At 39.1% G+C, this 65,606-nt stretch overlaps 1 long non-coding RNA gene and 12 gene segments (V, D, J or C); 6 read left to right on the top strand and 7 right to left on the bottom strand.

Annotated features, from left to right (window-relative positions):
- Positions 1 to 14,021: 14,021 nt before the first annotated feature.
- Positions 14,022 to 16,946, bottom strand: LOC111948222. The segment is given in 3 exon segments: positions 14,022 to 14,357; positions 15,299 to 15,350; positions 16,938 to 16,946. Coding segments are annotated over 3 exon segments (378 nt in total).
- A 1,403-nt stretch (positions 16,947 to 18,349) lies between these two features.
- On the top strand, positions 18,350 to 18,988 carry LOC101161029. The segment is given in 2 exon segments: positions 18,350 to 18,551; positions 18,666 to 18,988. Coding segments are annotated over 2 exon segments (360 nt in total).
- A 1,308-nt stretch (positions 18,989 to 20,296) lies between these two features.
- LOC101161531 lies at positions 20,297 to 21,878 on the bottom strand. The segment is given in 3 exon segments: positions 20,297 to 20,770; positions 21,713 to 21,764; positions 21,819 to 21,878. Coding segments are annotated over 3 exon segments (429 nt in total).
- Positions 21,879 to 22,162: 284 nt separating this feature from the next.
- LOC110013975 lies at positions 22,163 to 22,579 on the bottom strand. Its single transcript, XR_002289141.1, has 2 exons — positions 22,425 to 22,579; positions 22,163 to 22,342 (listed from the first exon to the last, which is right to left on the bottom strand). It is a non-coding gene; the product is annotated as an uncharacterized LOC110013975 (long non-coding RNA).
- A 1,105-nt stretch (positions 22,580 to 23,684) lies between these two features.
- On the top strand, positions 23,685 to 24,457 carry LOC101160783. The segment is given in 2 exon segments: positions 23,685 to 23,903; positions 24,018 to 24,457. Coding segments are annotated over 2 exon segments (360 nt in total).
- Positions 24,458 to 25,182: 725 nt separating this feature from the next.
- LOC105358055 lies at positions 25,183 to 25,644 on the bottom strand. The segment is given in 2 exon segments: positions 25,183 to 25,499; positions 25,620 to 25,644. Coding segments are annotated over 2 exon segments (342 nt in total).
- Positions 25,645 to 26,703: 1,059 nt separating this feature from the next.
- LOC111948160 lies at positions 26,704 to 27,598 on the top strand. The segment is given in 2 exon segments: positions 26,704 to 27,022; positions 27,122 to 27,598. Coding segments are annotated over 2 exon segments (390 nt in total).
- Positions 27,599 to 34,203: 6,605 nt separating this feature from the next.
- LOC101157914 lies at positions 34,204 to 34,862 on the top strand. The segment is given in 2 exon segments: positions 34,204 to 34,402; positions 34,517 to 34,862. Coding segments are annotated over 2 exon segments (354 nt in total).
- Positions 34,863 to 42,221: 7,359 nt separating this feature from the next.
- LOC101169580 lies at positions 42,222 to 43,032 on the top strand. The segment is given in 2 exon segments: positions 42,222 to 42,459; positions 42,574 to 43,032. Coding segments are annotated over 2 exon segments (360 nt in total).
- A 1,449-nt stretch (positions 43,033 to 44,481) lies between these two features.
- Positions 44,482 to 49,706, bottom strand: LOC101158367. The segment is given in 3 exon segments: positions 44,482 to 44,956; positions 45,742 to 45,793; positions 49,668 to 49,706. Coding segments are annotated over 3 exon segments (405 nt in total).
- Positions 49,707 to 50,903: 1,197 nt separating this feature from the next.
- On the bottom strand, positions 50,904 to 54,027 carry LOC101174637. The segment is given in 3 exon segments: positions 50,904 to 51,239; positions 52,157 to 52,208; positions 53,983 to 54,027. Coding segments are annotated over 3 exon segments (414 nt in total).
- Positions 54,028 to 60,445: 6,418 nt separating this feature from the next.
- On the top strand, positions 60,446 to 61,156 carry LOC111948240. The segment is given in 2 exon segments: positions 60,446 to 60,696; positions 60,811 to 61,156. Coding segments are annotated over 2 exon segments (357 nt in total).
- A 2,950-nt stretch (positions 61,157 to 64,106) lies between these two features.
- The window catches only part of LOC101157140, a 2,703-nt gene continuing 1,203 nt past the window's right edge, over positions 64,107 to 65,606 (bottom strand). The window contains 2 exon segments of the C gene segment in view: positions 64,107 to 64,588; positions 65,238 to 65,289. Coding sequence covers positions 64,272 to 64,588; positions 65,238 to 65,289 — 369 coding nt within the window.

Genomic DNA, 65,606 nt, shown 5'->3' with positions numbered 1-65,606 from the left:
AGGCTAGTCAAAACTGCATATGCTAATTATGCTAACTATGCTAGCTATGCTAGCTATGCTAATGTGGCTAAAAGTGCTAGCATAGCGATCAGCATCATCAACTGACTCAGAAAAACACTTTACCTAAAATGCTAATTATGCTAACTATGCTAGCTATGCTAATGTGGCTAAAAGTGCTAGCATTGCGATCAGCATCTTTAACTGACTCATAAAAACACATTATCTAAAATGCTAATAATGCTAACTATGCTAGCTATGCTAATGTGGCGTAAAGTGCTAGCATAGCGATCAGCATCATCAACTGACTCAGAAAAACACATTACCTAAAATGCTAATTATGCTAACTATGCTAGCTATGCTAATGTAGCTAAAAGTTCTAGCATAGCAATCAGCATCATCAACTGACTCAGAAAAACATATTACCTAAAATGCTAATTATGCTAACTATGCTAGCTATGCTAATGTGGCTAAAAGTGCTAGCATAGCGATCAGCATCATCAACTGACTCAGAAAAACACATTACCTAAAATGCTAATTATGCTAACTATGCTAAATATGCTAACATAGCTAAAAGTGCTAGCATAGCGATCAGCATCATCAACTGACTCAGAAAAACACATTCCTCCATTGGTGAGAGCTATATGCCATAAGTTGATAAAAAAAAACACTTTTTCCAAAATGGCGGCTTTTTTGTTTATTTTTTCTCCATAGCAACCATTTTATGTTTTGGTCCCCTTGAGAAGACGAACAGATTGACGTCAGTTTCGGACAAATCGGTAAAAGTAAAGTTTTTGTCGTCCTTAGCAACAGTGGTTTTATGCTAACCACGCCCACTTTCCTTATATGTCCATATCCAGTGTTTTTCAATGTATTCAGTTTCAGGCATGAATGCATGCATTCAATTTTCACTGTATTGTATTGAAATGCATGGGAGTTATAACAGTGCGCCACTTTGCTAGCTTGCCACACGCACGCCGTTCAAAATCTACAACTTCTAATTCCAACATTCTTTCCACAGTAGCTTGCCATTGATGCCCAAAAAGTTTCGAGACGATCGATAAAAATTCCAACGACAAGTTTACGTTTGAATCTGGTGGTAAAGGTGTTTTTTATAGAAAATTCAAGATGGCCGCCTTTTCCCGAGGTCAAAGGTCGACGAAACTCCAGAGGTGATTGTAGACTTACGCTAAGGACATGTGCGTCAAATTTCATGAAAATCGCTCGAAAAAAAGTTCATTTTTCCATATCGTGTAAAAACGCGAAAAATGCAAAATGGCATATTTTGGCACAAAATGGCCGCCAAACCGTAGGTCGTGTCGCCATCACGTAATGATTCCAAAACTTTCTTTGGATATACCCGACAAAGTTATCTGGGTTTCGTTAGCCGATTCTTAAAAATAAAATCCGAAAAAAAATTTTTTTGCCGAGTCAGCTTTTTTTTTTGCGACGGTTTTTTGTTTACCACGGCCACATTCCTTTATCGATTTTGTCGTATGTGACATCGTTTTGTTCAGTGTGGGCCAGGGTATCGCATATTTCAGTTTCAGGCTATTCCGATAAAATATGTGCGAGCTAGCTAAAATGGCGACGGTTGCGAATTCGCCACGCGCACGCGTTTCAAATTCTACAACTTCTAATTCCAACATTTTGTCCACAGTAGCTTGCCATTGATGCCCGAGAAGTTTCAAAAAGATCGATAAAAATCCCTAGGACGAGTTTTCGTTTGTATACGTTACTAAAGGTGCTTTTTTAAGAAACTTCAACATGGCCGCCCCTTCCCAAGGTCAAAGGTCAACGAAACTTCTTTGGTTATTGTAGAATCAGGGTCTTGGCATGTGTGTGCAATTTCGTGACAATCGCTTAAACAAAAGTGTCATTTTCCCATATTGCCAAAAAACACGAAAATCGCCATTTCTCTGAGTTCGCCACAAAATGGCCGCCAAGCCGCAGGTCGTGTGGCCATCCCATAATAATTTCATAACTTCTTTGGGATATCTCCAACACGCCTGTTTTGGTTTCGTAACTGTATTTTGAAATATTTTTTTTTGGCCCCATAAGCGATTTTCGGCCCATTCATTTTTTTGACGGGATTGCTCGCCGTGATGTCATCATCGTGGGGGGGGTGACGTTTTCTTTGCCGAAAATTCATTTTCAATTTATCCTAGGTGTGTGCCAATTTTGGTGAGTTTTCGGGTATGTGGCGGGGGTCAAATTTTGGCTCAAAGTGGAAGAAAGAAAGAAGAAGAATAATTAAAGCCGCAAGCGGCGTTGTATGGCCCGCAGACGCATCCCGCCTTCCACGCCCAATTCTACGCAACACCGCGGCCCTCACCGCCCTCACCGCCCACAAATTAAAAGCTAGTCAAGGCTGGATTTGCTAATAATGCTAACTATGCTAACTATGCTAATGTGACTAAAAGTCCTAGCATAGCGATTAGCATAATCAACTCTCTCAGAAAAACACATTACCTAAAATGCTAATTTATGCTAACTATGCTAGCTATCCTAACATTGCTAAAATTACTAACATTGCGATCAGCATCATCAACTGACTCAGAAAAACACATTTCCTAAAATGCTAGTTATGCTAACTATGCTAGCTATGCTAATGTGGCTAAAAGTGCTAGCATTACAATCAGCATCATCAACTGACTCAGAAAAACACATTACCTAAAATGCTAATTATGCTAACTATGCTAGTTATGCTAACATAGCTAAAAGTGCTAGCATAGCGATCAGCATCATCAACTGACTCAGAAAAACACATTACCTAAAATGCTAATTTATGCTAACTATGCTAGCTATCCTAACATTGCTAAAATTACTAACATTGCGATCAGCATCATCAACTGACTCAGAAAAACACATTTCCTAAAATGCTAGTTATGCTAACTATGCTATCTATGCTAATGTGGCTAAAAGTGCTAGCATAGCGATCAGCATCATCAACTGACTCAGAAAAACATTACCTAAAATGCTAATTATGCTAACTATGCTAGTTATGCTAACATAGCTAAAAGTGCTAGCATAGCGATCAGCATCATCAACTGACTCAGAAAAACACATTCCTCCATTGGTGAGAGTTATATGTCATAAGTTGCTAAAAAACCCACTTTTTCCAAAATGGCGGCTTTTCTGTTGATTTTATCTCCATAGCAACCATTTTATGTTTTGGTCCCCTCGGGAGGACGAACAGATTGACGTCAGTTTCGGACAAATCGGTAAAAGTAAACTTTTTGTCGTCCTTAGCAACAGTGGTTTTATGCTAACCACGCCCACATTCCTTATATGTCCATATCCAGTGTTTTTCAATGTAATCTGTTTCAGGTATGAATGCATGCATTCAATTTTCACTCTATTGTATTGAAATGCATGGGAGTTATAACACTGCGCCACTTTGCTGGCTTGCCACACGCATGCCGTTCAAAATCTACAACTTCTAATTGCAACATTTTTTCCACAGTAGCTTGCCATTGATGCCCAAAAGGTTTCGAGACAATCGATGAAAATTCCAACGACAAGTTTACGTTTGAATCCAGTGGTAAAGGTGTTTTTTATAGAAAATTCAAGATGGCCGCCTTTTCCCGAGGTCAAAGGTCGACGAAACTCCAGAGGTGATTGTAGACTAACGCTAGGGACATGCGCGTCAAATTTCGTGAAAATGGCTCGAAAAAAAGTTCATTTTTCCATATTGTGTAAAAACGCGAAAAACTCAAAATGGCAGATTTTGGCACAAAATGGCCGCCAAACCGTAGGTCGTGTCGCCATCACGTAATGATTTCAAAACTTTCTTTGGATATACCCGACAAAGTTATCTGGGTTTCGTTAGCCGATTCTTAAAAATAAAATCCGAAAAAAGTTTTTTTTGCCGAGTCAGCACTTTTTTTTGCGATCGTTTTTTGTTTACCACGGCCACATTCCTTTCTCGATTTTGTTGTATGTGACATCGTTTTGTTCAGTGTGGGCCAGGGTATCGCATATTTCAGTTTCAGGCTATTCCGATAAAATATGTGCGAGCTAGCTAAAATGGCGACGGTTGCGAATTCGCCACGCGCACGCCTTTCAAATTCTACAACTTCTAATTCCAACATTTTGTCCACAGTAGCTTGCCATTGATGCCCGAGAAGTTTCAAAAAGATCGCTAAAAATCCCTAGGACGAGTTTTCGTTTATATACGTTACTAAAGGTGCTTTTTTAAGAAAATTCAAGATGGCCGCCCCTTCCCAAGGTCAAAGGTCAACGAAACTTCTTTGGTTATAGTAGAATCAGGGTCTTGGAATATGTGTGCAATTTCGTGAAAATCGCTTAAATAAAAGTGTCGTTTTCCCATATTGTCAAAAAACACGAAAATCGCCATTTCTCTGAGTTCGCCACAAAATGGCCGCCAAGCCGTAGGTCGTGTGGCCATCCCATAATGATTTAAAAACTTCTTTGGGATATTTCCAACACGCGTGTTTTGGTTTCATAGCTCTATTTCGAAATATTTTTTTTTGGCCCCATAAAGAGATTTCGGCCCATTCATTTTTTTTACGGGAACGCTCGCTGTGATGTCATCGATTTCGGGGGGGTGACGTTCTCTTTGCCGAAAATTCATTTTCAATTTATCCCAGGTGTGTGCCAATTTTGGTGAGTTTTCGGGTATGTGGCGGGGGTCAAATTTGAGCTCAACGGATCCGTTAGAAACGGGAATAATAATAATAATAATAAACATTCGAAAAACAATATAGAAGTTTTTGCGGTTAGGATTTCCTATGTATTTCAATGCGGCCTGTCTTTTACTATAGGCTGGGCATGTCTTTTTGGCTTTAAACCTGTCTTTTGAGGGCTTTTTGGGGCTTTTTCGTGTTTTTGTCGTCATTTTTGCGACTACAATTTTGTCGTTTTTGCGTTGGCGTTGTGCGTGTGTGTGTGTATTTTTGTTGCGTTACACAATTGTCGTGTCGTTTTGTGCTTTGGGCGACTTTTGACCCCATTTTTTGGCGTTTTGACGCGTTTTTTTGACGTTTTGGACCTTTTTGAGTGTTCGACCCTCGTACCAGTTACAATATGGTCCTTGCACTCTGTGAGTGCTGCGGGCCATAATAATGAAACGAAGCAGAAACAATATAGAAGTTTTTGCAGTCAGGTGGCCTATGTATTTCAATGCGGCCTGTCTTTTACTATAGGCTGGGCATGTCTTTTTGGCTTTAAACCCGTCTTTTGAGGGCTTTTGGGGGCTTTTTTGTGTTTTTGTCGTCATTTTTGCGACTACAATTTTGTCGTTTGTGCGGGGGTGTTGTGCGTGTGTGTGTTTATTTTTGTTCCGTTACACAATTGTCGTGTCGTTGTGTGCTTTGGGCGACTTTTGACTCCATTTTTTGGCGTTTTGACGCGTTTTTTCGACGTTTTGGACTTTTTGAGTGTTCGACCCTCGTACCAGTTACAATATGGTCCTTGCAGTCTATGACTGCTGCGGGCCATAATAATAATAATAATAATAATAATAATAATAATAATGAAATAAACCCACCCAAGTGAACCCCTTAACCCCTGCTGTGACTGCGGCATCGACCCCCGGGGGGCCAGGCCACACGCCAACTACCGGCCACGGGCGAAACACCGGCCATGGGCAGACGACCCCAGTCCCCAGAGCCCCACCCCCAGCCCCCGCCACGTCGACCAGCCACTCAGCACGGCACCCGGCCGCCGTTCCCGGTCAGCGGCACTGCCTATCCCGCGCCCATAAGGCACCCGCCCAGGAACCCCTGCCAAGTTGCTGGCAGAGTGTGCGCCCCCACCACCACCCCACCCAGGCAACCAGAGCCCCGAGCCGGGAGAACGGCAGGCCCGGCAGAGCCCACCCCGAAACCCACCCCGGCCCACCCAACCAGCCAGGACCCGGCTCAACCTATCACCATCCCACCCCTACTAGGTGATGTGACTAACCAGCTGGAGCCAGGGAGAGTCTGAAGCCGACAGGTTTTTTGTGGAGGACATTATCTCTAAACTAATATGCTCTGACATGAGGTTTCTGTAGTGGTTGATGCTAAGATTATTTTTAGATTTCCAGTTTAGGAGGATAGTTTTCTTTGCAATACATACAGCGGTGAGAACCATATAGGCCTTGTTAGATTCCATGTTGATGTTATTCAGGTCACCTAATAAGCAGAATTTGGGGCAAGCAGGAATCTTATGATTAAACCAGATTGATAAATCCTCACAAACCTTACGCCAGAATGATTGGACAGGTGGACAGAACCAAAGGGCATGCAAATAGTCGTCTATGTTGTTACCTATGCACTGTGTGCATAAAGCAGACTGATTGAGACCCATTTTAAATAACCTCTGTCCGGTGTAGTGAGTTCTGTGGAGAACCTTGTATTGAATAAGTTGCAGATTAGGGCTTTTGGTCATATTAAAGGCATTCAAACAGATCTGTAGCCAAAATTGATCACTAGAATTCAATGATAGCTCAGACTCCCATTTTGTCAAGGGTAAGTAAATTGTTTCATCTATGTCTGATAGCATCTTATAAATTTTGGAGGTGAGTTTGGGATTTTTAAGGTCCATGAAACGTGTTACTGTAAGGGGGAGGTCTAGGTCTATTTGGGTCAGGCAGTATTTAGTGCCTATAGCTAATTTAAGCTGCTGATATTCTAGAATTTTTTTTTATTATTATTATTATTTTATTAATAATAAAAATTAATTCCATAGGTTGAGGATAACGTTGAGAGGGACATAAATTTTCTATTCTGAATTATATGCTGGAACTGCTGGATTCCTTTGTTCTTCCATGAAGCAAAATGAATCATGTTTTTGTTAATCAAAATGTCAGGGTTATTCCAAATGGGGGTAAGTTTACATGGAAATAATGTGAGGTTGTTTTTTTTTAAGAAAATCCCGCCAGGCTGTTAAGGATGAGCTAATTTTTAAACTTCTGAAACATTTGTGTTGTTTAATTTTAGAACTGAAGAAAGGTAAATTAGAAATAGATTTTGTTCTATGTCTAGCCAGGATTCATCTAGCACACCAGGATTCAGCCATTTTTGTACATAACACAATCTGTTCGCGGAGTAGTAGTCCTGGCAGTCTGGAAGGCCTAGTCCATCTCTATCTTTAGTTTTTTTTTATAGTTTTTAAACTAATCCGTGGGGGTTTACCTTCCCAGAGGTATTGGGAAATGAATGACTCTAATGATTTGAACCAAGTAGTTGGAGGTTTGGAAGGAATCATTGAAAACAGGTAGTTAATTTTTGGGAGAATCGTCACTTTTATGGTTGCAACTCTCCCGATTAGAGAAATGGGTAGAGTTTTCCATCTAGTGAGATCAGCCTCGGTTGTTTTAAGTAGTTGGGTGTGGTTTAGCTTGAGTAGATCAGTAAGCGTAGAGGAGATATTTATACCTAAATACTTTATGTTGCCTGTTTGTATTTTAATAGATGACGGATTTAGATAATTGCAATTAATTGGTAGAATTGTGCTTTTAGACCAGTTTATGGAGTATTCTGAAACTGAGGAAAATCTATTAATTAGGGAGATGATTTGGCAGATGGAAGATTGTGAATTTGGAGTAAATAGTAAAACATCATCTGCATAGAGACTTATTTTGTGTTCTAAATTTTTGGTTTGAATGCCTTCAATGTCTCGACTTTGCCTCATAGCAGCAGCTAGAGGTTCAATAAATAGTGCAAATAAAGATGGAGATAGTGGACAGCCTTGTCTGGTTCCTCTTTGTAAATTAAAGCTTGGAAATGTTTGATCATTTGTTCTGATGCGAGCATTAGGAGAGGCATATAATATTTTAATCCAGTTAATAAATGATTTCCCAAAGCCAAATTTGTTCAGGGTGGCTATTAAAAATTTCCAGTTGACCCGATCAAATGCCTTTTCTGCGTCCAGTGACAAAATGGTTGCTTCTCGGTTGTTGATGGTTGTTTAATCTATGAGGTTGATTAATCTGCGCATGTTGGTAGATGAATGTCTACCCTTTATAAAACCTGTTTGGTCAGGATGTATTGGAGAGGGAACTACCTTCTCTAGCCTTCCTGCCAAGGCTTTGCAGATTATTTTAAGATCTGCATTAATCAGCGATATGGGTCGATAGCTGGATGGTGATGTGGGATCTTTTCCAGGTTTCAGAAGTAAGATTATATTAGCAGAATTCATATTTGGAGGTAGATAATTGTTGTCCTTAATTTCTATTGTCATTCTGAGAAAAATGGGAGCTAAGATTTCCCAAAACTCTTTATAAAATTCTGCTGGGAAGCCGTCTGGTCCTGGGGCTTTTTTACTAGGCATGTTGGTTAATGCTTTATGTAGCTCTTCTTTAGTAAAAGGGGACTCCAGGGCTGTGATTTATTCCTCAGTTGGTCTAGGCAAATCTATGCTATTGAGAAAACTGTTGATGTCATTGTCAGAAGGATTAATTTGGGATGAGTAGAGAGATTGGTAAAAGTTTTTAAAAACTTTTCACAGATCATATCAACGCAGTCGACAAGAACATCAAGTTCAGCAGGGAAGACACAAAGGACAACACCCAGCCTTTCTAGACTGTGCTGTGATCATTGGAGAGGACAGACAGCTCCAGGTTGAAGTGTACAGGGAGCCTACTCACACAGATCAGTACCTGTTATTTGACTCAAACCACCCTTTACAGCACAAACTAGACGTCATCAGGACATTACAACACAGAGCCCAGGAGGTCCCCACAAGCTCTGACGGAAAGAAGAAAGAAGAGCAACATATCCACCAAGCCCTCCGAACCTGTGGATATCCCAAGTGGGCATTCACCACATCCCAACATACAGGAAAACAAGACAAGAAGGAACAAGAGCCGAAACGAAATAGTATTTCAATTCCATATATCTCAGGCCTGTCTGAAAAACTTTAAAGGATTTTCAAACAACATAACATCCCAGTTCATCTCAAACCAGTTAATACCCTCAGACAAAAACTGGTTCATCCAATTGACAACATTCCTAGCTACAAACAGAGTAATGGTGTGTACTCTATCCACTGCAAAGAGAACTGCAATGAACAGTATATAGGAGAAACCAAACAACCTCTACACAAGCGGTTTTACCAACATCGCAGAGCCAACCCAAGTGGACCTGAGTCTGCAGTGCATTTCCACCTGAAGGCCACAGACCACTCGTTCGAGGACAGTGAAGTCCTAATTCTAGCCAAAGAGAAAGGATGGTTTGAGCGAGGAGTGAAAAAAAACATATTTGTCAAGAATGATAAACCTTTTCTTAACCCTCCTGTTATGTTACGGGTTAAATTGACCCGTTTTAAAGTTTGAACATCTAGAAAAAATAGTTAAAAGTATTTTTTCAGCATGAAACTTCTTCTGCTTGCCTTAATTGGCGTAATTAACATATATTATGAAAATGGTTCATCTCACATATATGCAACCCCCCCCCCCTGCATGTTTATATTACATAGATACTGTTCGGGTCAATTTGACCCGGCAGTCAAAGTGGAGGTACAAGGATGTCTTATTATTATTAGTTTTCCTTTATTTGCAGCTGTGAGACATATTTCAACCCAATCACACACAAAGACACACACACAAACACACTCACACACACACACAGGTGCATGGGTGTTATGACTTTTGACAGGAACCATTTATGTTCTCGCAGGAAAACTCAACCCACATTCAGTGGACACTCAACAAGGGAGGGGCAAAACATATAAAAGATTCTCTGCATAGGAGTCCTTCCAACATTACACAGGCAGACCTTTAGAAAATGAACAACCGAAGCAGAACAATGACAGTCCAGGAGGGTCTGGAAGTCATCACTGATCATGATGAGAAGAAGACTATCTTGAACTAAATTCTGATTCTATTGATTCTGATTTTGAACCAGATGAGGGAATTGTTATTCCTGTTCCTCCAAGCAAGACATTCACATCAAAGAATGGTGAAATACATTGGTCTTCATCCCCAAATATGCGTCAGACAAACCTGTCTGCAGAAAACATAGTAAAGAGAGTGCCAGGGCCCACTAGGATAGCAGTCATTCATGTGACCATGTCAATTCAATTCAATTCAATTCAATTCCCTTTTATTTGTATAGCCCAAATTCACAACAACAGTCGTCTTGATGGGCTTCGTATTGGAAATTGAAAAAGTAAAACATAAAATCAAAAGGATCATGATTACATAGAATTCAATAGGAGAATAGCAAATTGAACTAATTAAACAAACTTAACTAAACGGTCATCCCTTCCCTTAGACCCCCCTTCGCGGTACAGAAAACTCCTAATAAAAAAAAAACGGATTCCGGGAAAAACTAAGAAACCTCAGGAGTGTACACATGAAGAAGGGATCCTCCCCCAGGACGGACAGACGATGTACCAGAACTCATAAAGAGGAATTAATTTGTGTAACCCTACAACTACATATTTAAAGTCCAGCAGACGAGCTTCATCCAGATGGAATCGGGGGGATGGCCGGGGATGCGGCGTCGAGCCGCAGACAGGATCTAGGTCAAGACAAGCATGACCTGTGTGAAATGTGCAAAATTAATTTGCACAAAGCACAGTGTGATGACTGATCACTCTTGTGCTGTGTATATGTACAGACACACACACACAAGTTCATATTGCAATTGCTTGTCTGTTGTATTGTGATTTTGTTTTTTTCTGGTTCACAATGCATGTATGTTAAACAAAATTTCAAGATTATGTTTCAATGTTATGTAAAACTATTGGATTTTATATGTTAGTCTTTCAAAAGTAATACAGAAGTGAAAAATTCAAAAAAAGTTGAAAAATGTATATTTTTAAGAAAAACGAGTGAATTATCTAATAATTGAACCACTACCTGTTAGAGGTAAGGAATACCATTTCACTAGGTTTTTGAAAGAATAATTGGTAATGGAGTTAGTGATGATATTCACACTACTTGTTAGGATTTTCTGGGTTTAAGACATTTTTTAATTAATAAAATATGCATCGGGTCAAATTGACCCAGGAACATAATTTCTGTTCCTCACAAATGAACATAACAGGAGGGTTAATAAGAATGGTGGTCTCAGGTTTATTCTTCCATCCATCTATGGCAGTGTTTTGAAACCTAAACAAATGGAACCAGTTCCACCTGGGTCGTTAACAGCTGAAAGAGATGACCAATTTGGAGAGGGAGTCACTGGCTCCCCAACCCCCAGCTGAGGACAAAGGACTCTTAACGACCCGAAACCATGTAGGCTGAGTTGACAATACCATCCAGTTTCAGGTCAGACTCCTCCCCCATGAGCGCATGTATACCAGCTCTTAGACCAGCTAATTCAGAATTGACAAAGCCTCTTGGATAAGAGGCGAAACGTCTTCTAACTTTAAAACCAAGTCCAGATGACAACCCCTAAACCTTCTATAAAGTTTAGCTTGGTGTAATTTTGTTAATGGTTTGGACATTAACATTTTAGGCAGGTTTCTGTAGCCCCTCTTGAGTTTATTATCGGGATTGCTTCAGTGTCAGATGTGAAATATTCAGGCTGTATAACATTGAATAGACCTTTTTTCAAAGTAAAATTAATTTGATTTAAGATCCATTGGCCTATGTGAATGAATGTGTAATAATACATGATTAGGCTATCGTCTTGGTTGAGGCCTATTTTCCAATTGAGTTAACTGTAATGAAAAAAAACTGGATATGGTGGACATGTAAGTAATGTGGGTGTGGTTCGCCAACAACATATGTTGCTAAGGACAACAAAAAGTTTACTTTTTCCTATTCATCTGAAACTGACATAGATCTGTTCATTGTCCTCAGGCAACCAAAACATAAAATGGTTGCTATGGAGATAAAGTCAACAATACAGCAGCCATTTTGAAAAAAAGTGGATTTTCTATCAACTTATCAGCTCTTACCAATGGAGCAATGTGTTTTTCTGAGTGAGTGGATGATGTTGATCACTAAGCTAGCACTTTTAGCCACTTTAGCATAAATAGCATTAAGATAAGATATTCTTTATTGATCCCACATTGGGGAAATTCAATTGTCACAGCAGTTCCAAAAAGCAGAGAAAAGTGACAGCAATGTGCAAAAGTGAGGGGTGTTCCAAAATGTGCAAGTATACAAATACAAAAATGTGCAAAAATAGAAAAAGTAAAAAGTAAGTAAGAACTTATTGACACTATTACGACAAGTAAGTAAGAAGTAATCATTGTTTGCATGATTAGCATCTTAAGGGATGTGTTTTTCTGAGTCAGTTGAACATGCTGATTGCAATGCTAGCACTTTTAGCCACATTAGCATAACTAGCCTAGTTAGCATTATTAGCATATGCATCTTTGACTAGCCTTGATTTAAGGTGGGCAGTAAGGCCTGCAATGCTGTGTAGAGGTGGGCAGCAATGGCGCGGCGGTGGTGCGTAGAAGGGGGTGGATGGGGCGGGTAGCGCCTGTGGGCCATACAACGCCGCCTGCGGCTTTAAATGTTCTTAGAATTGATTTGACCATTTAATTAATGTTAATGTTTTCATTAAATGTATATATGCATTACAAATCACAAATTAAACAACTTTGGAAAGTAATTTTTATTTTGCAGAAAGTATCAAACAAGTAACATCTACTAAAAATGTTTTTATAGCACACAAAGAAAGAAGATTAAAAAAATAAATGCAGCTGAAATCTCAGTAAAAGCAAAAACACAATATTATTGTTCCAGTCAGTCAGGTGGTGACTAGGAACACTGGTTTCTCCACAGAGTCTCTGGGACTGGAGTCTGGGAGTCCTGGGTGGCCTCACAGGTCACAGAGTCCAGCTTCTCCCACTGGTCTGACAGGAAGAAGTTCACTTTTATTTAGATTTAATTTGTAGCCAGAGATCTGACCAAACTCCTTCAGCAGAGCTAAAACTGGAGGCATGGAGACAGCTGGATCTGAAAGAAATAATAAAAGGTCATCTGCAAATAAGGCTACTTTATGATCTACACCCCCCCTCAAGATACCGCACATAGAGCTAGTTCTAACGGCCGCCGTGAGTGGTTTGATGGCTAGAGCAAATAAAAGAGGGGAAAGAGGACAGCCCTGTCTAGTTCTACGGCCCAAGGGGAAGTATTTCAAGTAGTCATTATTAGTGCAAACACGTGCCTGTTACGGCTGTGGCCGTAATATTGTTTTGTTTGTATGTTTGGAATGTTTTTCTGTATTTTTTCTTTTGGGAGGGTCTGTCTTTCCTTTTCTTTTCCCTCCTCTATAGTGCCAATTAGATTCCACCGTGTCCGGACCACCTGATTGGCTGAAGACTTTCCAGCGGCAGCTTTAAAAACTGCCACCTCATCTGTTGAAGCCCCTCCCCCTCCAGCTGGCAGCAGCAGAGCATTAGAACAAACATTGTTAGAGTTTATTGATCCTGGTAATTTGGGTTGGTTATTTTTGTATGTTTTTGAGTTGTCATTGGAAATAAATTCCCAGCTTAATTTCAGTCTGGGTCTGGTGAGGGTTTTTCGAGTCATTGGTGAATTTAGTTTTTCTTTTTACCTTTATGTTACTCCCGTTTATAAACTCCTAGACAGGGGTGTAACAGTGCCATAGGTGATGTGTGCAGAAATTTGATCCATGATAGGAATTTAGATCCAAAGCCAAAGTGTCTCTAAGTATAAAACAGGTAAGGCCACTCCACCTGATCAAAGGCCTTTTCAGCATCCTTGGAGATGACCATTTCGGGGGTGTCAGAAGGAGAGGGGCAGTATAAAATATGCATAAGCCGCCTAATATTATGATATGTCTGGTTTTAATAAAGCTAGTTTGGTCAGGACTGATTAATGTGGGAATTATCGGCTCCAAACATTTTGCTAGCAATTTTGCTAAAATGTTAACATCTGCACACAGCAAAGATATAGACCGATATCTGCTGCAGCATGGCGGAAGTGTCTTTAAATGTTAAAAACTAAACAAACCAAAGTTGAGTTGAAGAAAAAATCTTTATTTAAAAAAAAAGAAACATTCACAAGATTCAGAAAGAGGATTGCAATAAATGTCACAAAGATTCCAAAATGAAGTCAGAGTAGTTTAAAGGAGAGTAAAAGAATCCCAGTCAGTCAGGTGGTGACTAGGAACACTGGTTTCTCCACAGAGTCTCTGGGACTGGAGTCTGGGAGTCCTGGGTGGCCTCACAGGTCACAGAGTCCAGCTTCTCCCACTGGTCTGCAGGGAGCCTCAGGGTGCTGCTCCAGCTGTAGAGGCCGTCCTTCTGCAGCACCCCGGGGCTCCTGCTCTCCTCCCAGCTGCTGCTGATGCTGCTGCCGCCCACCTTCCAGGACAGAGTCCAGCCTGAAGGGAAGCCATTGTTGGCCAGACACAGGAGTGTGGCCTTCCCCTCATGCATGGAGGGGGACAGCACTGTCAGCTTGGGGGGAACATGACCCACTGCATGAGGAGACACAAACAAGTTCATGAGAAATCATCCAAAGAGAACAGAAAATCTTCCTGCAGCAAAATGCTGCTTTATTTCTACAGTTAGTTTGACACTTTTTTTCAATCTTTCACTTCCTTCTTTAGGTGCTGTAACCATGGCAACAGATGAGCTTCACCAGTGAACCACATCAACAAACAGGTTTCAGTCTCAACGTAAAATAAGAAAAAGGTTTTAAGATATAAACTTAATTCACTTAACTTTTAACCACCCGACACAGAAAAACATTTTTATTTTTTAACATTTCTTATTTTCTTTGGTGAGAAATAAACACAATAAATTTTTTTAAAGAACATTTTCAAAATATGGTCTAACATTTGCTTTAGCAGATTCATAAAGGTTAAAAATATCTAACAGAGTTTGCAGATTCTGACATAAGACGAGAATAAAAGCAACAATTTGACGTTGATACGTCTTGTTTGCTTTAATTTTTATAATTACTTCACAATATTCAACTATGAGTACTTTGAGATGTTAAAAACTTCACACAATTATATTTTCAGATTTTACTTTTAAAAAACATCTATAATTTATGTTCAAAAACCCTATAGAATGACAAAAAAAATCAATAAGTTTCCAGAATCATTACATCTTAAAACTAGGATGTTTCATTTTCTTCTCAACACAAAATTGTAACAATAAAATAAATTGTTGGTTCAGATGTTAGAACTAAATGAAAAATGTTGGAAAACTATAAATTCACCATTACAGACAGATTACTGACAAATGATTTTCAAATGGAATCACGTTTATCTGCATCTGTGAATGTTTCCTGCATTATATGAAAAAACGAAATCTGTGAAAATCATACAAGTAGACAAATATTAGTTTATGGAACTTAATAGAAAACACTTTTTGTTAAAACATGGATGTAAATTGAAAATAAATTACTTACAATCAACCTCCAGTCTGGTTCCTCCACCAAAAGTCCACCACAGTGATACAAACTAACTGAGTCGTCGTACAAAAACCTCTGACTGCAGAGAGACACGCTCTCTGACTTTGAACACAACAAACTCAACACAGTCTGACTGGAAAACACAACAGATTGATGAGAAAAAGGTTCTTACAGAAAAAATAATAATAATACTTTTAATTTTTTTCAGTTAAATTTAGCTTAATTTTTCTTTTCAGAAGTACTCTCATATGTACTAGTGGTAAAAAACAAATATTATATTGGAGCATAAATCAATATTTTTGAATCCCATCTGGAATGATTGATTGATCCATTGATGTGAATCCTGATGACAGAGATCCATGTTCCTGTTGGAGTCAGTGGTTGCATTTCCATAGAAACACTTTGCATCAGCAGCTCCATGCTCCAGTGCTCTGGGAGACTTTATAGTCCTGAGAGTTGAAGACTGGATGACTGACAGCTGTCCTTCATCACAGCAGAAGACACAGAAATCCTCCTCCTCCTCCTCCTCAGTTAAACCATGACTTTGATCTGCGTCCTCATCTGGACTCTCCTCTGCTTCATTCAGGGTGAGGAAGATGATGTTTGTGTCATGTGAGAATCATCTGGAGTGCAGCTGAGTTTCTCCTCAGCATCTCATGTTCTTTGTGGTTCTTCTCTCTCTGCAGGTTCTGTTGGACAAAATGTTGTTGTGACTCAGCCAGCAGCTAAATCAGTGCAGCTCAATCAAACCGTCTCTATTGATTGTAAGGCCAGTCAAAAAGTATCTCAATACTCAGGTCCACAATACCGTCTTGCCTGGTACCATCAGAAATCTGGAGAAGCTCCTAAAGCTCTGATCTACAGAACATCAGACAGATATTCAGGAATCTCCTCCAGATTCAGTGGAAGTGGATCAGGAAATGGAATTGACTTCACTCTGACCATCAGTGGAGTCCAGGCTGAAGATTCAGGAGTTTATTACTGTCAGAGTTATCACAGCATCAACAGTCAGCCTGTGTTCACACAGTGAAAAGTCATCGTACAAAAACCTCCTTCATCAGAATGAACTGAAACTCATTTGAATGTTTCTGCCTCAAGTTCTTCCAGAGACTGAAACACTGACTGATTTACTGTAGACACACTAAACACACAAAGAAAGACACAATTCAAAGACACTTAATGCAAGATTTAGAAAGTCATCGTAATAGACATTCTTTGTTAAAAAAAAAGAAATTCTTTCAGCCCTGAATATTTTATATTCTTCTTCTGTTGTTGTTGAAACTTTTCATTGATCAAGATGACATCTTGAAGTCAAATCATCATGTATGGACTTGTCATAGTCTGTATGTGAAGAATAGTTAGAAACTGCCTTTAACTTTTATTACACTAATGGTTTAAACTTAATTAATTAAGCATGTATTATCATCTCAAAATTATATTACATTTGAAGACAACACAGCCAAGCTATTTTTCTCAAAGTTTCTCCTCATACTTCCTTTTCTGTGTGTGTGTGATGCCTCTGAGTTATCTTCACTTTAGCCTTGGAGCGCCTCTACAGCAACAACCTGTGGGCGTGATTTTCACACCAGTGTCCAGTGTCTGATCTTCTGAATATGCAAATGTAGGGTTCTTATACCAAGCCCATCTCCCTGCTTCCGGTTGTTCAAACTTTGAATGCACCATGTTCATCTGTCTGTCCCCTTCGTGTTTATACGAAGTAAAACTTCCACAAAAGATAAGTACCTGTCTTTGAGTCGTTATTCATTTGTTTCTGTGTGCAGGAAACTGAAGGGGACGAACCTAACCTTTCTTATTTTACAGTCCTGTTTAGAATAACCAGTTTTCTCACACCGTTGTTTTCTTAGAAAACATTATTTCAAATCAAATTAAATCAAACTTTATTTAATTCAATTCAAGTGAATTCAAATTTACTTTATTAATCCCACAGGAGGAAATGTAAGAACTTGTGTAAATAATTATCATATAATTTATTTTAATAGCACTTTTAAGCTTAACTCAAATACTTTGCATACAAACATTTTTCAAATCTAAAAACAAAAGGATAATTCAAACAAATGTTATAATATAGAAACCTGGCCTTTGGACCAAAGTGGAGAAACAGTATTTTGGGGACATTTCCACATCAGTGACCCCCCACTCAAGTTCACAGAATACACTACCACAGGACCCCCAGATCTAATCAAAAGAGCAGGAAATCCCATTGCAGTGACCCCATTGACTGAGAAGATCAGTCACTGATGTGGAGGATCCCTCTGAGGAAAACACTGGAGTTACAAGTAAAATAGAAATGGAATAAAATAAAAATTAACATAGATAAATAACCAAATATGTACATTCATAAACCTTAATAGACATATATAAAATGGTAAGTAAATGTATATACATTCACAGAGTGTATATCAAACTGGTAAAAAATAGAACTTAAATGATTAAAATTAAAAATATCAAATAATTCCAACTAAAAGCTAGAGTAAAAAGGTAGGTCTTTATCCCTTCTTTAATAATGTCATCATTCATACATATTCATTTCTCTCAGATTTGACCACCAAGCAAAGCTAAAACTTATGTCCCATCAGATTCTGCACAATGGGCAGTTTGTTTCATTAATCTAAACACATAGTCAAAAACGTCAATGCAGGACAAATTTAAGTCCACTATTCAGTTTGGTTTAACCATGGGTCCATTCAATAAAAAAAAATAAAAAAACTCAAATAGATGTGAGGAAGTTTGAGCTTTGACACTGTCAAAACATAGTGCTCACTAGATTGGTGAGTATGGACTACAATGCATTGCGTCAGAACAATTTTTACCAAATAACCTTAACCCTTGTGCTATCCTATGACCCCACCCTTACATTGACGTGTTCTCCCTACCATGACAAAGGTGGAAAGATTTCATGTAATCCATGGACACCAGTGAAGATCACAAATCATTGAAGAAAAAAGGTTCAGAGCACTGTCTAGTGGGTCTAGATGACCCAACTCCCAATGTTAAAGTGCCTAGGATAGCACAAGGGTAATTCCAAGCTGAACATCCAGAGCTGCTGAGAACAGCTGCAGATGACTGACTCAGTGTGTTTGCATATGTGTGCTGCCTCTCTGCTTCCAGCAGTTAAGAGCTCAGTGTTGATCAGTGGCTGTCCAGACCTTTCAGAGACACTGACACACCTGCAGCACAATGAGGATGTCACTGACTCTGCTGCTGGCTGTCCTGGAGCTCCTTGTTCAGGGTGAGACTCTCTGCTGGAAACTTGGATTCATCAGGAAACAAGCTTCATCACAATTCTTAGATTTCTTTCATCTGGATTCATCTCAATGACTCTTCTGTTTTTCCTTTTTTCCAGGTTCATCAGGTGAAATCACTGTGACTCAGACTCCTGGATCTCAGTCTGTTGTTCCAGGAGAAACTTTCTCCATTAAATGTCAAACCAGTTCATATGTTGGAAACGAAATCGGATGGTATCTTCAGAAATCTGGAGAATCTCCTAAACTCCTGATATATAATGCTGTAACCCGTCAGTCTGGAGTTTCTGATCGTTTTCGTGGAAGTGGATCTGGCAGTGATTACACTCTGACCATCAGTGGAGTTCAGGCTGAAGATTCAGGAGTTTATTACTGTCAGCATGATTACAGCACTCCGTTCACACAGTGAAACAACGTCGTACAAAAACCTCTTTCAGCTAAAGAGGAACTGATCTGACTTAACAGCTGCTCTCAACCTTTTGGTGCAAATGTGGATTTTCCCATAAATTATTACATATTTTAACATCAATGAATCTACCAGAAGAAAAAAATGCTGAGCTAGGAAAATTTTAGACATTTTTTCCACCTTTGGATGTTTTTCACTTTGATACTAGAGTCTAACACATTTATGTTTGTGTCTTTTTTAGGAAACAGACATTTACAGCGCTCTACAAACTGTTCATTTACTCTTTTACATTCCATCAAAGTGTCTGCATTAATTTATCATTAAAAATAGGAAAATATATTTATAACTGTCTAGATCAGGATCACTAACCTTATTCAGGATGAGGACTATTTTATGGGTCTAAGTCGTATGAAGGGCTACTCAGGACCTGTTTACTGCAAATTCACCAAAAAACAAAACCACAAACTAGTATAGTAATAGTAATGAGAATAATAATTAGCAGTAGTCATTTTAGCACTATGAATTGATTGCTCACATATCAATAGTATTTTTTCCCACAATTCTAATCAATGATTTACACAACAGTAATGACAAGAAAAACATGTATAAACATGAAACATTGATTTATTTCTGTTTATCTGCTAAAACATTAGAAAGTCAGGAGGGACACTAGTTGTATTGGTGGTTCAATAGATCAACAATTTTGAAGGAAATCATCAATCTTCTTGTCAGAACAAGTTTTAGAGTTTTTTGAAAGCTTAATGAATGAAAATGTAACATTTTTGCAACATTTTCAGCTTAATAGTTTTAGTTTCATCAATAATTTATGTCATTTGTCTGTTCATTTACTATGTATGTGGGAGGCCTTCATAGAGATCTAACCGGCTTTCTCTTTATGTAAAGATGTGCAGCTCTAAATGAAGCTTCAGTTGCTTTTTGGGATTTTTTCACAGACTTTGTGAACAAAGTCTGAACATAATCTGTGGTCCACGTGTGTGCAGAACTGTGGCTAGTTATTCGTTGCACCCCTAATTTCTTCTAAATGGGAATGAAACATTTTAAAATTGTATTGAATACCCTCATGATCTGTGATATTTTTAGAGCATGCATTGCTGATGCTTTCAGTCGCCCTCACGGGCGACCATGGTTACTGCGTTGGTGACCCCTGTTCTAGACTGTAGCCCACCTTTATCTGACAGTAACAGGCTAACATCCATCAATGCAACAGAACTTAGAAGTCCTGAAATTTATTTTACAAATTAGACAATGTTAATGTTTAAGTTAAAATGTAAATTTGTAAGAAATTACAAATGAAACAACTTTGAAGAGCAATTTTTATTTTGCAGATAGTATCAAATAAGTAACGTCTACTAAAAATGTTTTTATAGCACAAAAAGAAAAAAGGATTAAAAAACATCAATGCAGCTGAAATCTCAGTAAAAGGAAAAACACAATAATATTGTTCCAGTTAGTCAGGTGGTGACTAGGAACACTGGTTTCTCCACAGAGTCTCTATGACTGGAGTCTGGGAGTCCTGGGTGGCCTCACAGGTCACAGAGTCCAGCTTCTCCCACTGGTCTGCAGGGAGCCTCAGGGTGCTGCTCCAGCTGTAGAGGCCGTCCTTCTGCAGCACCCCGGGGCTCCTGCTCTCCTCCCAGCTGCTGCTGATGCTGCTGCCGCCCACCTTCCAGGACAGAGTCCAGCCTGAAGGGAAGCCATTGTTGGCCAGACACAGGAGTGTGGCCTTCCCCTCATGCATGGAGGGGGACAGCACTGTCAGCTTGGGGGGAACATGACCCACTGCATGAGGAGACACAGACAAGTTCATGAGAAATCATCCAAAGAGAACAGAAACTCTTCCTGCAGCAAAATGCTGCTTTATTTCTTCAGTTAGTTTAACACTTTTTTTTTTCAATCTTTCACTTCCTTCTTTAGGTGCTGTAACCATGGCAACAGATGAGCTTCACCAATGAACCACATCAACAAACAAGTTTCAGTCTCAACATAAAGAAAAGGATCTTTAAGATATAAACTTACTTCACTTAACTTTTCAAAACCTGACAAAGAAAAAAGACATTACCTTTGTTCACATTCCTTGTTTTCTTTAGTCAATAATAAACAGAATCATTTTCTTAAAAGAACATTCTCAAAATATGGTCCAACATTTGCTTGAGCAGATTATTAAAGGTTAAAAATATTTTACAGAGTTCACAGATTCTGAGATGAGATGAGAATAAAAGCAACTATTTGACGTTGATACGTCGTGTTCACTTTATTTTTTATAATTACTTAACAACACTCAACTATGAGTACTTTGAGATGTTAAAAACTTCACACAATCATTTTTTTCACATTTTACTTTTAAAAGCTATAATTTATTTTCGGAAATCTTTATAAAATGACAAAAAATCAATTATTTTCCAGAATTACAACAACTTAAAAGTAGGAATTTTCATTTTCTTCTCAACACAAAATTGTAAAAATAACCAAAAATTACTGGTTCTTTTGTTATTACTGAATATAAAAATGTTGGAAAACTATAAATTTACCTTTACAGACAAATTACTGACAAATGATTTTCAAATGGAATCACGTTTATCTGCATCTGTGAATGTTTCCTGCATTATATGAAAAAAACTAAAACTGTAAAAATCTTACAAGTAGACAAATGTTAGTTTATGGTACTTAAAAGAAAACACTTTTTGTTAAAACATGGATGTAAATTGAAAATAAATTACTTACAATCAACCTCCAGTCTGGTTCCTCCACCAAAAGTCAACCACAGTGATACAAACTAACTGAGTCGTCGTACAAAAACCTCTGACTGCAGAGAGACACGCTCTCTGACTTTGAACACAACAAACTCAACACAGTCTGACTGGAAAACACAACGGATATTAAATGTCATTATATATGAACAAGTGTTTTATTTATTTTGCTGACATTTATTCAGAGTTTTTGTTCTGAAATCAAAAAGTAATTTATTTTGGAGCAGTGGTAAAATGTTTCTATAAAAGTAAATATAGAGACTTTAAATAGAAACTCTTTCCAATGTTTAGTACTGATGATGTTTCCTCTAAATAGGATGGCAAAAGTAGATCCATATTGCTTTTCAAACTTATCTGTCATGGCTAGCAGGCAGAGGCTGACTCAATTGCTGGAACCCGGAAGGACACAAGGCAAGCAGTGAGGTACGAGGAACAGGTTTTAATGAGATTGCATGGACGAAGCTGAGTCCCAGGTTTCCTGTGATAGGCAGCGGAGATGGTTGGAGGGTCTTGGCGGCGTCAACCGTTGAAACCAGAGGAGCGACAGGAACGTGGATAGCGAGTCGTGAACAGCCACCAGAAGGGTCCAAACGAAGATGGGATCCTGAGACGAGGTAAGACAGAGTGGATTAGCATGGAACAAGGCAAACATGGAACTAGAATTTTTACGAGGCCAGGAGATGCACCGAGGAAGTACAACGAACTAGCGTTGATTGCAGGTCCGTGGTCTCCTTAAGAACCTGCGGCCAGACGAGGATGAGGAGGTGCAGCTGGAGGCATCAGGTGTAGCTGATGAGGGGGAGGAGTCAGCCGGGGGCACCGTGACATTATCTTAGCTCCACTATCAGTCCAATACAGTATTGTCAGTTAATTTATCCTAATCTTAACCAGGTTAAAGCGGCTGGGTAGCTCGGTTGGTGGTGAGAGACTGCCCACAGGAATCTAGGGTTCAATAGGAATGAACAATGGTTCTGGGGGGCAATTACCATATTAATGGCGAACAATTAACATCACTCAGTGAGGGCCTTTGGGCAAGACCCTTAACGCTACTGGCTACCAGCATGAATGTGCAAGAATGATCCCAGTGATGGTCAGAGGGACCGTATAGGCGAGAACCGACAGCCTCTACCATCACAGAGAATGAATAAAGAGAGAATGAATAATGGACACATTGGACACGCTTTGAGCGTCTGGAAAAGAGCAGGTAAATCCAATCAATTATTATTATTATTATTATTATTAAAAGTAGGTCTGAGCCCTCTTGTTGGCATCCTTGGGTCAATTTTATTTATTTATAATGCCTAACCAGGGAGTGTTTTTAACATTTGGGAGACTGCAACTCACATCTCTCTCTTAATTACAGTTTAAAACTGTTAACATTTTAAAATAAATGCATCACTCATGTATAGTGGATCTGGATTCTGGTCCTGGGGATGACCAATGAATGAGAATTCCATCGCCAAATTCTAAATGTTTTCACTCTTTTAAAGGGAGCACCAGCCGCCCTGCAGAGGAAGCTCATTCCAGCTACTTGTATGAAGGACCTCGTTCTTTAGGTCATGACCCTGAGCTCATGACCATAGGTGAGTATTGGAACTAAGATTAACCAGAAAATTGAGAGCCTTGCTTTCTGACTCAGATCTCTCTTCACCAAAATGGACAAACTCAACAAAAGCGTAACAGCAGACCCTGCTAAAATCCAGCTTTCAATCTCTCTGATTTTCCTGCTCTCATGAACAAAACCCTAAGATACTTAAAGTCCTCCAACTGGAGAGGACAAACTACCTATTAAACCGACCAACCAACCTATCAAAAATATATTTAGAAAAATATTTTCAGCTGTGATCAGAAGTCTCTTTAACACAGTAATCTACTCACAATCTATTCTGCTAAAGTGACTGAGTGTGGAGTCTTTATTCCAGAGTTGTGCTGCTGCAGCTCCTGTAGGCCAAAGATTCCAAGCTGAACATCCAGAGCTGCTGAGAACAGCTGCAGATGACTGACTCAGTGTGTTTGCATATGTGTGCTGCCTCTCTGCTTCCAGCAGTTAAGAGCTCAGTGTTGATCAGTGGCTGTCCAGACCTTTCAGAGACACTGACACACCTGCAGCACAATGAGGATGTCACTGACTCTGCTGCTGGCTGTCCTGGAGCTCCTTGTTCAGGGTGAGACTCTCTGCTGGAAACTTGGATTCATCAGGAAACAAACTTCATCACAATTCTTAGATTTCTTTCATCTGGATTCATCTCAATGACTCTTCTGTTTTTCCTTTTTCCCAGGTTCATCAGGTGAAATCACTGTGACTCAGACTCCTGGATCTCAGTCTGTTGTTCCAGGAGAAACTTTCTCCATTAGATGTCAAACCAGTTCAAGTGTTAGCACCAACCTTCACTGGTATCTTCAGAAATCTGGAGAAGCTCCTAAACTCCTGATAAGATATGCTTCAACTCGTCAGTCTGGAGTTTCTGATCGTTTTCGTGGAAGTGGATCTGGCAGTGATTACACTCTGACCATCAGTGGAGTTCAGGCTGAAGATTCAGGAGTTTATTACTGTCAGCAGAGTAACAGCTTTCCGTTCACACAGTGAAACAACGTCGTACAAAAACCTCTTTCAGCTAAAGAGGAACTGATCTGAATGAACAGCTGCTCTCAACCTAAAAGAACTTAGTTCACTAAAATACTTTTGTTAATAATCTCTTTGTTATAAAAAAAATATTCATTGATTTGATTTGTTTTCATTTTGTCCAAATGAAAAAAATCTGTCAAGTTTACAAAACTTCTCTTTCCACTTTTTGCTTTAATGAACATCAAACTATGAATAAAGTATCTTTTTAGAACTAAAAAAACTATGATTGTGATAAAGACATTTTAGATTAAAAATAATTTTGCAGAAATTGATGAATTCATTGCATTAAAATCAAACTTCTCACACATGACTTCTGTAATGCTGATGTTGCTGAGGATCACTTAAAGTGTGGAGCAGCTAAGTCTTTGAGCTGACAGATGATTGTTATTTTTTTCCTTTATAAATAAAGAAATGTATTATAAAAATATGTTTTCTTAATCTGGCCACTTTAATTTGCCCTGATGGGCGACCATGTGGCCACAGGTAATCCATTGGTGACCCCTGGTCTAGATTGTAGTCCACCTTTATCTGACAGTAACAGGATGAACTCCATCAATGCAACAGGAACTTAGAATTTCAAACATTTATTTTGACATTAAATTAATGCAAATGTTTAATTAAAATGTATCAATTTATTAGAAATCACAAATTAAACAAGTTTGAAGAGTATTTTTTATTTTGCAGAAAGTGTCAAACAAGTAACTTCTAATAAAAATGTTTTTATAGCACACAAAGAAAGAAGATTAAAACATCACTACAGCTGAAATCTCAGTAAAAGCAAAAACACAATAATATTGTTCCAGTCAGTCAGGTGGTGACTAGGAACACTGGTTTCTCCACAGAGTCTCTATGACTGGAGTCTGGGAGTCCTGGGTGGCCTCACAGGTCACAGAGTCCAGCTTCTCCCACTGGTCTGCAGGGAGCCTCAGGGTGCTGCTCCAGCTGTAGAGGCCGTCCTTCTGCAGCACCCCGGGGCTCCTGCTCTCCTCCCAGCTGCTGCTGATGCTGCTGCAGCCCACCTTCCAGGACAGAGTCCAGCCTGAAGGGAAGCCATTGTTGGCCAGACACAGGAGTGTGGCCTTCCCCTCATGCATGGAGGGGGACAGCACTGTCAGCTTGGGGGCAACATGACCCACTGCATGAGGAGACACAAACAAGTTCATGAGAAATCCTCCAAAGAGAACAGAAACTCTTCCTGCAGCAAAATGCTGCTTTATTTCTTCAGTTAGTTTTACACTTTTTTTTAATCTTTCACTTCCTTCTTTAGGTGCTGTAACCATGGCAACAGATGAGCTTCACCAATGAACCACATCAACAAACAGGTTTCAGTATTAACGTAAAATAAGAAAAAGATCTTTAAGATATAAACTAACTTCACTTAACTTTTAACAACCCGACAGAGAAAAAAAAACATTTATTTTTTCACGTTTTCTGATTTTCTTTGGTGACAAATTAACAAAATCAATTTTTTTAAGGATTTTGTCAAAATATGGTCTAACATTTGCTTAAACAGATTAAAGGTCAAAAATATCTAACAGAGTTCACAGATTCTGACATGAGACAAGAATAAAAGCAACAATTTGACGTTGATCCGTCTTGTTCACTTTTTATAATTACTTTACAATATTCACCTATGAGTACTTTAAGATGTTCAAAAACTCACACAATTATATTTTCAGACTTAACTTCAATTAAAAGGTGAAATTTATATTCAAAAACCTTATCAAATGAAAAAAATAATCAATTCGTTTTCAGAATTTTTACAACTTAAAAACTAGGAAGTTTTATTTTTCTCAACACAAAATTGTAAAAACAACATAAAATTACTGGTTCATATGTTATAATTGAATGAAAAAAATGTTGAAAAACTATAAATTCACCTTTACAGACAGATTACTGACAAATGATTTTCAAATGGAATCACGTTTATCTGCATCTGTGAATGTTTCCTGCATTATATGAAAAAACGAAATCTGTGAAAATCATACAAGTAGACAAATATTAGTTTATGGAACTTAATAGAAAACACTTTTTGTTAAAACATGGATGTAAATTGAAAATAAATTACTTACAATCAACCTCCAGTCTGGTTCCTCCACCAAACGTGTACCACAGTGATACAAACTAACTGAGTCGTCGTACAAAAACCTCTGACTGCAGAGAGACACGCTCTCTGACTTTGAACACAACAAACTCAACACAGTCTGACTGGAAAACACAACAGATTGATGAGAAAAAGGTTCTTATAGAAATAACAATAATAATACTTTTAATTTTTTTCAGTTAAATTTAGCTTAATTTTTCTTTTCAGAAGTACTCTCATATGTACTAGTGGTAAAAAACGAATATTATATTTGAGCATAAATCAATATTTTTGAATCCCATCTGAATGATTGATTGATCCATTGATGTGAATCCTGATGACAGAGATCCATGTTCCTGTTGGAGTCAGTGGTTGCATTTCCATAGAAACACTTTGCATCAGCAGCTCCATGCTCCAGTGCTCTGGGAGACTTTATAGTCCTGAGAGTTGAAGACTGGATGACTGACAGCTGTCCTTCATCACAGCAGAAGACACAGAAATCCTCCTCCTCCTCCTCAGTCAAACCATGACTTTGATCTGCGTCCTCATCTGGACTCTCCTCTGCTTCATTCAGGGTGAGGAAGATGATGTTTGTGTCATGTGAGAATCATCTGGAGTGCAGCTGAGTTTCTCCTCAGCATCTCATGTTCTTTGTGGTTCTTCTCTCTCTGCAGGTTCTGTTGGACAAAATGTTGTTGTAACTCAGCCAGCAGCTAAATCAGTGCAGCTCGATCAAAAGGTCACTATAGACTGTAAGGCCAGTCAACAAGTAGGCTGGTCTGGTTCACAATACTATCTTGCCTGGTACCATCAGAAATCTGGAGAAGCTCCTAAAGCTCTGATCTACAGAACATCAGACAGATATTCAGGAATCTCCTCCAGATTCAGTGGAAGTGGATCAGGAAATGGAATTGACTTCACTCTGACCATCAGTGGAGTCCAGGCTGAAGATTCAGGAGTTTATTACTGTCAGAGTTATCACTATATCAACAGTCAGCGTGTGTTCACACAGTGAAAAGTCATCGTACAAAAACCTCCTTCATCAGAATGAACTGAAACTCATTTGAATGTTTCTGCCTCAAGTTCTTCCAGAGACTGAAACACTGACTGATTTACTGTAGACACACTAAACACACAAAGAAAGACACAATTCAGAGACACTTAATACAATGATTTAGAAAGACATTTTTAGAGACATTCATTCTTTACAAAAAAATAAATTAATTTAGCCCTGAATTGATCTTCTTCTGTTGTTGTTGAAACTTTTCATTGATCAAAATGACATTTTGAAGTCAAACCATCATCTTGGCTTAGTCTGTTTTTTTATCAAGACACATTATTTCAATTGAAATTAAATCAAACTTTGATTAATTTAAATTCAATTCAAATATACTTGATTAATCCCACAAGAGGAATTGTAAGAACGTATGTAAATAATTATCATATAATTTATTTTAATAGCACTTTTAAGCTTAACTCAAATACTTTGCATATAAACATTTTCAAATCTAAAAACAAAAGGATAAGACAAACAAATGTTATAATATAGGAAACCTGGCCTTTGGACCAAAGTGGAGAAACTATATTTTGGGGACATTTCCACATCAGTGACCCCCTCACTCAAGTTCACAGAATACACTACCACAGGAACCCCCAGATCTAATCAAAAGAGCAGGAGATCCCATTGCAGTGACCCCATTGACTGAGAAGATCAGTCACTGATGTGGAGGATCCCTCTGAGGAAAACACTGGAGTTACAAGTAAAATAGAAATGGAATAAAATAAGAATTAAAATGGATATATAACCAAATACGAACATACATAAACCTTAATAGACAGATATAAAATGGTAACAGGGAATAAAAAAACAAGTGATAATTAAATGAATATACATACACATACTGAATATCAAACTGGTTAAAATAGAACATAAATGATTAAAATTCAAAATGTCAACTAATTTACAAAATTTCAACCAAAAGCTATATTAAAATCTTAATGCTTCCTTTAAAAAATGTCATTGTTCATTCATTTTCATTTCTCTCAGATTTGACCTCCAGGCAAAGCTAAAACTTATTTCTCATCAGATTCTGCACAATGGGCAGTTTGTTTCATAAAACTGAACACATTGTCTAACACGTCAATTGTGCAGGACAAATTTAAGTCGACTATTCAGTTGGGTTTAACCATGGGTCCATCCAATAAAAACAAGGCAAGGCAAGGCAAGGCAAGTTTATTTGTATAGCACAATTCGTACACAAAGTAATTCAAGGTGCTTCACAAAACAGAAAAATGCATTAAAATCACAATACATCATTGAAATCAACGTAAAATTTACTTTAAAAGAAAAGAAAAAATTTGAAAAATGATTTAAAAATAAAGGAAGGAAAGGAAAGAAAAGTGCAGATAGGACCTTTCAGTCATATACACGGCTAAACAGAAATGTTTTAAGTCTAGATTTGAACATGAACACAGAAGAGGCCTGTCTTACGCCTTCAGGGAGGCTGTTCCAGATTTTAGCTGCAGAATATTGAAACGCTGATTCCCCTTGTTTAGTTCTGACTCTGGGAATCAACAGGAGGCCGGCCCCTGAGGTCCTCAGAGTACGAGATGGTTCATATGGCACTAACATGTCAGAGATGTACTTTGGTGCTCGGCCATGGAGAGACTTGTACACAAGCAGAGCTGCTTTGAAGTCTATTCTTTGAGGTACAGGGAGCCAGTGCAGAGACCTGAGCACCGGACTAATGTGATCATACTTCCTGGTTCTGGTCAGGACTCGAGCAGCAGCATTCTGGATGTACTGAAGCTGTTTTACAGCTTGTTTGGAGAGGCCGGTGAGCAGGCCGTTACAGTAGTCTAACCTGCTGGAGACAAATGCATGAATAAGTATCTCCAGGTCTGGTTTTGACACTATGTTTTTGATTTTGACAATGTTTTTCAGATGGTAAAATGCCGCTGATGTTACTGACTTGATATGGCTGTTAAAGTTCAGGTCAGAGTCCATGATTACCCCTAGGTTTCTGACTTGATTTGAGGGTTTAAGAGACAGAGAATGAAGGTAGCTACTGACTCTTTCTCTTTGTTTCTGTGGGCCAAAAATAATAACTTCGGTCTTGTTTGAGTTTAGCTGTAGAAAGTTGCTCTGCATCCACGCACTGATCTGTTGGAGGCAGTGGCTGAGTGAATCCACCGGCCCATATTCACCTGTTGTCAGTGACACATAGATCTGAGTATCATCTGCATAGTTGTGATAAGATATGTTATTACTGCGTATTAACTGCCCTAGTGGTAGCATGTAGAGGTTGAACAGAAGGGGTCCCAAGATCGATCCCTGGGGCACACCACTAGTCAAGGCCATGTAGTCTGAGACACAACTCCCAATTTCAACAAAATATTTCCTGTCTTCTAGATAAGACTTGAGCCAACTTAGGGCAGATCCAGAGATGCCAACCCAGTCTTGGAGTCTGTGCAAAAGGATCCCATGATCAACAGTATCAAAGGCAGCACTCAGGTCTAGCAGGATTAAGACAGAGACTTTGCCATCATCAGTGTTCAGGCGGATGTCGTTGGTTACCTTGATAAGAGCAGTTTCTGTGCTATGATGGGGTCTAAAACCTGACTGGAAAACATCAAATGAATTGTTTAATAAGAGAAAATCAGTGAGCTGTTGGTAGACAACTTTTTCAAGGACTTTTCCTAAAAATGGCAGATTAGAGATAGGTCTGTAATTATTCAGTACAGTGGGATCAAGACCGCTCTTCTTCAAGAGAGGTTTAATGACTGCAGTTTTTAAGGCCTCTAGAAATATTCCAGATTGAAGAGACATGTTAACTATTTGAGTAATTGATGGCAACACACTGTTCAGGACAGACTTTAGAAATCTAGTGGGTAACACATCAAGGCAGCATGTAGACGAGCTCAGACGGGTGATGGTCTCTTGGACAGTTTGGTCAGTGACAGGTACAAAGTGAGTCAGCTTAGAGTGAGTAGGTGGCCGTTCGATAGTTATATGTGTTGTGGAGTTGATGGCTTTTTTAATGCCCTGAACCTTGTCATTAAAAAATACAGCAAACTCATTACATTTAGGTGTGCAAACTAGTTCTATTGGTAGCTGGGTTGGAGGGTTAGTTAATCTGTTAACTGTTGTGAACAGGACACGAGAGTTGCTGCTGCAACTTCCAATGATTTCAGAGAAGTACCTTTCCCTTGTTCTGCATAAGATCTGGTTGTAAGCGTACAACTCCCCCTTATACATTTCATAATGAACCTGGAGTTTTGACTTGCGCCACTGTCGTTCAGCTCTGCGGCACTGTTGTTTCTGTGCCCTGACTAGATCATCGTTCCTCCAGGGAGCTTTCTGTCTATGTTTTCTCAATTTAACCTTCATAGGGGCAATGGCATCCAGAACATTCAAGATGCTAGAAGTAACAGAATTCAGCATTTCATCAACATTGGCACCAGAGGCGTTTTCAAGGTCTACCATTTCTACAAACTGTGCCCTAGTGCTCTCATTTATTTGTCTCCTTTGGACAACTGCAGGGCCAGGCGGTGGTTTGGGAGAAACAGACAGGTCAAAGAATACACAGAAATGATCAGAGAGGGCGACATCAACCACACTGACATTGTGAATATTAACCCCCTTTGTGATGAGCAGGTCCAGAGTGTGCCCTCTGCTGTGGGTGGGGCAACTCACATGCTGAATTAGATCAAAGGTTTCAAGGACACCATTGAGCTCTTTTGCATTTTTGTCATTGACATTGTCAACATGAACATTAAAATCACCTGTAATGACTAGACCATCAAAGTCTGTGCACACAACTGAGAGCATTTCAGTGAAATCATCAATGAAACTTTGGCTGTGCTGAGGAGGTTTGTACATAACTATGCAGAGTAAGGGAGGAGTTTGTTTTAACTCAATCCTAAAGGACACATACTCAAATGATGAAAACACACCAAATGATAGTCTGCGGGTTGCAATATTATCTCTAAACAGTGCAGAAACGCCTCCACCCTTTTTATTTTCTCGTATTTCCGATTCATGTTTGTAGTTTGGGGGAGTTGATTCAACTAGAACTATGTTTCCTGTGTTTTTGTCAAGCCATGTTTCAGTTAAAAACATAAAATCAAGATTAAAAGAAGAGATAAGATTATTGATTAAAAATGATTTGTTGCATAAAGATCTGACATTGAGTGCAGCAAGTTTAAGATTAGTTTCCTTGGGACTGGTCAAAACCTTGCAAGGGATATCAACTAGATTTCTGTGATTGGACAGTCTAACTGCCCTTTTTTGCATTCTACGTGGTGCAACTACAGGTATAGCACCAGAAGGAAGCTGTTCATCACAGGGCCCCAGTTTGACATAACCTTTCCTAGGACACTGGGGGCCCGTTTCATCCTAGCTCTGGGGGATAGCACGTCTAGAGGCGCGCAGGGGAGGTCGAGTTGAGGGTAGTTTGGGTGATGGACCAGGAGGAGCGGGAGCTGGACGGGATTTGGGTGAACGACGGAGGGGGCGTGTTGGAGGGGCTTTGGATGAAGGACGTGTTGGAGGGACTTTGGGTGAAGGATGTGGAGGGGGCGCTGGAGGGGTAGGAGAGCTCCTGTGTGGTGTGAGGCTCACAGGTGTTAGGGGAGCCATCTTAATTCCTGACTTAATCAGGCTATCAAAATGGCTAGGTAGGGCCATGGGTGAAAGTGGGGGGGATGAAAAGGAAAGTGAGTCTTCACTGGGAGTAGATGTAGCAGGGGGCGCCCAGAGCTGGTCAGATGGTGGTATTTCTGGGGCCAAATCTGGTGGTTGTTGTTGTGGTTCTGCGATTGGGTCCTTAGCTGGCGGTGGTTGTTGTGATGCTGGTGCAGCTGAGTCCTTAGATGGAGGTGGTTGTGGTGCTGGTGCTGCCGGATCCAAGTCTTTGACCGGTGGTGGTAGTGGAGGTAGTTGTTGTTGCCGTTGTGCTGTGGTTCCTGGGACACTGGCTCGGTCCTTCCTTACTGCCTTTTCAGGGCCTTGGCCTCTATGCCCCAGAGCGTGGAGGAGGTTCTTTACTAACTCTCTTGCTCCACCTCTGTTCAGGTGTGGGCCTCTTCCCATGAATAGGTCCTTTCGTTTCCAGAATGTATTGAAGTTCTCAATGTAATGGAATCCTCTGGAAGCACACTCTCTGGAGAGCCAATTGTTCAGCTGAAACAGACGGCTGAACTTGAGTGACACCCCATCGATGTTAGGAAGAGGTCCACTGATGAATGCTTCAACCTCTATTTTGTCGATCTCTTCAAATAACTTGATGAAGTCTTTTTTCAGACGTTCAGATTGTTCTTTTTTGATATCGACAGCACCTACATGGATGATTATTCGTTTAACTCCTTGGTACAAGACTTTAGATAAGAGTCCTGTAATCACTGGAACAGTAGAACTTGGGCAACTTAAAGTTTGCATTCTTCTGTGGCTGACTCCACTGATAGCGCCATCTCCAAGCAGCAGCGTATCTCTGACCTTGACGTTTGGCACAGATTTTCTTTCTGCGTGTTCTTTGTTTCCAACATTATGACTCCTATTCTGTGGTCCAATTTCACTGTGTTCTTCAATATCACATTGTGTTAGGGGTAAAAATCTGTTTGTGAGCTTTATTTCGGATGTTTTGTCATCTTTTCGCTTTGGCTTAACACAGAGTTCCTCCGCACAAAGTTTCGGAAAAGACACAACATCACTCAGGTCTATGTCACTGTTATTCTTCTCGTTTGTAGTAAGAGTGGGCTTCTTACCACCCGATGTCACTGGAAGGGTCTTGTGAAGTCCATTTTCAGTTTCCAAAGTAAATATCCGTGTTTGTAGCTCTTTTATTTCTTGTTGGTAGATCCGACAGCGTTCACAGTGGGAGTTTGTTTTTCTTCCTCCTCCGGACATGTCGCTGGCTTGTCAGACGTAAAAATATTGATTTGTATAGGTGGAAGTCACAAAAAAGGATGACCAGTCTGATATTCCAGGAGTTGTGGATGAGGTAAAATAATTAAAAATGATTAATTAAATGATTAAAAAGCAAATAAAGCAGGAAGCGGCAGGAGCAGGGGAAAAAGCGTCTGCACTCTTTTGCAGGGGGAGGAGCAAAAAGAAAAGAAAAACTCACATAGAAATGTGCAAATATGAGCTCTGACACTGTCAAAAAGTAGTAGCATTTCAAAAATACCTTAGCTATGAAAGGAAAAAAATAAAATATATTGCACTAAAAAGATCCTCAAAAACCAGATTGTATTTACGTTTTTTTGACCAAAATAAAATCCATAATAGAAATCTAATCTGATAAACGGACTGAGTGTAGAGGCTGTGTCCGCATTCCTTCACTACACTATATGCTGCAATATATAGTGTGTGTGCCATTTTGTAGGGCTGTCCGATTCTACAATTCCAAAATCAAGTACCCTAGAAATTTCCCAGAAGTCTCTGCAAAAAAATAGTATGCATCAGTGCTCAAAAGATTGGTGAGTATGGACTACAATGCATTGCGTCGGAACAATTTTTGCCAAATAGGGTAACCTTAACCCTTCTGCTATCCTCTGACCCCACCCTTACATTGACGTGTTCTCCCTACCATGACAAAGGTGGATAAAGGTGGAAAGATTTCATGAAATCTATGGACACCAGTGAAGATCACAAATCATTGAAGAAAAAAGGTTTAGAGCACTGTCTAGTGGGTCTAGATGACCCAACTCCCAATGTTAAAGTGCCTAGGATAGCACAAGGGTTAATCCAAGCTGAACATCCAGAGCTGCTGAGAACAGCTGCAGATGACTGACTCAGTGTGTTTGCATATGTGTGCTGCCTCTCTGCTTCCAGCAGTTAAGAGCTCAGTGTTGATCAGTGGCTGTCCAGACCTTTCAGAGACACTGACACACCTGCAGCACAATGAGGATGTCACTGACTCTGCTGCTGGCTGTCCTGGAGCTCCTTGTTCAGGGTGAGACTCTCTGCTGGAAACTTGGATTCATCAGGAAACAAACTTCATCACAATTCTTAGATTTCTTTCATCTGGATTCATCTCAATGACTCTTCTGTTTTTCCTTTTTTCCAGGTTCATCAGGTGAAATCACTGTGACTCAGACTCCTGGATCTCAGTCTGTTGTTCCAGAACAAACTGTCTCCATTAGATGTCAAACCAGTTCAGGTGTTGGAAACCACATCGGATGGTACCTTCAGAAATCTGGAGAAGCTCCTAAACTCCTGATGTATGCTTCAACTCGTCAGTCTGGAGTTTCTGATCGTTTTCGTGGAAGTGGATCTGGCAGTGATTTTACTCTGACCATCAGTGGAGTTCAGGCTGAAGATTCAGGAGTTTATTACTGTCAGCAGGGTAGCAGCTTGTTCACACAGTGAAACAACGTCGTACAAAAACCTCTTTCAGCTAAAGAGGAACTGATCTGAATGAACAGCTGCTCTCTACCTTTTGGTGCAAATTTGGATTTTCCCATAAATTATTACAAATTTTAACATCAATGAATCTACCATAAGAAAACAATGCTTAGCATTGATAAAATTCAGATTTTTCCCCCCTCCATTTCATGTTTTTCACTTTGTTACTAGAGGGTAACACATTAATTTTTGTGTCTTTTATAGGAGACAAACATTTACAGCGATCTACAAACTGTGCAGCCAATACTTTACATTTCATCAAAGTATCTGCATCACAGTTTTTCTCCATTGGTTTGGCTCATTTCTTGAAACAGAAATTACATTCTGAAAATTCTAAGATCATTTGGCAAAACAGTCTTACAATTCAGCACAACACTATAGCTCACTTGCAAAAACTAATATATCTCCCAAAACTGTTCACTCATGCTTCAAAACTAAATTCCTTTCCCATCTAAAGAGTCAGTGCCACCAAAAAGGCAAAGGTCCTTCTCAGTTGCTTTGGCTCATTTCTTGAAGCAGACTGGACGTTCTCAACACTCTTGGTACTTTTGTCAAAATAATGTGGATGGTTCAGCACAACGCCATGGTTTCACTTGCAAAATCTCACATCTCTCCCAAAACAATTCACTCACGTGTCAAAACTAAATTTTCTTCTCATTTAAACAGTCAGTCCCCCCAAAATACTTTGTCCCTTTGGTCAAAATGATTAGATGTTTGTCACTATATTCAATTCAATTCAATTCAATTTTATTTGTATAGCCCAAAATCACAACAACAGTTGTCTCGATGGGCTTCCAAGTAAAACATGAACTTAAAGGATCACGAATACAAAGAGTTCAATAGAAAAATACTAAAATGAACTAACAAACTGACTAAGCTATACTGGCATCCCTGCCCTTAGACCCCCCTTCGCGGTAAGGAAAAACTCCCAAAAAAAACGGATTCCGGAAAAAACGAAGAAACCTCAGGGGTGCCCACATGAAGGAGGGATCCTCCCCCAGGACGGACAGGCGATTTACCAGAACTCTTAGAGAAGAATTAACTTATCTAAATCTACAACTACATATATAAAGTCCAGCAGACGAGCTTCATCCAGCTGTGGCTGGGGGGACAGTCAAAGGCGCGAGTCGAGACTATAGCAGAGGATCATTGAAATATCCCTCATGTCCTCCTATCAGTCTTAGCTCAGTCCTTTATTGACAATGGTTACTGTACTGTTTTTGTATAACAGAATACAATTTTGTATAAAACAAAAAAAAGGATTTTAGGGTAAGAGTAGCCTCTTAGGTTTACAGTAACACCACACATTGGACTCATACTGCCAAGGAAATTGTAACCATTATCATTCACACACATAAAGTAACTTGCATACATCAGAGTAAAAAGAAAATATATACAGCATAATCTACTTTATAATAAAAAACACAAACAAAAAAATTTAAAAATATACAGCCTACAGTGCTGTAAATAATGCTTGAATTTCACAACTAACAGTTCTTCACTGGTTGCTGTCCTCACCCCCCCTCTACTGGCCATTGTCCTCACCCTGCTGGCCATCCTCACGCTGTTGTCTGTCTGGCCACAGATTCTCGTCCACATCAGAGCGTATATCCTCCCTTGCAATGCAACAAGTGAAGAAACGGCGTGCATGTCGCAACCATCCCCTACACTGATCTCCTGTAATATCCTCACACGCAGCATTCATTGCATGGAGCAGGGACTTCTGATCTTGAGCCCGATACTCAAACACTCTCCACCTCCAAGCGGAGAAAAACTCTCCTTTCCTCAATAGGATTGAGGAAAGGAGAGTAAGGTGGCAGGAACACTATGACCATCCTTGGATGAGTAGTGAACCAGGCCCTGATGAACAATTCACATTGTCCCATACAATAACATATAGTGGTAGGTGAGGCCCTATGAGACCTTTCTCATTTTCAGGGATCAAATCAAAATAATACATTTATCAAATGTTCCAAGGGTTTCATATATCGTATTCATGGTATTATGTTCTTGACTAATTTTGACAATTGAACAGACTATTGTGCCGTGGGCCGTATCCGGCCCGTCAGGTGCTATAGTCCAGCCCGCACATGAAGAGTAAAAATCATAAGGATGTTTAAAAAAGAAAGCACGTTTATAGTCCATTCCTGTGGCGAGTTATGATTTTTTTTAAAGAAATAACTAAAATGCGCAATTCCACCACTAGGGGTAGCAAAGGAAAAGCAAAACAGGTGAAACAGCAAATCTAGGGTCTAGGGCAGGGGTCGGGAACCTTTTTGGTTGAGATAGCCATAAACGCCACATATTTTTAAATGTAATTTCGAAAGAGCCATACAATAATGTAGTGTCCCTTTCCCACACTGAGGCACGGAGACTTAAACTCTTTTAAGCTTCTTTATTCTGGTTACTGCAGACCGTAACAAAAGCCGTACAACTAATTCAGCAACTCCTCAATCTCTCCCGCCGAGACGAGAACGCTTCTCCCAACTTTATATTCCCCTGCTCCCGCTCCAGCCCTCCCATTTCCCTTATTCGGCCCATAGCTGAACTCCATTGGTCCAAATTACCTAACAGGCTGAGCGACAGAACTGAGAGCCAATCAGATCTCTGCATGATGCGTTCAATGAACTCCAGAACTTTTAACGCGGCCCAAAAGCCAAGTTAAACTCAGTCCGCGACAATATTTTTAAAACTAAATATACAAGTGAATGTGTGCATTGATGTAATTTCAACATTTTTAAAGTACAATAAGTCTGTGGATTCTTTTAAATGACATTGTTATGCTGTTGCTAATAAATGATGAGTATTTCTCGTGGTAGTTTTGCTGATGGTCACCAGGTTGATACGTGGTGAGTTTCTGCTTCACGCAAGATGAGACTTTAAACATGATCGTAGGTCTGAATGTTCTGTAGATGTGACAAAGATGGCTCACATGCAGACGGGGAGCCAAACACACACTCACACACTGCAGTGTGTGACGGGCAGCGGGTTTTACGTTTTTACGATCCCTGCGCGATTCACCTGCTGCCTGTCCCCCCACCCCCACCCCCTGCTTTCCACTGCTATAAAGTACTTTAATTTATAGCAGTGGAAAAATGTTTCCCAATTAAAGTTAAAACCAATATTTTTGAATCCCATCTGGAATGATTGATTGATCCATTGATGTGAATCCTGATGACAGAGATCCATGTTCCTGTTGGAGTCAGTGGTTGCATTTCCATAGAAACACTTTGCATCAGCAGCTCCATGCTCCAGTGCTCTGGGAGACTTTATAGTCCTGAGAGTTGAAGACTGGATGACTGACAGCTGTCCTTCATCACAGCAGAAGACACAGAAATCCTCCTCCTCCTCAGTCAAACCATGACTTTGATCTGCGTCCTCATCTGGACTCTCCTCTGCTTCATTCAGGGTGAGGAAGATGATGTTTGTGAGAATCATCTGGGGCCTCATTTATAAAACTTTGCGTAGGATTTGCGTCAGAAGTGGCGTACGGATGAAAACTAAGACATGCGTACGCACAGAAATATTCGGATTTATAAAACCGTGCGCACGCACATCCTACGCATCTTTCCCTTAATAAATCACAACCAATTCTAAATGCAGCATAGCTTTTGCGGCTTCATGACACGCCCATAGTTGCCCATAAATAGTCCGTGAAACGCCCACAAATGAATATTCATTGATTGCGAAACATGGCACACACCGAGAGGAAATCAAAAAAAACGTATCTTCACTCATTGTGAAGTAGAATTTATCGTTGGCGAGGTAATAATAATAATGTTACTAATGCCAAAAAGCCACGTGAGTGGCAGACGCCGTTAATGCTGTAGCCTCACAACCTCGGACCGTGGTTAAATAAAAAAGAAATGGTCGGACATCAAAGTCGAGGCAAAAAAATTGTCTGGCGCTGCATCGCCAGAGTGTGTCTGCCACGGGGGGACACCGGAGCTGACCCCTCTTGATGAGAGACAAGCGGCAAGAATTGGGGAATCCCTTAGTGGAGTGGTGACTGAGGCGCAGGGGGACGCCGACGCGCCAGATGCACCGGGTGACACCCCCCCCCCCCCCCCCCAAAAGCCCGCAGAGGTCCAACAGGACGGCTCGAGGAAGTCAGAACCGGCTCATAAGCCACTCGTCCTCGTTTGCCAGCACGTCTTCTTGCTGTCTAAAGATTTGCCACATCTTCTAAGAGGGCAAGATCAGCCATTGTTCGTCATTACGCATTGTGATGGGGCATTTTATTTCCCTCCATTTAATTACATCTGACAAGCTACAGATGTCGGTAATAATCGACGTGGAAATGGGAAATTTATCAGCGCAAATGTAATTTCTTGTTGCTTTCTGAATGGTTGAGACATACGCCATACATGGTTTTATCAAAAATAAAACAAACTAAAGGCATATGTATAAATACCATAATTCCGTAGTTTATGAAGAAATGTTTTAATATGAAAACAACTTTCCCCAGTGGACAATTAATACATCTCTCTCCATCTATCCATCTGTCTGTCTGCACCTCTATCTGCTCCGCCAGACGGACACATTAACGAGAATATCAGTTTTGTACATTATTTCATTCTGTTAACTATATTATTTATGAGGATGAATTGCACAACATGCCAATATTGCAGAATATATTTCACTTTTCTTTCTGCAAATATGTGTTCATTTGAATTTTTGTTGTAATTTTCGTTTGATTTTTTTGTTTGTTTCACTGCTGATGGATCAAACGGGTGTTCGTGTAGCTGTTAATTGTAAGACTTGCTTTGTGAAGTCTTCATGTTATTTCTGAGAGGCAGTATTGTCATTTTCACTTTCACGTGTTTCTTCCATCTGCCGATGGTGTCGCCGTTTCTCATTTCACCCGTTTTTGTGCGTACGCCTGGGTCAGAGCTTGCGTGAAGGACCGCACATTTTCCCGTCAAGTTTGCTTTTTATAAATCTCAACTATTGCGTAGAGAGTGGCGTACGCCTTCTTTTGTGCGTACGCAACGTTTATAAATGAGGCCCCTGGAGTGCAGCTGAGTTTCTCCTCAGCATCTCATGTTCTTTGTGCTTCTTCTCTCTCTGCAGGTTCTGTTGGACAAAATGTTGTTGTGACTCAGCCAGCAGCTAAATCAGTGCAGCTCAACCAAAAGGTCACTATTGACTGTAAGGCCAGTCAAAAGGTAGATCACTGTTGTGATACACGATACTATCTTGCCTGGTACCATCAGAAATCTGGAGAAGCTCCTAAAGCTCTGATTTATGTAACATCAGACAGATTTTCAGGAATCTCCTTCAGATTCAGTGGAAGTGGATCAGGAAATGGAATTGACTTCACTCTGACCATCAGTGGAGTCCAGGCTGGAGATTCAGGAGTTTATTACTGTCAGAGTTATCACAATATCAACAGTCAGGATGTGTTCACACAGTGAAAAGTCATCGTACAAAAACCTCCTTCATCAGAATGAACTGAAACTCATTTGAATGTTTCTGCCTCAAGTTCTTCCAGAGACTGAAACACTGACTGATTTACTGTAGACACACTAAACACACAAAGAAAGACACAATATTTAAACAGCAGTACCTTTATCTGAGGTGCTTGTACTAAAGTTTTTGTCAATAATGATCTTAATATTTACTAAAAAATGGGGGAGGGATATTTATTAATATTAACTTCTGTCTGAGATTTATCTTCAGAAAATCACTTATTTGACTAAACATGCCATACACAAACTAAGTTACACTGTTTCATGAATCTTTTAGATTTGCTAATGAAAAAAATCATTTAAATTCAATTTTAAATTATTGTTAGTTCTATAGCACCTTTCATGTAAAAAAAACAGTTCATGGTGCTGAACATAAAAACAAACAAGAATGTAGAAAACACCAATCCCCATTCATGCAATAAAATAATTAAATAAGCCCCGCACAATAAATTCACAAAAACAAACACAAGTAAAAGAGAAGAAAGAAACCAGAAGGCGCCGTCTGCCCTGACCTCCCGTTGGGTGTCAGCACAGACACAAACACCCCAGCCAAGGGTGAGAAAACACTCGTAAACAGTCTAATTGGCTAAAAGACATTAAAGAAATATACATGTGTTAAAATATCAGGAAATTAATAGTAAAAATTCTAGATTAAACAAATAAAACAATAAAATTATGCAATAAAACATCATAAAACAGAAGAGTAAAAAATGAAAATTCTAGCTTAGAAAAGATATGAAATTTAATTAAAAGCTGAGTTAAACAGGTGTGTCTTTAATTTCTTTTTAAAAACATCAACAGTAGATGAGGCCTTCACATACTCAGGTAGGCTGTTCCACAGACGAGGCCCGTAGAATCTAAACGAGTCCTCGCCGTGGTTTTTTGTCCTGACCCTAAGGACCTTCAGCAGGGCTGCACCTGAGGACCTGAGGGGTCTGGGAGGTTCATCAGTTAAAAGCAAGTCTGATATAAAAGAAGAACTAAGACCATGGAAACTCTTAAAAACTATTAAAAGAAATTTAAAATCATAGTCATAGAATTGGTTGACAGAAAAAACTGGACCCCATCCCTCTCAGCTTCAGAACCGATTAACCAATTATTGAGAAGATAATCAATTTAAATGTAAAACAACGTTTCAATAACTAGTCTTTATTCCAGAAACATCTTTCTTCCACAGTCCAGGACTGTGCATCACATGTTGGTTGCTGAGAATAAATTGTCCCTAGATGTGAGTGTGTGGTTGTGTTGCCCTGTGATGAACTGGTGGCCCATCCAGGGCCATAACACTCATGACAACATGGATGGATGGATGGATGGATGGATGGATTTATAGACATTTGAAAAAGACAGAAAATCTTCTCTGCTACAGACTCCTGGTGTTTCTAAGGACTCATGAGTTCATCATCCTCACATTTAAGAAGCTTGAAACCAGGAATCAGAATCTTTTATCTAGATATATCAATAACGTTTATGTATTTTCTCCAGCAAATACTTCTGTGCTTCTGCTCTGTAGACATTTCTACACTAGACAGATGATCTCTGATGTTATTCAACTCTCTAAGCTGACTGGAGTTTGCTTTGCCCAACTTAGGACAAATTCAGACAAAAGTACATTTAGAAACTACGTTGGGTTTAACCATTGGTCCATATGACTGCTATTAAAACAATTTTATATACATATATATTTGCAAATTTAAGCTTTATTACCTAAAAACTCATTTAGACAAAAATATATTCTCAGTTATGAATAGAAGATAAAGTAAAATACATTGAAAATATCCTTCAAACTAGACTTTAATAATGTTTCATTTCTGTTGTAAAAACTAACTTATTAACAAGGATATCTGAAAACAAATGTTAAAAGTGACTAACTGTGGAGTCTTTATCCCAGAGTTGTGCTGCTGCAGCTCCTGTAGGCCAAAGATTCCAAGCTGAACATCCAGAGCTGCTGAGAACAGCTGCAGATGACTGACTCAGTGTGTTTGCATATGTGTGCTGCCTCTCTGCTTCCAGCAGTTAAGAGCTCAGTGTTGATCAGTGGCTGTCCAGACCTTTCAGAGACACTGACACACCTGCAGCACAATGAGGATGTCACTGACTCTGCTGCTGGCTGTCCTGGAGCTCCTTGTTCAGGGTGAGACTCTCTGCTGGAAACTTGGATTCATCAGGAAACAAACTTCATCACAATTCTTAGATTTCTTTCATCTGGATTCATCTCAATGACTCTTCTGTTTTTCCTTTTTTCCAGGTTCATCAGGTGAAATCACTTTGACTCAGACTCCTGGATCTAAGTCTGTTGTTCCAGGAGAAACTTTCTCCATTAGATGTCAAACCAGTTCAAGTGTTAGCACCAACCTTCACTGGTATCTACAGAAATCTGTAGAAGCTCCTAAACTCCTGATATATTATGCAACAACTCGTCAGTCTGGAGTTTCTGATCGTTTTCGTGGAAGTGGATCTGGCAGTGATTACACTCTGACCATCAGTAGAGTTCAGGCTGAAGATTCAGGAGTTTATTACTGTCAGCAGAGCAACAGCTTTCCGTTCACACAGTGAAACAACGTCGTACAAAAACCTCTTTCAGCTAAAGAGGAACTGATCTGAATGAACAGCTGCTCTCAACCTTTTTGGTGAAAATGTGGATTTTCCCATAAATTTTTTGATCTTCTAACATCAATGAATCTACCAAAGGAAAACAATGCTTAGCAGGCATTGTAGTAGGTTTAGAGGCTGTCATCTAGAATTAGTTTTTAAAGTTAGAAGACGTTTCACCTCTTATCCAAGAGGCTTTGTCAATTCTGAATTAGCTGGTTATTCCCTATATCTCAGGCCTGTCTGAAAAACTAAAAAGGATTTTCATACAATATAACATCCCAGTTCATCTCAAACCAGTTAAAACTCTCAGAAAAAAACTTCTTCATTCAAAGGACAAAATTCCTAGCTACAAACAGAGTAATGGTGTGTACTCTATCAATTGCAAAGAGAACTGGAAAGAACAGTCTATAGGAGAAACCAAACAACCTCTACACAAGCGGCTTTACCAACATCGCAGAGCCAACCCAAATGGACCTGAGTCTGCAGTGCACCTCCACCTGAAGGCCACAAACCACTCGTTCGAGGACAGTGAAGTCCGAATTCTAGCCAGATAGAAAGGATAGTTTGAGTGAAGAGTGAAAGAACCCATCTTTGTCAAGAAGGATAAACCTTCTCTTAATAAGAATGGTGGTCTCAGGTTTATTCTTCCATCCATCTACGGCAGTGTTCTGAAACCTAAACAAACAGAACCAGTTCCACCTGGATCTCAGGTCTGACTCCTCCCCCATGAGCGCATATATACCAGCTCTTCGACCAGCTAATTCAGAATTGACAAAGCCTATTGGATAAGAGGTGAAACGTCTTCTAACTTTAAAACCAGGTCCAGATGACATCCTCTAAACCTACTACTATGATGGAACCAACCTGGATGAATGAGAGTCTTCATAGACAATGCTTAGCTAGGAACAATTTAGACATATTTTCAACCATTTTATGTTCTTCACTTTGATACCAGAGGTTCAGACATTAATGTTTGTGTGTTTTTTTAGGAGACAAACATTTACAGCGATCTACAAACTGTACATTCACTACTTTACATTCCATCAAAGTGTCTGCATTAATTCATCAGGGAAAAAAAAGGAAAATAAATGTATTACTGCCGAGATCAGGGATCACCAACCTCATTTACACAACAGTAATGACAAGAAAAACACGTATAAACATAAAACAGTGATTTATTTCTGTTTATCTGCTGAAACATTAGAAAGTCAGCAGGGACACTAGTTGTACTGGTGGTTCAATAGATCAACAATTTTGAAGCCAAGGAAATCATCAATCTTCTTGTCAGAACGGAAAAAAAAACATTTCAAAATTATATCGAATTCCCTCATGATCTGTAATATTTTTAGAGCATGCCTTGCTGATGCTTTAAGTTGCCCCCATGGGCACTGCGTTGGTGACCCCCAGTATAAACTGTAGCCCTACTTTATCTGACAGTAACAGGATGAACTCCATCAATGCAACAGCAACATAGAAGTTCTGGAAATTATTTTACAAATTTATTGATGTAAATGTCTTAGTTAAAATTAATATATTTGTTAGAAATCACAAATGAAACAACTTTGAAGAGTATTTTTTATTGTGCAGAAAGTATCAAATAAGTAACTTCTGATAAAAATGTTTTTATAGCACACAAAGAAAGAATATTAAAAAAATCAATGCAGCTGAAATCTCAGTAAAAGCAAAAACACAATAATATTGTTCCAGTCAGTCAGGTGGTGACTAGGAACACTGGTTTCTCCACAGAGTCTCTGGGACTGGAGTCTGGGAGTCCTTGGTGGCCTCACAGGTCACAGAGTCCAGCTTCTCCCACTGGTCTGCAGGGAGCCTCAGGGTGCTGCTCCAGCTGTAGAGGCCGTCCTTCTGCAGCACCCCGGGGCTCCTGCTCTCCTCCCAGCTGCTGCTGCTGCTGCTGCCGCCCACCTTCCAGGACAGAGTCCAGCCTGAAGGGAAGCCATTGTTGGCCAGACACAGGAGTGTGGCCTTCCCCTCATGCATGGAGGGGGACAGCACTGTCAGCTTGGGACGGACATCACCTAGAAGACACCAATCAGGTTAGAGGACAGGAAGCACACAGCTGTCAATCAAACTCCTTGACTGTGTGAACGTGGATGTTCTCCTTGAAGAAGTTTCTGTCAGATGTTAGTTTCTGCTCCATCAGTCACTCACTCACACTGTTTCACTTCCTTTCAGAAAGCTCTCATGCAGATCAGCACACAGAGTCCTCATGAGGACAAACGCTCTTTGGAACCAATGACAGTTCAAACTAGAAGATACATCATTTTCATGTTTGTTCAATTATTTCAGGAACATTTGAACAAATATACTGAAAACATTTTAAGATCATGAGATCGGTCAAAAACATAAACTAATGTAAAAAAAAAACATCTTTATGCCATAAAAAAAAAACAAGAGTTGCTGAAAAGAGGTTTGTCAACCCCGTGACCCAGAGAGAGGTTAATGCAGATTTTAGAAATGATGTGAACTAATATAAACTTTTAAATTATTTTGTCAAAATACTGAATTGAAACAAACTCTACTGTGGCAAAAAGACAAGACAAAGAGTTTACGTTTTAAGGCAAATTTAAAGCAAAAAACATTGTATAAGTATCTTATTTTGAAATTCATATGAGATGCTCACAAATAAAAGTTATTTAAGACTCTAAATTGTTTATAAAGAAAAACCTAAACATAATTTAGGAGCTGAAACATTGAAAAAAGGTAAAAATAAAATATAAATATTTTTCTAGACTCTTTAATTTCTTTAAAATAATAAGAGCAATTGAGTTTCATTTTTATATAAATGTTTTTAGAAACTTACTTCCAAGATCCAGTCTGGTTCCTCCACCAAACGTGTACCACAGTGATACAAACTAACTGAGTCGTCGTACAAAAACCTCTGACTGCAGAGAGACACGCTCTCTGACTTTGAACACAACAAACTCAACACAGTCTGACTGGAAAACACAACAGATTGATGAGAAAAAGTTTCTTACAGAAATACTAATAATAATACTTTTAATTTTTTTCAGTTAAATTTAGCTTAATTTTTTCTTTTCAGAAGTACTCTCATATGTACTAGTGGTAAAAAACGAATATTATATTTGAGCATAAATCAATATTTTTGAATCCCATCTGAATGATTGATTGATCCATTGATGTGAATCCTGATGACAGAGATCCATGTTCCTGTTGGAGTCAGTGGTTGCATTTCCATAGAAACACTTTGCATCAGCAGCTCCATGCTCCAGTGCTCTGGGAGACTTTATAGTCCTGAGAGTTGAAGACTGGATGACTGACAGCTGTCCTTCATCACAGCAGAAGACACAGAAATCCTCCTCCTCCTCCTCAGTCAAACCATGACTTTGATCTGCGTCCTCATCTGGACTCTCCTCTGCTTCATTCAGGGTGAGGAAGATGATGTTTGTGTCATGTGAGAATCATCTGGAGTGCAGCTGAGTTTCTCCTCAGCATCTCATGTTCTTTGTGCTTCTTCTCTCTCTGCAGGTTCTGTTGGACAAAATGTTGTTGTGACTCAGCCAGCAGCTAAATCAGTGCAGCTCAATCAAAAGGTCTCTATTGACTGTAAGGCCAGTCAACAAGTAGCTCACTATTCTGGTTCACAATACTTTCTTGCCTGGTACCATCAGAAATCTGGAGAAGCTCCTAAAGCTCTGATCCGGAGAACATCAGACAGATTTTCAGGAATCTCCTCCAGATTCAGTGGAAGTGGATCAGGAAATGGAATTGACTTCACTCTGACCATCAGTGGAGTCCAGGCTGAAGATTCAGGAGTTTATTACTGTCAGAGTTATCACAGTATCAACAGTCAGGATGTGTTCACACAGTGAAAAGTCATCGTACAAAAACCTCCATCATCAGAATGAACTGAAACTCATTTGAATGTTTCTGCCTCAAGTTCTTCCAGAGACTGAAACACTGACTGATTTACTGTAGACACACTAAACACACAAAGAAAGACACAATATTTAAGCAGCAGTACCTTTATCTGAGGTTCTTTTACTAAAGTTTTTGTCAATAATGATCTTAATATTTACTAAATAATGGGGGATGGATATTTATTAATATTAACTTCTGTCTTAATATTAACTTCTGTCTGAGATTTATCTTCAGAAAATCACTTATTTGACTAAACATGCCATACAAAAACTAAGTTACACTGTTTCATGAATCTATTAGATCTGCTAATGAAAAAAATCATTTAAATTCACTTTTAAATTATTGTTAGTTCTATAGCACCTTTCATGTAAAAAAACAGTTCATGGTGCTGAACATAAAAACAAACAAGAATGTAGAAAACACCAATCCCCATTCATGCAATAAAATAATTAAATAAGCCCCGCACAATAAATTCACAAAAACAAACACAAGTAAAAGAGAAGAAAGAAACCAGCAGGCGCCGTCTGCCCTGACCTCCCGTTGGGTGTCAGCACAGACACAAACACCCCAGCCAAGGGTGAGAAAACACTCGTAAACAGTCTAATTGGCTAAAAGACATTAAAGAAATATACATGTGTTAAAATATCAGGAAATTAATAGTAAAAATTCTAGATTAAACAAATAAAACAATAAAATTATGCAATAAAACATCATAAAACAGAAGAGTAAAAAATGAAAATTCTAGCTTAGAAAAGTTATGAAATCTAATTAAAAGCTGAGTTACACAGGTGTGTCTTTAATTTCTTTTTAAAAACCTCAACAGTAGATGAGGCCCTCACATCCTCAGGTAGGCTGTTCCACAGACGAGGCCCGTAGAATCTAAACGAGTCCTCGCCGTGGTTTTTTGTCCTGACCCTAAGGACCTTCAGCAGGGCTGCACCTGAGGACCTGAGGGGTCTGGGAGGTTCATCAGTTAAAAGCAAGTCTGATATAAAAGAAGAACTAAGACCATGGAAACTCTTAAAAACTATTAAAAGAATCTTAAAATCATAGTCATAGAATTGGTTGACAGACAAAATTGGACCCCATCCCTCTCAGCTTCAGAACCGATTAACCAATTATTGAGAAGATAATCAATTTAAATGTAGAACAACGTTTCAATAACTAGTCTTTATTCCATAAACATCTTTCTTCCACAGTCCAGGACTGTGCATCACATGTTGGTTGCTCAGAATAAATTGTCCCTAGATGTGAGTGTGTGGTTGTGTTGCCCTGTGATGAACTGTTCCCCCATCCAGGATGTCCTCTACCTTCAACCAAAAGGTGGATGGGAAAACTCTCATTGTTACATCCCAAAACACACACACACACACACACACACACACACATATACACACCAAAAGGCCTGGGGACATAACACTCATGACAACATGGATGGATGGATGGATGGATGGAACATGTTTTTAATTAGTGTTTTGCACTGAATTTAAAACATCTGAAAAAGACAGAAAATTTTCTCTGCTACAGACTCCTGGTGTTTCTAAGGACTCATGAGTTCATCATCCTTACATTTAAAAAGCTTGAAACAAGGATTCAGAATATTTTATTTGCATATATCAATAACCACAACATTTATGTATTTTCTCCAACAAATACTTCTGTGCTTCTGCTCTGTAGACATTTCTACACTAGACAGATGATGTCTGATGTTATTCAACTCTCTGAGCTCACTGGAGTTTGCTTTTCTCAACCTAAGAAAAATTCAGACAAAAGTGAATTTAGAAACCATGTTGGGTTTGACCATTGGTCCATATCACTGGCAATAAAACATTTGTATAAATATATTTGCAAATTTAAGCTTTACTACAAAAAAATGAAACTCATTTAGACACAAATATTTTCTCAGATATGAATAGCAGATAAAGCAAAATACATCGAAAATTTCTTTCAAGCTAGACGTTAATAATGTTTCATTTCTAGTTTAACATCTAACTTATTACAAGGATATCTGAACACAAATGTACGGTAATCTGCTAAAGTGACTGAGTGTAGAGTCTTTATTCCAGAGTTGTGCTGCTGCAGCTCCTGTAGGCCGCCATTATCATTGCTTTTCCGCAATATAGTTTTTCTCATCCTTGGAGGCTAGAATTGGGCAATAGAATTGTCAAGGGACCTGAAATTTGGATTGGAATGAATACTGGTAGACATTGAAAAAAATAGAGAAGTTTAGGCAGCACATTAATTTTGATGCAGCCTATTTTATCCGTGAGAGATAATGGCAGCATAGACCAACGCTGTAAGTCACAATTAACTTGATCCAGTAATGGATTAAAGTTGGTTTTGAAAGATCAGAAAAGTCCTTAGTCACTCTAACGCCTAGATACTTAATGACACATGGAGAGATTTTAAAAGGTAGGTCTGATTGGGGGGGCCTCAGGATTGACAGGAAAAAGTTCACTTTTATTTAGGTTTAATTTGTAGCCAGAGATCTGACCAAAGTCCCTCAGCAGAGCTAAAACTGGAGGCATGGAGACAGCTGGATCTGAAAGAAATAATAAAAGGTCATCTGCATATAAGGCTACTTTATGATCTACACCACCCCTTCAAGATACCGCACATAGAGCTAGTTCTAATGGCCGCCGTGAGTGGTTTGATGGCTAGAGCAAATAAAAGAGGGGGAAGAGGACAGCCCTGTCTAGTTCTACGGCCCAAGGGGAAGTATTTCAAGTAGTCATTATTAGTGTGAACACGTGTCATAGGTGATGTGTACAGTAATTTGATCCATGATAGGAATTTAGATCCAAAGCCAAAGCGTCTCTGAGTACAAAACAGGTAAGGCCACTCCACCCAATCAAAGGCCATTTCAGCATCCATGGAGATGACCATTTCGGGGGTGCTAGTTGGAGAGGTGCAGTATAAATATTCATAAGCCGCCTAATATTATGATATGTCTGGTTTTAATAAAGCTAGTTTGGTCAGGACTGATTAATGTGGGAATTATCAGCTCCAAGCATTTTGCTAGCAATTTTGCTAAAATGTTAACATCTGCACACAGCAAAGATAGAGGCTGATATCTGCTGCAGCATCGCAGATCTTTATCTTTCTTTAGGATAAGAGAGATTGTGGCTGTCGCAAAGTGGCCGGCAAGGCACCAAGATCTGCTGGAGCCTTTAACATGTTAAGCATTAGAGGAGATAGTTTATCCATAAAAACCTTAAAAATTTAAAATGGGAAACCTAAGACCAGGGCTTTTCCCATCCTGCATAGACATGACAGCATTCTTTAGTTCTTCAGCAGTGAAAGGCTTATCCAATAGAGCAGCCACATCTGGTTCAACTGTCGGAATATTAAGATGTGAAAAGAAAGTTTTGTAACGTTTCTCATCAGGAAAACATTCAGAGGTGTATAGAGCAGAATTAAAATCCCTAAATTTATCATTGATAGTAAACCATTCATTAATTAAATACATTTTACATTTTTAATGAAAAACACATCAAGTTTGCAAACATTTTAGCCCCATTTTATTTTTATAATGAACATCAAACTATTGTTTAAAGTATTTTTTAAAGCCAAAAATACTGACATTGTGCTGACAACAATTTTATGAGAAAAGATTTAAACTGATACGTTTAGTAAAACACATTTGCTATGGACTCTGGTTTACAAAGTCACAGCACAAATATGACCTCAGTGATGCTGATGTTGGAGTGTAGAGCTGCAGAAGTCTGTCAACTTATAGACAATAAAGTTAGTATGTTCCTTTAGAAATGTAAAAATATAATATAAATATCCTATCCTATACTATATACTATACTTTAGATATAATAAACTTTTTTAAAATAAATTGTATTTATTTTAAAAATGTATTTTAAATGTTTAAAATAAATTGTCATTATTTTAAATTTGTTGATCAAAAACATGTCTAAATGTGAAAAAACGTAACAAACCAGAGTTAAGTTGAAGAAAAAAATCTTTATTTAAAAAAAAAAAGAAGCATTCGCAACATTCAGAATGATGATGAAAATAAATGCCACAAAGATTACAAAGTAAAGTCAGAATAGTTTAAAACAAAGTAAAAGAATCCCAGTCAGTCAGGTGGTGACTAGGAACACTGGTTTCTCCACAGAGTCTCTGGGACTGGAGTCTGGGAGTCCTGGGTGGCCTCACAGGTCACAGAGTCCAGCTTCTCCCACTGGTCTGCAGGGAGCCTCAGGGTGCTGCTCCAGCTGTAGAGGCCGTCCTTCTGCAGCACCCCGGGGCTCCTGCTCTCCTCCCAGCTGCTGCTGATGCTGCTGCCGCCCACCTTCCAGGACAGAGTCCAGCCTGAAGGGAAGCCATTGTTGGCCAGACACAGGAGTGTGGCCTTCCCCTCATGCATGGAGGGGGACAGCACTGTCAGCTTGGGGGGAACATGACCCACTGCATGAGGAGACACAAACAAGTTCATGAGAAATCCTCCAAACAGAACAGAAACTCTTCCTGCAGCAAAATGCTGCTTTATTTCTTCAGTTAGTTTCACACTTTTTTATTCTTTCACTTCCTTCTTTAGGTGCTGTAACCATGGCAACAGATGAGCTTCACCAATGAACCACATCAACAAACAGGTTTCAGTATTAACGTAAAATAAGAAAAAGATCTTTGAGTTATAAACTTACTGCACTTAACTTTGACAACCCCGCAACACAGAAAAAAAACATTTATGTTTTTCACATTCCTTGTGTTCTTTGGTGAGAAATAAACAGAATCATTTTATTTAAAGAATATTTTCTAAATGTGGTCTAACATTTGCTTGAGCAGATTAATAAAGGTTAAAAATATTTAACAGAGTTCACAGATTCTGATATGAGACGAGAATTAAAGCAACAATTTGACGTTGATACGTCTTTTTTACTTTAATTTTATATAATTACTTCACAATACTCACCAAGAAGTCCTTTGAGATGTTAAAAAAATCATGTTAAAAGAAAAATACAATTACCAAAACTTTAGAACATGGCAAAATATCAGTTAGTTTCCAGAATCTTTACAACTTTTAAACTCGGAAGTTTTCATTTTTTCTCAACACAAAATTGTAAATGTGACATAAAATTACTGGTTCATATGTTATATTTGAATGAAAAATTGTTGGAAAACTATAAATTCACCTTTACAGACAGATTACTGACAAATGATTTTCAAATGGAATCACGTTTATCTGCATCTGTGAATGTTTCCTGCTTTATATGAAAAAACGAAATCTGTGAAAATCATACAAGTAGACAAATATTAGTTTATGGTACTTAATAGAAAACACTTTTTGTTAAAAAATGGATGTAAATTGAAAATAAATTACTTACAATCAACCTCCAGTCTGGTTCCTCCACCAAAAGTCCACCACAGTGATACAAACTAACTGAGTCGTCGTACAAAAACCTCTGACTGCAGAGAGACACGCTCTCTGACTTTGAACACAACAAACTCAACACAGTCTGACTGGAAAACACAACGGATTGATGAGAAAAAGGTTCTCACTGAAATAATAATAACAATAGTTTTTATTTTTTCAGCTAAATTTAGCTTAATTTCTACTTAAGTTCTTATTTTGCAGATGTAAAGGTATTCTAATAGGTACTAGTGGTAAAAACGAATATTATATTTGAGCATAAATCAATATTTTTGAATCCCATCTGGAATGATTGATTGATCCATTGATGTGAATCCTGATGACAGAGATCCATGTTCCTGTTGGAGTCAGTGGTTGCATTTCCATAGAAACACTTTGCATCAGCAGCTCCATGCTCCAGTGCTCTGGGAGACTTTATAGTCCTGAGAGTTGAAGACTGGATGACTGACAGCTGTCCTTCATCACAGCAGAAGACACAGAAATCCTCCTCCTCCTCCTCAGTCAAACCATGACTTTGATCTGCGTCCTCATCTGGACTCTCCTCTGCTTCATTCAGGGTGAGGAAGATGATGTTTGTGTCATGTGAGAATCATCTGGAGTGCAGCTGAGTTTCTCCTCAGCATCTCATGTTCTTTGTGGTTCTTCTCTCTCTGCAGGTTCTGTTGGACAAAATGTTGCTTTGACTCAGCCAGCAGCTAAATCAGTGCAGCTCAATCAAAAGGTCACTATTGACTGTAAGGCCAGTCAACAAGTAGCTCACTGGACTGGTTCACATTACTTTCTTTCCTGGTACCATCAGAAATCTGGAGAAGCTCCTAAAGCTCTGATCTACAGAACATCAGACAGATTTTCAGGAATCTCCTCCAGATTCAGTGGAAGTGGATCAGGAAATGGAATTGACTTCACTCTGACCATCAGTGGAGTCCAGGCTGAAGATTCAGGAGTTTATTACTGTCAGAGTTATCACAGTATCAACAGTCAGCGTGTGTTCACACAGTGAAAAGTCATCGTACAAAAACCTCCTTCATCAGAATGAACTGAAACTCATTTGAATGTTTCTGCCTCAAGTTCTTCCAGAGACTGAAACACTGACTGATTTACTGTAGACACACTAAACACACAAAGAAAGACACAATTCAAAGAAACTTTATGAAAATATTTAGAAATATCTCTTTAGATTAACAGTGTGGTTAAGAACTATCAACAGCTTAAAAATTGTGTTTTATTTCCCCAAAAACAACTAAACTAGTTTGTTTAAAGTTACTAAATTGGCCCCATAAAATATGTTAACTGAACGTATAAAGATACTTAACAGCAAACAGAAGCTTAAACAAAACTCACCGACTAAACTAGAAAACAAACCAAACTTTCCTTAAAACACAAAATACACCAATGTCTTTCATAAATATAAAATTAATTTAGTTTATCTGAACTCACCTTTACTCAAAATAAGAACCACAAATATTTACTTGAAGTTTAACAAATAAAAGCCTAAAATGAAGAATCCCAGTCCCTCCTCTTCCTCTCTCATGGTCGGGTCGTCCAGATGAGCTTCAGCAATAAAAGCAGCTCCAGCCTCAGCTTCCTCTGGAGGACTCTGATCAAAGACAAATACTTCAGAAAGTATTTAGGATGAAAATAAAACAGGACAAACATGACATATTGAGGAATCAGAGTAGTTCTGAATTTATTGATTCAGTTCTGAGGAAAACAAAGATGCTAAGAAAACTTTGGGTGGATGGAAAAAAAGAGACGTAAAGATGAAAAAACAAGACTTACATTCTTGATCCTCACTCCATTCAAAAAGGTGGGAGACGCTGCCATCGCATCCATTCTAATTTATCTGGATTCATACAAAAAAAAGTAACAATTAAATAAAAATTAGGTCCTAAACATTTAAGTCTTTTATTTTTATTTTTTACCTAGAATATTGAAAGATAATTATAAACTAATTTACTTAATTATGTTAATCAAATAAATTAGACATGACTGTAGAAAAATAAAAGTAATAGAAATGTTGGATTCTGTTCTCTGTTTTGTCTATTATGGTTGTTTTCAGGTTTCTAATCTTAATCTGGATTAAATAATCTGTGAAGTCCCTTTTAAATCAAGCCACACAAATGACTGATGAGGAAAACTGCAGTGTCAGCATTAGACAGCTGCATGTCCAACAAGCCAGCATCACCTTGAATGCAGGAAATCTGACATATTAATGTCTGATCATTTAGTTTCCGGTTCCATCACTGTTTTTAGATAATTCTAGTGCTATTTCATAAAGCAGGCCTCCATTAATCCTACTGTAACTTTAAAGTCCAGCAGTTATTCTGTGGATTTAAATTCCATCACTAGTTTGAATAGATTAAAAAGATCCTTCAAACTAGACCTTCATTTTGGTTAATTTCTGGAATAATCTCTAAATCTTTAACACAGAAAACACACTAAATCTAATCTGCTAAAGTGACTGAGTGACTATGTTGGCTCCCATTTCATTTCTTTCCCTCTCTTTTTCAGACAGTATGCTCCCCTGGTGAACGGGAGCGGCCCAACGGTCAATGGTGCCCGGTAGTCATACTGGACAATGAAATGAAGTGAAAATGTAATGCCGCCGAAAACACACCTCATCTTATTTACACACTGATTATACATTCACATTTTCTTCTGGATGATCTTGGTGTTGGGGGTTTTGTTACCCTGAAGTGTAAGGAAAAAGAATTATCTCAAGAGAAGTCCTTCCTCAAGTGGAAGCCACGAATGATGAGTATAAAATGCATTGGTGTTTAAATTGAATCAGGTTGTGTAATCTTGTTGGCTCCCCTTCATTCTTCCCTCTCTCTTCAGATAGTATGCTCCCCTTGTGAACGGGATCGGCCCAACGGTCAATGGTGCCGGGTAAACACATAGCAGATACACTAGATAGCATGTTCCCTTCGTAGAGTAGTTAATAATAATAATAATAATAATAATAATCCATTTTATTTAAAGCGCCTTTCAAGAAACCCAAGGACACTTTACAAAACAAAGGTTAAAAATAGACATTAAAAGCACAATAAAAATAGTAGATAAAATAAAAAGTGAATCAGGATGGGAAGGCAGAAATGAACAGATAGGTTTTGAGTTTAGATCTGAAAGTAGGCAGAGAGTCTATGTTACGGAGGTCAGGAGGGAGGGAATTCCAGAGTTTGGGAGCAGAGCAGCTGAAGGCTCTGCTTCCCATAGTGACGAGTCGGGCCGGAGGGACAGAGAGCTGAACAGAGGAGGAGGACCGAAGAGAACGAGAGGGGGTTTTGATATGAAGGAGGTCGGAGAGATAAGGAGGAGCCAGGTTATGGAGGGCCTTAAAGGTGAACAGGAGGAGTTTGAATTGGATCCTGGAGGTTATGGGTAGCCAGTGCAGCTGGTGGAGAACTGGAGTGATGTGACTGAAGGAGGGGGTTCTGGAGATGATGCGGGCAGCTGAGTTCTGGACTAGTTGAAGCTTATAGAGGGTTTTTTGTGGGAGACCAAAGAGGAGAGAATTACAATAATCTAAACGGGAAGTGACCAGACTGTGAACCAGGATAGAAGCAGAGGGGACAGTGAGGGAGGGGCGTAGACGATTAATGTTGCGTAGATGGAAATGGGCTGACCGAGTAATGTTATTGATGTGGGACTGAAAAGATAAGGTGCTATCTAGGATGACACCCAGTCACATAATCTGTGGTACACGTGTGTGCAGAACTGTGGCTAGTTATTCGTTGCCCCCTTAATTTCTTCTAAATAGGAATGAAACATTTTAAAATTATTTTGAATACCCTCATGATCTGTGATATATATATATATATTTTTCTTTTTAACTTGTCCTGTCCAACAGCTAGGCAAACAGATGAGAGCTGAGGGCCTCTTGTGTTGGACATATTTTACTTTAACAAGAGGGGTTATTAATCTTCAGACAAACCAAAGGTATGTCTGAATAAACCCCTTTTGTAATTGAGGCCAAACTTTATTAATTTCAATCATGTCTGAAAATCTTTGGTGTTGGACCGGACGGAAAAGGAAAGAGGGGAAGAAGAGAGAGGGACGTTAGAGAGAGGGGGGGGTAGGAGGGTGATAATAGGAGGGGAAGGGGGATAAGACCATGAAGCAGCATAAAGCAACAAGTTTACTGGTTGTTAATCATTATGGTAAGGTTCAAATGTAGTAAAAAAAAAAAAAGGGCGGAGCCTGTCCACACACACACACTCATGCCGTCATGGGCGACCATGGTTACTGCGTTGGTGACCCCTGTTCTAGACTGTAGCCCACCTTTATCTGACAGTAACAGGCTAACATCCATCAATGCAACAGAACTTAGAAGTCCTGAAATTTATAAGACGATGATAGAAATTAGACGATGTTAATGTTTTAGTTAAAATGTAAATTTGTAAGAAATTACAAAAGAAAAAATTTTGGAGAGCAATTTTTATTATGCAGAAAGTATCAAAAGAGTAACGTCCAATAAAAATGTTTTTATAGCCCACAAAGAAAAAAGGATTAAAAAAACATCAATGCAGCTGAAATCTCAGTAAAAGCAAAAACACAATAATATTGTTCCAGTCAGTCAGGTGGTGACTAGGAACACTGGTTTCTCCACAGAGTCTCTACGACTGGAGTCTGGGAGTCCTGGGTGGCCTCACAGGTCACAGAGTCCAGCTTCTCCCACTGGTCTGCAGGGAGCCTCAGGGTGCTGCTCCAGCTGTAGAGGCCGTCCTTCTGCAGCACCCCGGGGCTCCTGCTCTCCTCCCAGCTGCTGCTGATGCTGCTGCAGCCCACCTTCCAGGACAGAGTCCAGCCTGAAGGGAAGCCATTGTTGGCCAGACACAGGAGTGTGGCCTTCCCCTCATGCATGGAGGGGGACAGCACTGTCAGCTTGGGGGGAACATGACCCACTGCATGAGGAGACACAAACAAGTTCGTGAGAAATCATCCAAAGAGAACAGAAACTCTTCCTGCAGCAAAATGCTGCTTTATTTCTTCAGTTAGTTTAACACTTTTTTCAATCTTTCACTTCCTTCTTTAGGTGCTGTAACCATGGCAACAGATGAGCTTCACCAATGAACCACATCAACAAACAGGTTTCAGTCTCAACGTAAAATAAGAAAAAGATCTTTGAGATATAAACTTACTTCACTTAACGTATAACAACCCAACACAGAAAAAGACATTCACTATGTTCACATTCCTTGTTTTCTTTAGTCAATAATAAACAGAATCATTTTCTTAAAAGATTAGTCTCAATATATGGTCTAACATTTCCTTGAGCAGATTCATAAAGGTTAAAAATATTTAACAGAGTTCACAGATTCTGACATGAGACGAGAATAAAAGCAACAATTTGACCTTGATACTTCTTGTTCACTTTATTTTTAAAAATTACTTCACAATATTCACCTATGAGTACTTTGAGATGTTTAAAAATTCACACAATTATATTTTCAGACTTTACTTAAAAAAAAATCTGTAATTTATTTTCAAAAACTTTAAACAATGACAAAAAACAATCTTTTTCCAGAATTATTGCAACTTAAAACTAGGAAGTTTTATTTTTTTCAGAAAAAAAATAGTTAAAATAACATAAAATTACTGGTTCATATGTTATAACTGAATGAAATAATGTTGGAAAACTATAAATTCACCTTTACAGACAGATTACTGACAAATGATTTTCAAATGGAATCACGTTTATCTGCATCTGTGAATGTTTCCTGCATTATATGAAAAAAAAAAATCTGTGAAAATCATAAAAGTAGAAAAATATTAGCTTATGGTACTTAATAGAAAACACTTTTTGTTAAAACATGGATGTAAATTGAAAATAAATTACTTACAATCAACCTCCAGTCTGGTTCCTCCACCAAAAGTCCACCACAGTGATACAAACTAACTGAGTCGTCGTACAAAAACCTCTGACTGCAGAGAGACACGCTCTCTGACTTTGAACACAACAAACTCAACACAATCTGACTGGAAAACACAACAGATTGATGAGAAAAAGGTTCTTACTGATATAATAATACAAGTTTTTATTTTTTTCAGCTTTTAGCTTAATTTCTACTTAAGTTCTTATTTTGCAGATGTAAAGGTATTCTAATATGTACTAGTGGTGAAAAACAAATATTATATTTGAGCATGAATCCATATTTTTGAATCCCATCTGGAATGATTGATTGATCCATTGATGTGAATCCTGATGACAGAGATCCATGTTCCTGTTGGAGTCAGTGGTTGCATTTCCATAGAAACACTTTGCATCAGCAGCTCCATGCTCCAGTGCTCTGGGAGACTTTATAGTCCTGAGAGTTGAAGACTGGATGACTGACAGCTGTCCTTCATCACAGCAGAAGACACAGAAATCCTCCTCCTCCTCCTCAGTAAAACCATGACTTTGATCTGCGTCCTCATCTGGACTCTCCTCTGCTTCATTCAGGGTGAGGAAGATGATGTTTGTGTCATGTGAGAATCATCTGGAGTGCAGCTGAGTTTCTCCTCAGCATCTCATGTTCTTTGTGGTTCTTCTCTCTCTGCAGGTTCTGTTGGACAAAATGTTGTTGTGACTCAGCCAGCAGCTAAATCAGTGCAGCTCAATCAAAAGGTCACTATTGACTGTAAAGCCAGTCGACAAGTACATCACTACACTGGTTCACAATATTATCTTGCCTGGTACCATCAGAAATCTGGAGAAGCTCCTAAAGCTCTGATCTATGGAACATCAGACAGATTATCAGGAATCTCCTCCAGATTCAGTGGAAGTGGATCAGGAAATGGAATTGACTTCACTCTGACCATCAGTGGAGTCCAGGCTGAAGATTCAGGAGTTTATTACTGTCAGAGTTTGCACTATATCAACAGTCAGGGTGTGTTCACACAGTGAAAAGTCATCGTACAAAAACCTCCTTCATCAGAATGAACTGAAACTCATTTGAATGTTTCTGCCTCAAGTTCTTCCAGAGACTGAAACACTGACTGATTTACTGTAGACACACTAAACACACAAAGAAAGACACAATTCAAAGACACTTAATGCAATAGTGTAATTTCTCATAAATTCATACAAACAATGAAAAGAAATAACATTTTAGCCCCTTTTTCTGGTGAGAAACACCTATAGTGACACTTTTTATATGTGTTTTTGTCTGCAGTTTAAAATGACTCATCCCAATTGAAATGATCAAATGAGTAAACAGTTTATTAAAAAAATGTATTGGATTTATTTATGAAACTATTCGGTTTGTTCCTTAAGAAAAGTTTACTCTATTTTAGGAGAGAAACAACACAATTTAACATCAACATTCAAATACTGTAGAGTCTTTTTTCCAGGATCTTCTTTTGTCAGAAACATCTTCAGTGACACTTTTTGAACTTTTTTCAGTCTGTAGATTAAAGTTACTCATCTTCATGAAAATTATCATGTGACTTGATAGATTGACCACAGTCTACCAAACCTTTTACAGGTAAAGAAAATCTGATTTTATTGTCTTTGGGGCTTTTGGTACAGAATTTTCACTGATGAGCATCAAGGGACAGAAATCAGGAAGAGTCCTCTATAAATGTAAAACCCTTGAAATCAGTGAACTGTTTCCATCTCTTAGCTCCTAAACTCATATTGTGGAGAAGTTTCTGACTTCTAAGATCCAATTTTGTCAGCTCCTGATCCCATAAGTGTGGAGGAGCTCCCAACCTTGATGATGTTTGTGCTCCAAAACCCAAAGCAGTGAAGGAGCTTCAGACTCACAGTTTTGTGCTTTTCCAGCTCCTGATCCTGCAGCTGTGGAGGAGCTTAGAAATCTTAAGATTTACCTCTTTGTGCTTCTAAACCAGCAACCATGGAGGAGCTTTTAGCTTTGGAGGGACGACTTTCTTTAACTCCTAAACCTGTAAATGCAGAGAATCTCTTTATCTAAAACTCTGTTCTCCTTCAGATCTAAACCCTTAACTGAGGTGGAGCTTCTGACTAGAACTTCTTTGCTTTTTTAGCTCCTAAACCTGCATCTGTGAAGGGACTACAAATAGTAAAAGCAAGCTTGTTTTGAATTATTCTTAAATTTAGCCACATGCTTCACTAAAATAGGCACACATAAATTATTTTATTTGTGAAGAATGATCAGCCATGAGATGAAAGTGTCTATCTGTAAAGGCCAAAACACTCTTATCTGTAATTAAAAGACTCTTTAACACTCTTGTCTAAACACTAAATCTATTCTGCTAAAGTGACTGAGTGTGGAGTCTTTATTCCAGAGTTGTGCTGCTGCAGCTCCTGTAGGCCAAAGATTCCAAGCTGAACATCCAGAGCTGCTGAGAACAGCTGCAGATGACTGACTCAGTGTGTTTGCATATGTGTGCTGCCTCTCTGCTTCCAGCAGTTAAGAGCTCAGTGTTGATCAGTGGCTGTCCAGACCTTTCAGAGACACTGACACACCTGCAGCACAATGAGGATGTCACTGACTCTGCTGCTGGCTGTCCTGGAGCTCCTTGTTCAGGGTGAGACTCTCTGCTGGAAACTTGGATTCATCAGGAAACAAACTTCATCACAATTCTTAGATTTCTTTCATCAGGATTCATCTCAATGACTCTTCTGTTTTTCCTTTTTTCCAGGTTCATCAGGTGAAATCACTGTGACTCAGACTCCTGGATCTCAGTCTGTTGTTCCAGGAGAAACTTTCTCCATTAGATGTCAAACCAGTTCAAGTGTTTATAGCTACCTCCACTGGTATCTTCAGAAATCTGGAGAAGCTCCTAAACTACTGATATATAATGCTGTAACCCGTCAGTCTGGAGTTTCTGATCGTTTTCGTGGAAGTGGATCTGGCAGTGATTTCACTCTGACCATCAGTGGAGTTCAGGCTGAAGATTCAGGAGTTTATTACTGTCAGCAGAGTAACAGCTTGTTCACACAGTGAAACAACGTCGTACAAAAACCTCTTTCAGCTAAAGAGGAACTGATCTGAATGAACAGCTGCTCTCAACCTTTTGGTGCAAATGTGGATTTTCCCATAAATTCTTTGATCTTCTAACATCAATGAATCTACCAAAGGAAAACAATGCTTAGCAGGCATAGTAGTAGGTTTAGAGGCTGTCATCTAGACTTAGTTTTTAAAGTTAGAAGACGTTTCACCTCTTATCCAAGAGGCTTTGTCAATTCTGAATTAGCTGGTTATTCCCTATATCAGGCCTGTCTGAAAAACTAAAAAGGATTTTCATACAATATAACCTCCCAGTTCATCTCAAACCAGTTAAAACTCTCAGAAAAGAAACTTGTTTATTCAGAGGACAAAATTCCTAGCTAAAAAACAGAGTAATGTTGTGTACTCTATCAATTGCAAAGAGAACTGCAATGAACAGTCTATAGGACAAACCAAACAATCTCTACACAAGCGGCTCTACCAACATCGCAGAGCCAACCCAAGTGGACCTGAGTCTGCAGTGCACCTCCACCTGAAGGCCACAAACCACTCGTTCGAGGACAGTGAAGTCCGAATTCTAGCCAGAGAGAAAGGATGGTTTGAGTGAAGAGTGAAAGAAGCCATCTTTGTCAAGAAGGATAAACCTTCTCTTAATAAGAATGGTGGTCTCAGGTTTATTCCTCCATCCATCTACGGCAGTGTTCTGAAACCTAGACAAACTGAACCAGTTCCACCTGGATTGTTAACAGCTGAAAGAGTTTACCAGGTTGGGGAGGGAGTCACTGGCTCCCCGACCCCCAGCTGAGGACAAAGGACTCTTAACGACCCGAAACCATGTAGGCTAAGTTGACAATACCATCCAGTCTTAGGGCTGACTCCTCCCCAATGAGCGCATATATACCAGCTCTTAGACCAACTAATTCAGAATTGACAAAGCCTCTTGGATAAGAGGTGAAACGTCTTCTGACTTTAAAACCAGGTCAATTCAATTCAATTCAATTCAATTTTATTTGTATAGCCCAAAATCACAACAACAGTCGTCTCGATGGGCTTCGAAGTAAAACATGAAATCAAAAGGATCACGAATACAAAGAATTCAATAGAAAAATACTAAAATGAACTAACAAACTGACTAAGCTATACTGGCATCCCTGCCCTTAGACCCCCCTTCGCGGTAAGGAAAAACTCCCAAAAAAACCGGATTCCGGAAAAAACGAAGAAACCTCAGGGGTGCCCACATGAAGGAGGGATCCTCCCCCAGGACGGACAGGCGATTTACCAGAAATCTTAGAGAAGAATTAACTTATCTAAATCTACAACTACATATATAAAAGTCCAGCAGACGAGCTTCATCCAGCCGTGGTTGTGGGGACAGTCAAAGGCGCGAGTCGAGCCGGAGACAGGAACCACAGCCAGGTGTAGGAGCAGGAGCAGAGACGAGGTACTCGGTCAGGCACAGAGCAGAGACGAGCCAGAGATGAGCCAGAGGCAGGATCCACAGCCAGGTGTAGGAGCAGGAGCAGAGGCGAGGTACTCGGTCAGGTACAGAGCAGAGACGAGCCAGAGATGAGCCAGAGGCAGGATCCACAGCCAGGTGTAGGAGCAGGAGCAAAGGCGAGGTAAACGGTCAGGAACTGGAGCACGGATGAGCCAACTGGAGTCTGGAAGCACTCCCACTCCCCAGGAGGGGAGAGGAAAAGAGGGACAATACATGAATCGCACTGCACCAAACAGAAGCATGGAGAACTAAATGATAAATTATGATCAAGAATAGAGGAGAGGAAGGGTAGAAGTAAAAACAGGAAAGAGGACAGAACCCCAGTGCACCATAGTTACCCCAGCTTCAACTTCTAGCAGCCTTTTAAAAGAAATAGTTATTATTAAGTTTAATTTAAACAAATTAACATTAAGTTAAATAATCTCTGAATACTAACTAGTCTGACAATAAGCCTGTCCAAAGAGGAATGTTTTCAGTCTAGCTTTGAATGTAGAAACTGAGTCGGCCTCTCTTCCATGAGCTGGGAGTTTATTCCATAAGACAGGGGCTTGGTGGCTAAACGCTCTACCTCCAACCGTAATTTTACTAATTCTAGGAACCACAAGCAGTCCTGCATTTTGCGAGCGAAGTGTTCTCATTGGATGGTAAGGGACTATGAGGTCCTTAATATAGGACGGGGCCATTCCATGTAAGGCCTTATAGGTTAACAGGAGGATCTTGAACTTTGTCATTTCTGAATTAGCTGGTTATTCCAGATGACATCCCCTAAACCTACTACTATGATGGAACCAACCTGGATGAATGAGAGTCTTCATAGACAATGCTTAGCTAGGAACAATTTAGACATATTTTCAAACATTTTATGTTCTTCACTTTGATTCCAGAGGTTCAGACATTAATGTTTGTGTGTTTTTTTAGGAGACAAACATTTACAGCGATCTACAAACTGTACATTCACTACGTACTTTACATTCCATCAAAGTGTCTGCATTCATTTATCAGGGAAAAAATAGAAAAATAAATGTATTACTGTCTAGATCAGGGATCACCAACCTCACTTACACAACAGTAATGACAAGAAAAACATGTATAAACATAAAACGTTGATTTATTTCTGTTTATCTGCTGAAACATTAGAAAGTCAGGAGGGACACTAGTTGTACTGGTGGTTCAATAGATCAACAATTTTGAAGCCAAGGAAATCATCAATCTTCTTGTCAGAACGGAAAAAAAACATTTAAAAATTATATTGAATTCCCTCATGATCTGTAATATTTTTAGAGCATGCCTTGCTGACGCTTTAAGTTGCCCCCATGGGCACTGCGTCGGTGACCCCCGGTATAAACTGTAGCCCTACTTTATCTGACAGTAACAGGATGAACTCCATCAATGCAACAGCAACATAGAAGTTCTGGAAATTATTTTACAAATTTATTAATGTAAATGTCTTAGTTAAAATTGATATATTTGTTAGAAATCACAAATGAAACAACTTTGAAGAGTATTTTTTATTGTGCAGAAAGTATCAAATAAGTAACGTCTAATAAAAATGTTTTTATAGCACACAAACAAAGAAGATTAAAAAGACGTCAATGCAGCTGAAATCTCAGTAAAAACAAAAACACGATAATATTGTCCAGTCAGTCAGGTGGTGACTAGGAACACTGGTCTCTCCACAGAGTCTCTGGGACTGGAGTCTGGGAGTCCTGGGTGGCCTCACAGGTCACAGAGTCCAGCTTCTCCCACTGGTCTGCAGGGAGCCTCAGGGTGCTGCTCCAGCTGTAGAGGCCGTCCTTCTGCAGCACCCCGGGGCTCCTGCTCTCCTCCCAGCTGCTGCTGCTGCTGCTGCTGCCGCCCACCTTCCAGGACAGAGTCCAGCCTGAAGGGAAGCCATTGTTGGCCAGACACAGGAGTGTGGCCTTCCCCTCATGCATGGAGGGGGACAGCACTGTCAGCTTGGGACGGACATCACCTAGAAGACACCAATCAGGTTAGAGGACAGGAAGCACACAGCTGTCAATCAAACTCCTTGACTGTGTGAACGTTGATGTTCTCCTTGAAGAAGTTTCTGTCAGATGTTACTTTCTGCTCCATCAGTCACTCACTCACACACTGTTTCACTTCCTTTCAGAAAGCTCTCATGCAGATCAGCACACAGAGTCCTCATGAGGACAAACGCTCTTTGGAACCAATGACAGTTCAAACTAGAAGATACATCATTTTCATGTTTGTTCAATTATTTCAGGAACATTTTAACAAACAGACTGAAAACATTTGGGTTCTTTAAGATCATAAGATCACTCAAAACATAAAAGAATGTAAAAAAAAAAAACATCTTAAAAATATATATTAATGTTATTTTTGAACCAAACGTTTCTGAGAATAGGTTTATCAACCCTGTGACCCAGAAAGAGATTCATGCAGATTTTAGAAAGGAAAAAAAATCTCAAATAAAAGTAATTTAAGACTCAAAATTATTAATTGAAACAGAATCTAAGAGCTGAAACTTTGAAAACAGGTAAAAAAATAAAATTTAACATATTTTTCTAGACTCTTTAATTTCTCTAAAATAACAAAAATAATTGAGTTTCATTTTTATATAAATGTTTTTAGAAACTTACTTCCAAGATCCAGTCTGGTTCCTCCACCAAACGTGTACCACAGTGATACAAACTAACTGAGTCGTCGTACAAAAACCTCTGACTGCAGAGAGACACGCTCTCTGACTTTGAACACAACAAACTCAACACAGTCTGACTGGAAAACACAACGGATTGATGTGAAAAAGGTTCTTACAGAAATCAAAACATCTATAATGTTTTTTTTACTAAGTTTAACTACATTTTTATTTATGTTCTTATTTTGTAGATAGAAAGTATTCTACCATGTGCTACTGGTAAAAAGAAATATTGGATTTGGGCAAAAATAAATATTTCAAAATTAGACTGGAATGATTGATTGATCCATTGATGTGAATCCTGATGACAGAG

Source organism: Oryzias latipes, chromosome 11 (genome assembly GCF_002234675.1).
Source record: "Oryzias latipes chromosome 11, ASM223467v1".
In the NCBI taxonomy this organism is placed as follows: Eukaryota; Metazoa; Chordata; class Actinopteri; order Beloniformes; family Adrianichthyidae; genus Oryzias; species Oryzias latipes.
This window is presented reverse-complemented; position numbering and strand designations above follow the sequence as displayed.